Below are 71,479 nucleotides of genomic sequence, written 5' to 3'. Positions count from 1 at the left end.
GATACCACAGTCCACCCTATATAAATAATGAGTTTACTATTTATAATATGTCACGGTTTCTAAGAGTTTTAGTTGTAATTTGATTACGAGACTTATCTCATAGCTTAATATCCCTAATTAAATGGTTGTGAGCTTGTTTATTTCATTCGTTAACCAAATTATGAATTTTATAGAATTTATTTATTTATTTTTACACAAATTTGAGTAGTTTTTGGGAGGAGTCCACGTAAGCTCCATAGATTCGAAGTAGTTACCCTTGATGAAGACGGTGATCGAACTCATCACGTTCATCCTTGCGTCACCGTCAAATTCACTCCGTGCAGCTTTGATTAATAATCAGCAAACATTGGAGGTGGCCCCACCGAGACGTGTGTTTGCCATCAAATCGTTCCGAGGGTCGGCAATGCCCCAAAGTCAAACCATGTAAGCCAGTGCATGAATTTGTACGGGGCCGATTTTTTATTTTTTTATTTGGAAATCCCATGATTACGGTGGGCTTCAGTTGATGTGCAGATTGAAAGCTTGGATAGCATAGAAACAACATGGGCCCACCATAGAAAATAATAGACAACGCGTCTCAAGAACCTCCTGGTGATCCAGTGGCCCATTTGTGGTATCTTTTTAGGTCTACCAATTTCATATTTGGCTTTTTTTTTTTCCCGAATGGCTTGGATGCCATCAAAACGCCACGGTGGATCCCACATGTAAGAGTTGTAGAACGTGAATGCTCTGAAAAGACCACGAGGTCCATCGTACCATAGTTGTAGAATAAGCTTGTTCTACAAACGTCATGGAGGTTTCGCTTCTTTACTGCGTCGTATGTGGCTTGGGGGAGCGGATTGCCTGTGACCCCGGCCACATAGATATATCTGTGCCCGGGGCTGTGTGGGGTCCAGAGAGTGCACGTGGGAAATTCACTCAGCACATCTGTTTTCAAAGACCATGATAGGACAGGATGCTAAAAATCAGTCAGACCCAAAACTCAGGTGGGCCACACCAACAAAACAGTGGGAACAGCAACCCCCACCGTTGAAGCCTTCCTGGAGCTGAAAATGATGTTTATATTCCATCCAAACCGTTCATAGAATTATTACCACTCAGATAAACTGTAGGAACAAATATCATTCACATACAAAACTTCTCTCACCGCCGGGCGTTCAATACCCACCGTTTCTTGTGGTATGGCCCACATGAGTTTTAGATCTGTTTGATTTTCGGATTCATACCCTATTATGGTCTTTAAAAACATATGGACGGTGTGGATTTGTCACACGAAATCCGTTCCCGTGACGTGGATGCTGGCTTGCCTAAATTTAGAACTCGGCCGGCATCGTTCACGGTATACACGAGTTTCCAATTCTGGTATGCTGGGCCATGAATAAGAAATCCAGACCATTGAACTGTTTAGGTCCACTGTGGATGGATAATGACCAAAGAATGTCTTCAATTAAAAGATCTCAGCCACCCTTTTCAGTTTACCCTAGGATTTCTTTACTTAACCGTCTATCTGTATGCTACAAGTTCAAAAGCTTGGATTGTGCTATCAAGGATAGTCTTTTGTGGCGTGGGCCATCAGGCGGTGGTAAGAATAGATCAGTGGTCTTGATTTCATCCTCTCTTGTCAGAATTGAAAACTCGTGTACACAGCAAATACGTGGACCACGTATTACACGATCCATCATTAGGACCATAGGACTGATTTGCAGTCTCGAGACATTATTCCAAGCACGTGTGAAGACATTGGTATTACTATTATTATTTGGCCACAGTCTTTCTGACATGTTGTGTTATTTATACTCTGGATGCCTATGACCTTTGATACGCAGGCACTTACAAATGGCTAACGTGCCAAATTTTAACTCATCTTTCGTTGCAACAGGCTTTCTGGCTTGGGTCTTATTTGATACTCTGTCTGCCTGTTGCTTCTGATACGCAGGCACTTAGAGCCACTGGTTTACACAGTTTAGTAGGTTTAGATGAGTTAACATTTGCCAACTTTATCATTTCTTGAACAATCTTGACCCTTGATTCGTGGACACTTTATTTCTGAAATAAAACGCTTAGATGTTATTTCTGAAATAATATATATGGACGCCCAGATAGGGTACACTGCGAACATGCCATGGACCAAATAACGTTGGGGTGCTGATCAAGCAGGTCAAACTCGCAGGAGAAAATGGTCCATTGGAGGAGAAGAAAAAAGGTGCAACGGTTCAAATTTACACCTTTGGCTCACTTGATGTGCATATATATTACCCTATTTTTGGCAAATGGCATGTTGATGGTGCGCCTTACATGATGAACGGCCCGGATTTCTGACACGTGTGCAATCTGCCTGGATTTCTGACACTTGTTCTGTCTCCTCTTGAACACGTACGAGGAGAGCTCGTTGAAATACGACCAGGGGCGACTTGTGCTAAAATGTGGGTCCAATTTTCTTTGATTGGACGATCCAAACCATCCATAGCTGTAGGGCAATCCAAATCATTCAAATCTGGATAGAGCATAACCCAAAAATTAGAGGGAGAAGATGATGGTAACATTCGATTTTTCCCTTAGAATTTGGATCATTCACTAATTTACTTTCAACGGTCCGTTTGTTAAGCCATCAATCGGATGGACGGTAATGCTTGATCAATATTATTTAAGACATATGCTCCGTCCACAACATGACCTCGATATTCGAACGGCTCAGATAGAGATTGATGAGTGCGCCATGTGTGGACTATCACCGGAGTCTAGCTCCTGATGTATCTCTACAGTAGAAAAGGATTTCCTATTAAGAATAGGAGTCTCAATGGGCCGGGCTCCGGCCTACAAAATCTGAAATTTGAATAGAGCTGGCCCAGCGGCCTGGCCCACCAACCCCAGGCCCGGCCCTTTGACACCATTAATTAAGAAGGACCGCAGTGGGGCACGTAGCCCATCTGGCCCGGATTGGCCCGGGCTTGGATCCACTAAGTTGGCCTGTGGCAGTCCTCGCCTAAAGTGATTTTAGCCCCTGAACTAGTCCAACCCAACCTTAGATGAACACATGTCGTATCCGACAAATATATCATTCTAATGGTGGGTTAGGCAATCCATCCATCTTGAATATAAATCGTTGGTTTCATATCTCTAAAATGTCTATTTCTTATTACATGTGTGGTCCACTTACTAATAGATAGATTAAAAACATTCTAGTGGAAAATAGAGACTTCATCAATTTTTGGGCTGGGCCCATTTGGACTCGGGCCAAACCAATTTTTTGGTCTCATGCATGGATCGATGGGTTGTGGGACAGGCCGGGCCTCAAGTCTACCAATTGCCACTCATATATATTAATCACTTTTGGGTTAGTCTGCAATCTGGATAGTAGCCTTCGTTGAATACAACAATATGGTAACCATCCATTTCAAAACTGGAAAAAATCCCCATGGATCAGACGGTCAGGATCATCCAATCAAAATCATTCACGACCCCTAAGCCAATACAAAGTGAGGCCCACCTATAGAACAGTCAGTACCACAAAAACACGTCACTATTCCTTTTCTTGTAAGATTATTCATTTATATAACCATATTGGTGGACACTTAAAAGAAAATTCCATCCCTCCATGAGTTGGGCCCACTACATGCTCACCTTTCACACCACTCACTAATCTTGAAATATGGCCCACCAGTATACTTCCCGAATTCATCCTGCATCAGCCCATAGTAGATAGCATCATCTCTTATCTGCCATCTGCATCCAAACCCCAAGCAATTCCCAAAGTTTAAGTTACTGTCGTAGACCTTAAACAAGCACCATTTCCTATGCCTCAACGACGCCACAGCACAGTCAATTCGGACAAAGTTCCACATGGAGGAATCATCAGGTGTGAAAACCACCTCCTTCCCCTCGTTCAGCCACAAGGGTTGCCGCCACACACGTTTCTTGTTCAACCAGCACATGATCGCCATCCGCCTACGGTTGCCCAGCCGGTTCTGGACGAACACGTGCCTTGGCTGGTTCCCGATCGCCACACCGGGTACTTGGGCGGCCACGTCAGAGATGGCCAACACCACGACCACTGCTGCCAGAGCTAAGCTGAAGAGCTTCGCCTCTGCCATCTCCTTTCTTTATCCTTATTATACACTACACATGCACAAGGAGGGAGAGTTAGAGAGAGAAAGAGGTATTTATATATAGATACAATGTGGGGAGTTTCTGTTGTAAGTGTACAGGTCGGTTTCTCTACAACTGTTTGTAGGAAACGCTGTTTCTGTAACTCTTGTTCGTGACCTGAATGTAATGGTGATTAACATGGGTGGAAGTTATTCACCTACTTTGTAAATGTTATTCAACTGTCAGTTTGGGGTCTACGGTGTTGTGGGTGTGCCATCCAACTCGAGAATCAATCGAGTTTCATTATGATGATGTGATTACTTAAAATCATGCCTATGTAAACATTAGGTGGGCCACACTAGAGAAAACAATGGACATGATCTACTACTCAAAATTTTCCATATTCATTTGATAGTGATGGTGATGTACATAGCTACATATTTCCGACCCGAGCGTTGGATATATATTTCCTAAAAACGGAAGGTCAGAGAAAATAAATGAAACTGAAATCATGGACTTTAGCCTATGAATCTGATCATCTTCCAATGATCCAAACCGTCCATATGACGAGTGTGGAAAATGAGCAAATAAAAACTCTAATTTATTATGTCCACCCTTTCTTAATTTGGCACTTTTGCTTCCAACACAAAACGGTCTCCATAACCTTTGTATAAAAATCAAATTTTGAAATATTCAATCTGAGAGTTTTCTTTTTTTGAAATTCCCTGTCCAAGTGGAACTCTATCAAACAAACGGTTTGGATCATTAAAGAAAAAACCAAAATCCATTGCTAGGTCAGAAATAGTAGAACAAAAGAAAGGTCCAATTCGTTTTGGATATTTGATGTAGAGCGGGTCGGGGATAGTTTCATGGCCAAGACGGAACGAAAAACGCCCGGTCGACAATAGAAGTGATCCAGACTGTTAGACCTTAAATTGGGCATATTTTGCAATCTGGAATGAGTTATCACACGTCAAATATATGATTTTGGGTTAGAACAAGCTACTTTAGCCACCCAACCCTGCCACATCAGCGCAAGCCATACTTGCAAAATACAATCAGATCAACGGTTATTTTCCTATTTTAATTCTGTTTTTACTATAAATAGTAAGTTTTAGTGTGTGGTAAAGCCAAATAGAATACTTACTATTTTTGGCCAAAAACCTTGCGCACAAGTAGACATCACGACCGTCTATAAATAGTAAGTTGCGAATCATAAGAGTTTTAATTGTAGTATGATTCTTCAATTTCTCTCATTGTTTAGTATTTCTATTTAAAGGGTTGTGAATTCATTCGTTTCATTCATCAATTAAATTACGCATTTATTAGAATTTATTTCTATTTTTCTTACTTTCTTTTCTTATGGATTCGAGAAGTCTCTGTGAGGAGTCCAAAGAAACTCCATGAATTCGGGGTAGTTAAAGGAAGATGACGATTGACATCATCACATTCATCTTGCCTCAATATTGTAATTTTGTATCTCAAAATTGGATAGCATATAAGTCCAGCTGATCGAACCATCATGCGAGCTGCCTTATGGATTTGGAGGTTTTTTGAGTGGTTGTCAGTTGTTTTTTTTATATGGTGTGGCCCACTTACTGATGGAATAATCCTGATTTTTTGTAGCATTCCTATTATCATAGTGGGCTCACCTAATGCACCGGTTCAAAGTTTTTTCTCTCAACTTTAGAGTTGGTCCACGGACCGCATACTAACAAATCTTGTGCCAGCAATTTTTCGACCCGAAGATTTTTCAAGTTTTTAGGGTTCTCTTGTAATATTATTGGGAAATTTTCACATAAAATAAAAAATAATTATTATAAATAATTAAATAAATCAAAAATTACAAATTATTCATATAACACTTGCGTAATATTTTTAACTATTTTCCCTGTTAACATCCTGATAAAAATGTCTTATATATTTTAAATCTGACAAGATTTAGAAAATCTCACAATAATATTATTTTATATATTGTTAAAATCTCAACTATATTTGTCACAACCATCAAAGGAAGGATGCTACATTAATGTTTTTTTCTCCAACTAAATGGCTGTGGTTGGATGTAATTTCACCATTGAGAGCATCAGTCCCATTGCAACTGGTTCAGCTAGAGTCAGGCCGAAGGTTGGTTGTGGCTTAGATTTTGAACTACTTATATGAGAACCTGTCCTTAGGAGGCGAACAACAACTACTGATATGCAGCAGAAACAGAAATCAATGTCCTATGTTAATTAGCTAGTTGTCCAGGCATGCAATATCCTACCAAAGCAATGCTCAATAGTTAGCTTGAGAAGATGATCAGATAATAGTAAGAATTTTTCTGCAATGGGTGAAAACCTGATAGAGCAACACGGGCCTATTTAAAATATTATTTTTGTTTGTCTTAAACCCAGTCCATAAATACAATATCATCTCAATCATAGACTTGTTCCAAGTTATACAAGTAAATGAATTTAAATAATAAAAATGACACATTAATTCCCATTTCATCCCTTTATTTGCTATTTCACGTGTATTTTTATTATGCGTATTTTAACAAATCTACGAAAGTTTTAAAAAAACTAATGTTTTGATTTGGTTTTTGTTCTTTTATACTTTTCTTTAGTCTCATATCAAATAAAATAGGAGAAGAAATTTGGTGTATATATCTTTATCTGGCATAGACTTTTGTCAAGTGTGTTGAATTATACTTTTTATTTTATTTTATTTTATTATTTTATTTATTTTACATACACACACCCTACTATACACTCACGCCATAGTGGAATTTCACCACCTATGGGTACTCAAACCCTCGATCAGGTGTTGAGACTCCTGAGAGTCTACCACCAGAGCAAGAGTAAAGACCCGTACGTGTAGAATTATACCTGAGCCCACATGCACACACAAAAGTGCTGCCGAAATAGTAATAACCTAACTCGCTTCTTCCATATCTTCTTCTCAGCTATATTTAGCCTGTAAGCTGATTGAGCAAGATCACTTTCTCATGCTGAAGAATCTTTGCTTTTTCTCGTTGGATCAAAAGACACGAGTAGGTGGACCATTAGGTAGGCCACATATGGACAAAGACAAATAACGGCCTGAATTTTTCTTTCCCACCAGAGCTGACCTCATTTAATATCGAGTGGTGATTGAGCTATGATATTGCTTTTGTATGATTCTAAGCTGTAGTTGGATGTATGCTACCAGTGGCTAATGTGATCATCGACTTAAGGACAGTATCCACAGATTTTCAGTTGTTCAAGATGGGCCCATGATTCACTGACCCAAACCATCTGTCTGTTGGGTAGCGGTGGTGCCACAGGGATGAACGTGATGAGGTCGATCACCGTCAGCGGTGTTGACGCAGGGATGAACGTGATGAGATCGATCAGCCAGCGGTGGTAACGCAGGGATGAACGTGATGAGGTCGATCACCGTCTTCCTCAAGGATAACTATTCTAGACTTTTTGAATCCATGAGGGAAAAACAAGAAAAATGAAAATAAATTCTATAAAATTCATAATTTGAATGATTGATGATTAAAAACAAATTTATGGCCCTTTAAATCAGATACCAAGCCTTGGAAGAAATTTCATAATTAAGCCACAACTAAAACTCCCTAAAATTAGTAACTTATTAGAAATAGTAAATTTACTATTTAAAGTGTCCTGCTTAACCACGTTATTCTCCTAATTTTTCTAAACATTTTTCATACTATACACAGCTACTAAAGCCCAATGGATGAAGAGTTATAATCAAAGCAAAACTTATTAAAAATATTAAAAATGAAAATAAACATGAAATTCGACCATCGATATAATGGAATCTCGCAAATTTGGCATAGTCGGGTTGGTTAGCTAAAGTAGCCCGTCCTATCCCAAAATCATATATGATATATCCAGTAACTTATTCTGGTTTGCGAGATATGCCATTTTTAAGGTTATGACAGTCTTGATGACCTCTATCTTCTATAGGACCTTCTATGGTCCATCTTGGACATGAAAGTGACCGTGACCTGCTCTGCATCAGGTGGCATTGGGCTGGGCTTGGTTGGGCCAGGCTAGGGCTTGATCTAACCAGAGACTTAAGACCTAAAGTCCGAGCCCAGTGTACACCCATCATGTGCCCTGGCCGAAGCCCGACTCAAAAATTTTGGTTGCGCCGGGCCCAACATGCAAATTGAGAAATTTCTTATTTTCCCTTTGAATTTTCCTGATCTATCAATTTTTAAGTGTATCAGTGGGCCACGAATATTTTATTTTTTTTTAAATACATTTTAAAGGAATGAAATCAATGGTCCAAATTCAAGATAAATGGTTGCCTAGAGATCAAAATGGCAAATTTATATTGGCTAGGTTGGGTCCGTCTAAAATGACTTTAGCACATCAGGCCATGCACGTGAGGCCCAAGCGTGGTCGACAGGCCAAGTTCGTAGTTCCAAGCCCAGTTAAAGCCCGTTGGGCTAATCAGATCGGGCGGGCTACCTAGGCCCGTTGCCACCTTTACTGTTGGGTCCCATGGGGGTTGGACCATACCCTAATAATCTCTTAAATCATAAGATTTTGGCCATACCCCAATAATCTCTCAAATCATAAGATTTTGGCCACCAATCTTAGGCGTGGAAGTTAATGTATTTCTCTTCTTAACCGTCTATTCCTCTCTTCCCATATCACAGATTGAAAGGCTAGGATAGCCCCATGGAAGAGATTTTTGGTTATGGGGCATCTGGCCTGACAGACCAATGGCCTAGATCAATTGGCCCACTTGGACAAATTGAACACCTGAATGTTCTGCACAGATCATAAACTAATTCCTCAGGCTCCAAATCCTCCATATAACTAAAAAAAAAATCCTAGATTTCACAATCAAATGGAGTTTTCTCAGCTGCAATCATATGAAGGCTGAAAATGAGGCTCCTTGTCTCTTTCTGGGTAGCATCCTTCAATCAATCACCACCCAAAAAATAAAAATAAAAATAAAAAAATTTTAAAAACCAAAATCGGATAGTGAGACAACCTCTGCAGAGAAAAACTTTGATGCTCTGGCAGTTTGTAATGGATGATACACAGGTGCTTAGAAATTACTTATAAATTGCATAGGTGGCATACAATTAAATCAAATTATATTGTCCAAATTACATGTCCCCGTTTAGATGTATCATGAACCAAAAGACACGCTTATTTTGATAATATGATTATCTGATTATTGTACATTGATTGGACGGTTAAAAATGAATTAGACAGTCTATTCTCAATAAACAAGTGTCCACTAATAAGTTAGGATAATTCAACCAATCTGATTTTGGGACCCTAACTTAGCAACAGTGAGTTCCACAATTTTAGTGGGTTTATTTGATGCGTAACACATGTAAAATATATGAAGGCCTGCGTATTATGCATGATGCTCTGCCAGAGTATCAACTAACTCCCGGGTATTTTATATTTGGAGTGCTGTTGTGACCATACATTAAATACAGGGTCAGGTTTGAATGGTATCTTAACAAAAGAAGAAAATAAGACCAGAATTAAGGAGAAATTATCCAGTGCTCTCAATGCAATCTGAGTTATGGTGCTCCTAGTTGCATAAGGACAGTTTGACTGTCCAATGATACAATTCAAGGGCTTCAAATCAAAAAAACGCATTTATAAAATGATCTGATCCACCTATACGTTGGCCTTCTTTTCTACGGTCCTTCAATTTCCAACCCATGGGTGGGATGGTTAGGATTGCCTGATGAAAGTGATTCTTTTATAACCATAAGCAATCTAATGATGACTCCTAATATCAATGGCTCCAATTTTTATTCAGCTTGTTTTTACACAAATGATCTCAACCATCCATTCTTGTTGAATGGATGGTTAGAATGGTATGATCAGTGTGATTTTCAATTGTTAGCCCCTCAAATGGGGGATAGGCCTGATGCATCATCATCTAGACCGGTCGATTGGACTGCCCAGATGTCCCTATGGTACTTAGAGCACCATAACGCATAGTACTCCAAGAGCACTGGATCATTTCTCAAAACAAAGTATGTTAGATAGGGGCCTTTTTCTTACATAATTCTTTAATAACGAACAGACCAACGGATTTTCGGGCCAATTGAAAGCGCGGTGTCTTCTTTCACGAGACATGGCCATAGCTGTACACGAACCGAGTTAGCTCGGTTAATTCGCTCGACTCGAATCGAAAAAGCTCGGTTTGACTTGGATTGAAATTGAGTTCAAGTCGAGTTGATTTTTTGAGCTAGAAAAAATTTCAAGCCGAGTTTGAGCTTGTCCGATCTCAAATCGACTTGGATCGAACCTCAACTCGAATCGAACTCGGATCGGTAACTCGATTATTTTGATAATGAAGTTGTTCATCAAGTGTTCGATGAAATCACTCAGCGAAGTATTGTTTCGGGTGCATACATTCTTTGTGGGATTGGTTGGTGGAGAGGAAGATACGGGTACGAAACAAATCACTACGGAAAAAAAAACTTTATATGATAAAACTACTTTCATACCTTGATTTTGATGTTGACTACTGAGTGTTTAATGAAATATATGTAAATTGTTGATGTTGTTTTGCATATGGTAATAAATTGAGAGTGCACTATACATGTGTTTGAGAAAATGTCGCACATGCTTAAACTAGCCTAAGTTATTGATTGAACCGAGCCGAGCTGGCCAGTTAAGCTTGAGGACTGAGTTGAGCCGAGTTCGTGTTAGGGTCAGCTACTGGTTGAGCCGAGCCGGCTCGGTTCGACTTATGTACAACTCTAGCCATGGCCTTCCGGGGGAATTTTTGTGAGTTTAAAAATCACTAACTAGTTCGATTCAATCTCGAATCAAACACACTTACATTGTGTTTTTCTTCACCGAGCTAAGGCAAAAACACCACGAGTTATATGTCAAGTTGAGTTTTTGTCTTTTTAAGTTCTCTTATCTTAAAAATCTAGGATGGGCACTAAATATTATGAAATTTCTTGATTAATTAGTGTTTTAAATAGATAATCCTTTCTTAGAAAGAGTAGGGTGTGGATTGAAGAGCTCTAGTAATCTTCTTTAATAGAAGAATACTAGTATTTTTTATTCCTTACTATATCTAATAATGTATCGTTGTCTTACGATTGAAGATCTCTCTCTAAGAGTAGGGGGTAGATCGAAGAGCTCTACTAATCTTCTTTAATTGAAAATTGCTAGTGTTTTTTGTTCCCTACTATATTTAGTTATGCATCGTTGTCTTGCGATTGAAGATCTCTCCGTAAGAGTTGGGTGCGGATCGAAGATCTCCAATAATCTTCTATAATCAAAGAATGTTAGTGTTTTTCGTTCCCCACGATATCTAAATATGTATCGTTGTCTTGCGGTTGAAGATTTTACAAAGTAGAAATAGAAATTTAAGAGCTTTGATCATCTCCAAAGAGAAGTGTGGAAGTTATTTCCTCTTCACTTTCATCTCTATGCCTTTGGCCAATCTAAGCAGGTTATTTGCATTTTTTAAAATCCATTCGATACTATATTCCCCTTCTCATACACCTCTTATTGTATTTTTGCTTTATTTCTTTCTCCATTCATTTGTGTACTTGCAAGCAATGATCTAAAGCTAAATTTTAAATAATCTCAAATTCTGAAATGCAGAGGGGCTGTTTGAATTGTAAGTTGGCTTATCTTAGTTTCTACTTGTTAAGAATACATACTTTTCAGCTTTTTCTCTCTTTTAACTCTCACATGCCCTCTCTAGCAACTCATGAAAAGTAGAAAAGATATAAAAAAGATTAACTGAAATAATTACGTATTTTTAAGTAAAAAAAGTTACTTATAACTAATCATAAACCAAACTTGTCTAAAATAAGTTATTTATCTACCACTCTAAGTGGAAAAAGTATCTTATTTGGTGGTATCCAAACCAGCATATAGAGACCACATACTTATACGAGCAAGGGAAGGGTGTCTAATACATTCCTTTTCTGTAACTAATACCTTAGAATCTGTGTAGATCACATTGGATTATTTAAATCAAAATTAGACATCTATACACTAAGATCATTGTGTGAAAGTCTCTTACTAGTCCTAGATTATGAGAATTTGACTAATGGCATAAATTATTTTCACCTCATCTGATGCTCTCTCTAATGCACTTCATCAGACTATTCTACAATACTCTAAAATTGTTTTGATGCCTTCTTTTATGCACTTGATCGAGGAGTCAACATGGAAACACTTATAAATGATAAAGATATCCTTTGTAATAAAACCTAAACTTGTTACATTTGAATCTTAGGCATAAAATAAAAGTATTAGTTCTTCCATTGGGCCCACCTTCAACATATCTTGGCTTAAAAAACCAGTCTCGTGAGCTCATTAATTAAGTGGACACATTTATATGACCAAAGAAATTGGTTTAAAAAAAAACAAACAAACCAAGGGCTATATTCAAGATACACATGTGCACACTTGATAAATGGACCATCCTAATTTTAGGCCATGGTGGGTTCACAGCAGGTGGACCCACTTGGCGAATTCTTCATATCTCAAACACGTCTCAGAGAATTCATCCCAAGAGCCGAACCGTAGGGGGGCCATACCAAATAAATAATGATACGCATCTATCAAAGTTTTCTCATTGTGTATACACCAATTGCCGTGTCCTGGGTCTTAAAATGATTACTTTCTATTTGCAGCTATCAATCATACATTATCATCCAATCTATATGATTTTAGTATATAACCAGTACTTTTCAGTTGTCTGTATAGATGTAATGATAGATAGTCACATGTATGGTGAAGATTTGGACAGCTTGTTATCTACTAAAATTCAACGGTAAACGGAAATGTTATTGGATGATGAACCGTATTATTTAAGAGGTTTGGTCTGCACACCTGCCAGCTAGCCCATCTATGTACGTGTGCACCACGTGGCAAGCTGGCATCCGTCTGCAAGATCACATCCATCCATCAGACACAAATCAGGTCCTTGGCCCAAAAGTCAGGCCATTCTTCTAATCGAGTTGGTCACAGTGTCCAAAAACAAATGCAACCAAAACGACATTGTGTAGCCGTCCATTTATTTCGTTTTAGACATCCATTGGTAGCATTAGTTGTTCCGTCCGTTTGTTGGGTACATCGCAGCCGCACGATCAACTAAGGAAACCATGCAAAAATCACACTGATGGGTTCATCTAATCCATCCTTTAATTGTCCTTATTTTCTGTCGCCATCCGTTTTCTATGGCATGGATGAGCTAGTTAATATATCCCAACCAATGTGATTCTTTAGAAACACAAGCAATCCATGATGGACCCTAACAAGTAGATGGATGAGATTGTTGATTAGATTTATTTTTATGTAAGCAATATTGACCGTCCACATTAAAGGCCATGGATCAAATGGCTAGTATTTGTTAAATTGGCATGAAATTTTTATGGTAGTCCATGAAATGTGTGTTGGACGTAATGAACAGTTTGGATCAATGGATCTCATGAAGTCGTTCGCCCCCGCAGAATCAGTAGGCACGCTCACGCTCCTAGGTCAAGGAACGGACGAGGTTCGTTCAAAACGAGGGGCCAGATTTAGGGAATTTCACTACATTTGGGAGTCTGTAGTCCCTAGTTAAAAAATTCACTCCCATTTAATGGAGGATCCTTCTCATGTTCTCCACATAGGAGACATGGTTAGCATATCTTAGCAGTAGAAATTAGTTAAATAACAGGTTGGATGGTTCATTGGAGTGTGGACCGTTGTTCCTTTCGAGGGAGGAATTAGATGATACCTGGCCCTTGTAAGTGGGCCCATGGTCCAGTGATCCAGACCATTCGTCTACTGAGTTCCACAATCGATGTAGAATAACCCTACCACAATGACGAATGGTGTTATCTTTTTCAACAGTCTATTTTTTAGGAATATTATATCCACCATTGGAGAAAACAGACCAATGGTCTAGATTAAAGAAGTGTGTGTCCCAGTTTTCAGAAATAGAAACCGATGTACTGTATAAAGATGCGGCGCAATGTGTCATATATTTCCTCCATGCATGCACCTACTCCACACATCCTTACACGAAACACACGTGCCAACCTGGAAGGTATAAGGGACATCTGATCAGTGTATAACGTGGCCCCCACCGTGATGACCATCAGCAAAGATCGAGCTATTCAACCTATCAGATGACCAAAAGAAGGGACGGTTCAAAAAAAAAAAAAAAATCATGCCAACGGTCCACACTCAACATACACGTGTGACCAAAAGATGTCGCATACAATTGCTGGTTGGCACGTTTGCTGTGTTAAAGGTGTGTGGGAAGAGACCATAGACCACAATTTGGACAGTTCAATTTCAATTACTTTTATGTCACGTGTGCAAATTCTAAGTGCCTGCGTATCACCCATCACACTGCCAGAGCAACAAAGTTTCTCTTAATAAATTTTTTTATTTTTATTTTAAAGGAAGAGCTTAGGGGTAAATAAGTCATTCTCATGCTGCTCAAAGTTCACTTCTACCTCGCCATGTGATGATCCACACCGTTCTTCTAACAGGCTCCAGCATAGATGGGCCACATGAAAGAGATCTCATTAAAAGGGAACCCTTGCTGTCAACCGAGGTGAGTTAAGCAGTTTCTAACTTAACCTTCGGATTGATTGATGGTGAAAATATACGGTCAGTGAGATTTTTTTTTTTTTTTTCCACATCTCATCTATAATAGGACACTCTAAATGAACGGTCTAAAAATCAATTGAGTGGAGCAGAGATATCATCTCTAAGACTTGTTATTAGGAACGGCTTCACGAATGCCCCTGGGGGAACCCTAAGGGCAAAATGGTCACTCTAATTAGGTGGACGTTAGCTTCCGGTCACTTCATATGAGTGGAGGATGCAAGGACTTCTCAAGTCCAACCGTTTGCTGATAACTTCCTACCGATTAAGTGTATAAGAAATCCAACCCTTCGAATAGGTTGGCCCCACCGTGAGAATCGTATAATGCAAAAATCAGCCATATATATTCATCAGGTGGACCACGCCATAGAAAAAAAATCCAAGCCTTGATAAATAGAAAAATACAATTTTGATAATTCAGTGAGTGGATGTGGCTGATTTTTGCCTAAGGTGATCCTCATCATGAGTCTAACCTATTGGACGGGTTGGATTTTGCATGCACATTAAATATTGGAATTTATCTGCTGGGTGGACCGTAACTCAGAGTCCAAATGGTTGGACTCGAGACCTCGGTTAGAAAAAAACACCCAGAAGGCCATATTTTATTTAGGGGTGGGGTTTAACATTCGGAAGTGATTTGCTTGCCCAAGACATGAAGTAGGTCCCACTACAGGTTGTATTATGTGGTTGTTAAACACCTGGCACTGTTTAAGTGGGCCCTAACTTTTTGTATTTTGTGATGGATCTCCATGAAATCCCAAACAGCCCATGACAGGTGATGATCCATGTCTGATAGAGAACTGGGCATTTGAAGGGCCGACCAGAATGAATATGAAATGTTATTTTTGGATCATGAGAGACTGGGAATTTATCAAAAAACAAGATATATGGAATTAAAAGGAATTTGCTGATAGAATCCATGAATTGAATATACATTTGAATATTGAGGAATGGTATGTCCTCTGCATCAGAATGTGAATACTAAACCCATGCATCTATTTTGTACAAGTGGGGTGCACTTTATGATGATCCAGACCATTGATATTGTGGGTCTTTCCTATAGATCAACAATACCCCAATATTTTTTCCAGATTGGATGCTTCTGATCCATGCCATCTATGGCTGCTATTTAGGACCATTGTTGTGTTTTCTCCGGAACTGTTGATGCTTAGGCTACTGATCCAAGAGCTAGAATTGTCTGATCTTGGATTTTTTAAGGAGTTACCCATCGGTTGCGGGTTCCTTTGGATCAACTGTCTAGATCTTCTGTCCATGGGCCATACATGTATAAATTGGCCTATCAGGATTCTATCACATTGGATGCATCAGGACCATATAATTCCTCTTGAATTTTTGTGTTGGAAGTGGGTTTTTTTCTTTCTAAGAAAATCCCAATGGACAAAACCAATAGAATATTGGATTGAAGGTTGGTTTGTCTTGATTTGTTAAGGATATAGATAAACAAGCTCTCATGGGATGAATATCAGAAGTTTGAAGTGATGATAGTTTTGAAAATCCCCAAAAACTGCTGATTTTGGAGTCTCTTGAGATCCTCCTCCTTGGATTTAAGCAACCCAACTGGTCTCAAGAGGAGAAAAGAACTAAAGAGTCTTCACTGAAATTCACCGACTTTGGTTGCTTGCCAGTACTTAAAAGCTTTTCTTAAGCTTCTATCTCCATGACCTGATATGGCTCGCCTTAAGATCTGCAGAAGCTTCCCATCTAAGAAAGCTTATAATGGCATTGAACAAAGCAAACTGAGCCCATTTTCTAGTTTTTCCTTCACTGTTAGGGAGTTTTTGTGATTTCCACTGACAGGTCTTGCTTGAATTTGTCGAAACTAATAGCAATATGTATATAGATATCTTCTAGTTAAAGGAAGCTGTGTTTATATAGGTGCTGTAGAGCAGTAGATTTGCTACGTGGGTTTGTTTTGGATTTGTAGAAAAGTATAGATGGAGTCTGTTTAGAAGTGTGAAGAGTTTAGGATCGAATACTCAAGAACAGAAGTTGGGTTTTTCTTTCTTTTTTCTCTTAGAAAGGGGGAGTTATGGATGAAAAGAATGATGTGGACAAGGGAGGTGAAGTGATGCTGCCTGGGTTCCGATTCCATCCGACAGATGAGGAGCTTGTTGGTTTCTATCTGATAAGAAAGATTCAGCAGAAGCCTCTGTCTATTGAAATTATCAAACAGCTTGACATCTACAAGTACCACCCGTGGGATCTTCCAAGTAAGCTGATCTCAAACTCACCGCATCACCTTGGAGTGGCTGACCTTGATTTTTATTTCATTTCTTTGATGCTCGACATAGATTGTTTGGTTATTTTGAGTGTGTAGAAAATAGTTACCTTCTGTTTAAGCTGCCGGGCAGCGCAAATTGCTTTTCACATCATCCTGTCTTAAACACGGTTTTTTCAAAGTTGTTTCAGAGAAGATTCTAATTTAGCTGAACTGGGGTGTTTTACGTGTTTCACCATATACAGCAGCTTTACCCTATCAAGTCAATCTCTTCACCCAAAAAAAAAGAAAAAAAGAAGAAGAGGTCAATCTCTTCTTTCTTTCATGCTCTTCCATACGTCTTTCTCCAAGTTCCTCTGTTCCACTACAAAAGAGAAGCTCTGAGAACTTCTTTCAAAAAAGATTGTCATCTGTTGTTTGTTCTGGTGATATTTTCACAAGCACAAGCTATGGATTCTTTGATACTTTCAAATGAAGATTTCAGATCTTTGTACTGCTTTTTTAAACCCCTTTTTCTTCTTCCATTCTTTAGTATTGAACATGGTGATGTATTTTTGCATCTCTTTTGCAAGAAGAGCTAGCGACTACTGGGGAGAAGGAATGGTATTTCTACTGTCCTAGGGAACGGAAATATAGGAACAGCACGAGGCCAAACAGAGTGACCGGGGGTGGATTTTGGAAAGCTACTGGAACAGACAGACCCATCTATTCCTCAGAAGGAACCAAGTGCATAGGCCTGAAGAAATCCCTGGTCTTCTACAAAGGAAGAGCTGCCAAAGGGATCAAAACCGACTGGATGATGCATGAATTTAGGCTGCCTTCTATCACTGATTCAACTCCAACTAAAAGGCCCATCGATAAGAACCTTCCCGCCAATGTAAGTCACTCAGTTCCTGTTTTCTTATTGCTCAGTCACTTGAATGTGGATCAAGAATCATGACTAACCGAAACCAAGTTGGCCTGGCTGAGTTGACTCTGTTTCGCTGGATGAATAATCAAGTCAAACTGCCCGAAAAATGAATTTTTTGGGATGAGAGGCTGTTGATTAGTTGGTCTCAGCCAAAACCAGACAATTCATGACGATTTTGGTCCCTCAAGTGAGTCGCAATTCAGAGCTGACTTTTAAAACTTTGATATGGATTGGACCCTAATCTTCTCAGTGTATGTGTGTGTGTGTGTGTTTGTGTGTGTTTTCATGGTTTGCAGGATTCATGGGCAATTTGTAGGATTTTCAAGAAAACCAGCTCCATGGCCCAAAGAGCTCTCTCCAATACATGGGTATCTCCGTTGTCAGAAAACACCAGTTTCGACCCATATGCTCACGCAGTACACGGGACCCAATTCACTTCAAAGAACAGCATATCTAGCACCAGCCAAGCCGGATCAGCATTGCAGTTCAGTTGTAAAAGCGAATTGCAGCAGACCTTGACTACCGCTTTCTCTCCCCTAGATGTTCTCTCCTACAAACACATCAATCCTACAGTCTGCAAGCCACCTCTACTTCCCATTTCAAACATGGAGTTCCCCACCAGCCTTTTGTTCCCCCCACCTGAAATGCTAGGACCAACAAAGTGTACCGTCGAAATTGCTTCCATGCTTCAAAACATGTCCCCTGCAATATTTGGGGATGTCAACAGGGCCTCTACGAATATAGACTTTGGGACACAGCAGTTTAACAGCTACAATGCCAATCTACAGCAGGACACAAAAACGAACATAGATAATGCAGACTATCATGAAAATAAGGAGTGGGAAACCACAAGAACAGTTGGTTTTCCCTTCAATGTTCCTCCAAATCCATCAGATGAATGGAAATCCAATCTGTCATGGGATTCTCCCCTTTGTCCGAGTGAGATGTCCACAAGTTATTCGATAACCAAATGCCACACTTGATGAACTCAAACATACTGGAAGTACTTCTCTTTGCCTAGTATCGAGTAAGTCAGAGTTCATTGGGATTCTTCTCCATGTATAGTGGTACATCATTTCCATATTGCAACGTTTGTGAGAAGAATTGCGAACAGAAAAATGAGCTTTCAGTTAGGTTATATCTTTTGCCTTTTATCCTCCTTTTTTTTGGTTCTTTTCTTAGTCTAATAAGCAAGGATTGCTGACCTGCCACTGAGTAAATCATAATTTATTAGTTTGATAAACAACAGTATTGCAACCATCAGATATATGCTACCTGAACCTAAAGGCGATCCAGACTTCTGGAGTCTAAATTGTGTCCTTTATTGTTGGCTCATCATGTGCCATATGTGCAGCACGAGAAATTCTAGGAAGATTCATGTGAAGAGGATTGAGGGTTTTTCTTCATTGAATGCAGCCCATGCATGCGATTTCTAGATGTTCATCAGATGAGGATCACTGTCGACATGCCCTGATGCAACAATCATGCTGGTCCACTGATCAAATGGGTAAAACCTGTATGAGAAAATGGACGATTGGGAAGAAAGAAGGCCATTTCCATATGCGACATAAATGGGTTGCCTACATTATGCATGGACTAGCCTGAGCCTTGGCCTAGGGTATGTCCATGATGGGCCCCACAAGATGAATTACCCTGGTCTTGCACCTGTGTGCCATATTAGCATGTCCACTAAAATGAAAAGCTGCGATCCTCTTAATGTGACTTGGCATTTTTCATACATTTCAACCAAAGTGCAATTTTTTTTTAAAAAAAAGGAAGCATAAGGATGCATGTGATCTCTCTTCTGTATGCCTTCTTATTCTGTTGTTAGTGAAAAGCAAGGTTTTTGGAAGAAACCCCAAAACTTTTACAGTTGAGATTAATGGATTGAAACAACTGAAACAAGAAAAATTAAATAAAAAATAAAGGCTAATTTACAGTTTACCAACAAGATGGTACCTGTACCAGAAGCAAGGGAACAAGAAATGGTAGCATCAAAATAGGTCTCCTGCCATTTTCTTCTCTTTTACCATGTGATTCTTGATCTTGAAGTACCATGGCAACATGATCAGAGACATCTTGCCTAAAATTCCTCCATCAGAAGCATGTTTTCAGATCCTTAGTGCATGTGGTTCTTTCCCTCCTTGTGGCAGTTAAACTGCTTGATGATCTTCGCCATGAGATTATGGAACATAACTGCTACTTTTCTGATTCTTAACCTTCCTTTGCCCCAATTCAATCTCTCGTGATATTTTTCCTCAGACAATATCTGATATATCATTTGTAATAACATAATGACAATGGTAATTGACAAGAGGAATTTTCATGCCTAAATCCTGACCTTCCGGAATTTTTCTTTGGAGCTTACGCAAGAATCTTTCGTCAGACAGAATAGCAGATCAGGTAGGGAAAATATACATATTTTTATAAGATGTTGGAACCATATAGCTAGTGATTCAGTGTATCACCGGACTGTGGTTGGTTGGACTTCCCAAACATGCTTAATACTCGGGTGTTTGGGGCAGCACTGAATATGAAATTCGGTCTTTGCAGGTTAGCATTTTCCGCACTTTTTTTCTCCATACCAAATTACCATTGAGATAGGAAAATGAAATTCATGTTCCTACCTCAAACACGATTAGGAAGAAGAGCTTCCTATTGGCCTTCGGAACCATGAATGCCCAAATATACCCTTATGTTTTCATACAAAACTCCACCCCGGTTCCTTTTACACCAACACCCTTCATCAAGTTTCTGATCTTCGAAACCTCTTCCCAGTCTCCTGCATCTGCACAGATGTTGGACAGTAAGACATAAGCTCCAGAGTCGCAAGGCTCCATCTCAAGAACCTTTTTGGTTGCTGACCTTCTAAGCTCAACATCACCATATATTCTACATGCACCAAGCAGGGTCCCCCACATCAGAGCATCAGGTTTTATGGGCATTGTCTCAATGAACCTTTCAGCCTCTCTTAGTCTCCCGGCTCGGCTAAGTAGATCCACCATACATGCATAATGACGTTCTTCTGGTTTGATCCCATAATCTGTTGCCATAGAATTAAGATGGAAATATCCTTCTTCTACCAAACCATTATGGCTACAAGCTGATAAAACACCAACAAAACTCACTGAATCAGGTTCCATGCCTTCTTCTCTCATCATCTCATATATTTTTAAAGCCTCTACGCCTTGACCATGTTGAGCGTAGCCGTCGATCATTGCTGTCCATGCGACCAGGTCTGGGTTATCTATCTGATCAAATACTTTAAGAGAATCATCAATGCTCCCACATTTTGAGTACAATGTGATTAACGAACTGCTCACTGAAAGGTCCAAATCTAAGCCTGTTTTCACAGTATGAGCATGTAACTGCTTGCCCAAGCCTGGTTTTGTTAAAGTTGCAGACACACCAAGAATAGATGAAATTGTGAAGCAGTCGATTTTCATACCAGCAATCAGCATCTGATGGAACTGCAAGAGTGCCTCTTCACTATGCCTGTTTTGGGCATAGCCAGAAACCAAGGAAGACCATGAGATCTGATCCTTTTGAGGCATTGCATCAAAGATTCTTCTTGCGGAGACTAGAACTTTGCATTTTGAATACATATTTACCAGAGCACCGCCAACAAGAGTCTCTGTTCCAAAACCAACACAAAGAGTATAACCATGAATCTCCTTCCCTTTCCGTAAGGATTGACAAACCGAACATGCTGTGAGAACGGCGGGTAAAGTCATCTGATCAGGTCTTACTTCCTCGAGTAACATTTCTCTGAATAAGTAAAATGCCTGGTCGACAAGGCCATGTTCAGCAAAACCGGCTATCATCGATGTCCATGAAACTCCATCCTTTTTAGGCATCTGTTTAAACACATCATAACCATCTTCTAAACTACCACATTTAGAGTACATGGTGAAAAGAGCACTGCCCACAGAAACATCAAGATCCAAACCAGCTTTAACAACATATGAGTGGATCTGCTTCCCCAAATTTACACAGCTTACAATACTCAAAACGCTAGAACTGCAAAACCTATTGGGTCTCAGGCCCTCACGAAACATCCTCCGGAACAATTCAACTGACCTTCTCGAACTTACATTCTTTGCAAAAGCAGATATCATAGCTGCCCAAGTACCCACATTCTCCATAGAGCCCATTTCTTCAAACACCTTCTTGGACATGCCAATATCCCCAATGTTAGCATACATAATTATTAAAGCATCTTTCACTGAGGAATCCATAGAAAACCCAGATTTTAAAATCAAGCCATGGATTTGCATGGCCTCCTTTGCCAACTCTGGTTTAGTACAAGCAGTGAGTACACTTGTAATAGTGTAATTGTTGATCTCTACCCCAGTTGCTTTCATTTCTTTGAAAAAATTTAGGGCGCTAAAAGTATTCGCAACTTGTACAAAACCAGAAATGATGGCAGTCCAAGAAACATGATTGCGACTTGGCATCCATGAAAACTCCTTCACTGCTTCATTGACATCACCACATTTCACATACCTATCAATGATAGTAGTTCCTACAAATATGTCGTCTTCTGCGCCACATTTAATCACCCACCCATGTATCCCTCTACCCATATCTAATTCTCCAACTGATGCACAAGTTGTTAAAATGCTTGAAAAGGTAAAACCATTCCGAGTCAAAGACCCACATACCATCCTATGGAAAAGATCTAGAGAAATCCAGTTCTCCTTATTTCTAACACCCCCAGCAATGATGGCATTCCAACAGACCACATTTTCAGAAGAAACCTCTGAAAATACCTTCAGAGCATCTTCAAAACAGCAAGTCTTTGCAAATAAATCAATCATCCTGGTAAACCTGCTCCCCGAATCGCAGAGCTTGAGAGGCAGCACAAGCTGAAAGAATGCTCCCGTATGTGATCTGGTTGGGCTCAAAACCAGAAGAATACATTCTACAGAACATCCTCATCGACTCATCAAATTGCATTCTCTAATTATAGCCAAATATCATAAGATTCCAGGAGACAAGATTTGGTTCAGGAATTTCGTCGAACACATTGAGAGCATCAACCATCGCAACAAATTTACAGTAGCAATCAGCGAGCGAGTTGGCGACGAAGAGATCAGATTGAAGGGGGGGTGTTTTGATTAATTGGGCATGGATTATTTTAGTTCCGGTGATTGTGGGCTTCTTCATTTGATTGAAGATATGAAAAGGGTTGTAAGGGAGCGATATTCTCTTCATATCGCGTGTGAAATTGAAGGGTTTCCGAATGCAAACAAGGTTTGAGATGGAAATGAGAAAGGAAATTGAGATGGATTATTCGAACGTTTGACGGGGAGAGAGAATGCATTGGACTTGTTGGCGGGAGGAGGTTTAAATAAGTTTGCCGTTGGTTTTTATGTTTTGAAAGGTGGCAGCAGGGGTATCAGCGGGTCGGGTCCCGTAGTAACCTTGCCCGCACTAACCGGATTCGGTCCTTTCCGGGTCCGGCTCTTTTGAGCTCGGATCTAAGACTTTCCTGTTACCGTTGGGTACCCACCAGGTCTTTGAACCCAAGTTTTGAATTGAGTTTGGTACAAATAAGAGCATTTACATGGTTGGGCCCACCTGCCTACCCGATGGATGAATTATATTGTATACACATGTGCCACGTTGTTTCTTTTGCTAGAATGGCTAAAATATATTAAATATATATAATTTTATTATTAAAACTAGAATATGGATCCTCTGCTTGTCACAGGTAGTAAAATCAGGCTTGTTGCAATCTAGCCGGAGACATTATTACACACTGCATTTAATGCAGCAATGTTGACGATGTTATTGATGATGTGGAACAATCACAATGTTAGGAAAGTATAATTTTTTTAACTTGCGGCAAGCAGAGGATCTGTATTCTTAAAACTAACCCGACACATGTGAATTTGACTCCAACCCGACTTTAATTGGTCCATCACATGTACCCAACCGGATTGAGTAGACCCAATTTTTAACTGGGTCCAAAATGTGAGACCCCAACTTGTCCTGCTTTGTTAATGGGTCCAAACAATAGAGCCCGGACCATTAAAACCAGCTGGGTCCAACAGGTACCCATGGGTCCGGATGCTCATTAATAGTCCAAGGCGACAATGGAATTTAGGTATTATCAATGGGCTGGCTACATCTAACCCAATCCCCTAATGGACCTATGGGGACAGGGTGGCAATGATCCAGGCTGTCGTGTGGTCCGATCGTTTTAAGCTGAGGTTGGACCCAAGCCAATGATAAATGGCTTGAGCTGGTCCGTTGGCCTGGTCACATCATCAAGTGGGCCAGCATTATTCAAAAGAATGGAAGGGTTAAATGAACAAATTTACAGTAGTGAAAAGAATTAACTGAGTTTTATAACCTATCATTTTATTTTTAATATCATGTCCCAGCTTCTGAATGGACCGCCTTGACTTGGATATTTCACCTGTCTGCCAAGCTGGTTCATGTTGTAGGGTGTGCATGACCTAACCTAGGTACACGTGGGAATAATAAAGTTTAAATTTATCATTATTTCAATTAATTGGTTGACTCCGTTTGTCTTATTTCACCATTCCAATCTATCAAGGACCATGAAAGCTCAAATTCTTCATATTGAACTATGTCAAGGCTTTTATCATTGAAGTCTTTTATACTACTCAATCGGTCCTTTCACGACCAGGGTTCACGGAGTAAGTCCACGGCACGGCACTAACCCACACGCATTGCCACCTCTAAGACTGGCCTAGCCCATTCAACCACTTACCTTTTATGAATCAAATGATGATGAGATCCTGCAAGTGAAAAGGGACTGGGACTAGGACCAAGCATGTCTATATCTGGCCCATGTTCTGAGTCTAGGCCCAGATAAACGTAGTCTATGACTCAAAAATATTCTCAACTTGACATTCTAACCTTTTTATCCGTGTCCTATATACAACCATTTAAATAGAAATGCTATAACCATTAACATTTAAATGAAAATATATCCTAATATTTGTAACTTTGATCTTCTAATGTCATTGCTGGAGAAACTAAAATATGAATAAATAATAAATAATGAAAAATATACCATTTAAATGAAAATGCTATAACCATTAACATTTAAATGAAAATATATCCTAATATTTGTAACTTTGATTTTCTAATGCCAGTGCTGGAGAAACTAAAATATGAATAAATAATAAATAATGAAAAGTTCACCACCCACGTCAAGATGGCCGAGTTGGTCTAAGGCGCCAGTTTCAGGTACTGGTCCGAAAGGGCATGGGTTCGAATCCCATTCTTGACAAATTATTTTTATTTTGTCACGGACGGGTCGGATCATCGGTTCTTTTTATGTCAGCCCCATATTTTGTCATGGACGGCTCGGATCATTGGGCCTTTAAAAAAAAAAAAAAAAAATCTTAGTCCCATATTTCGTATGGTTGGGACCAATTTCTTTTGTAGGTAGCACCGGAAAAATGGACGGCTCGGATCATTGGGCCTGATGGAGGGGACATGCCCAAGAACCTGGGTTGGCCACGTAGGCAAAAGGAACTTGTTGTGTGTACCCTTTTCAGCCGTTTAGCCAACATTTTATTTTGTCATGTACGGCTAGGATAATTGGGCCTTTTTTTTTATTATTATTATTTAAAATCTCAGTCCCATATTTTGTCATGGACGGTCGGATCATTGGGCCTTTTTTAAATCTCAGTCCCATAATTTGTTTGGATGGTATTCTTTGGTAGGGTAGCACCAGAAACATGGACGGCTCGGATCTCTGGTCCCGATGGGTCTCAGCACGTAGGCAAAAGGAACTTACTGTGTTTACCCTTTTCAGCCGTTTAGCCAACAATTCGAAGTATGGACCAGAATATTTAGTAAAGCGGGCCCAAACAGACCGATGGTCCGGATTACTTAACCGCTACGCCACTTGTACGAACTGACCTGTGCACATCGTGGGGTCGAGGATCTTATACACAGGATACTGTTGCTTTCATTTTTAACAAGTGGGGCCCATGGTTCGGTAATCCAAATCATTGGTATGTCATGTATACAGTAACAGCTTACATCGCACGGGGATGGAGCATGATGCGAATCAACCACCGTATTTTCGTGACCGTGTATCTCGAACATAGTCTACCTTCCATGCAAATATCAAAAGGCTAGGATGTCCTGCCAAGAATATCGTCAGGACATGGTACATCGTACATCAACTGCTGCAAGAAATAGATCAACAGTCTAGAATCATGCACTTTTCATAAATAAAAACCTGAGATTACCCAACAAAACTCACATGATCCAAAGCTTATTTTTATAAGATGAGTAGACTCTATTTTTTAATGGGCTTTGACCATCTACCTATTTGAAACCCTTTCTTGCATCCCAATAAACCTAAACTATATTAGTTAGTCGGAGAGCCGCTCATGTGAATGGATGGAACACGTGTTATAATCTGATAGATGAGGTAGTTGGTGCAGGGTAAACAAGGAGATAATCTTAGATAATCTCTGAATTCAGCAGCAGTTTTGAATATGAAAATTAGCAAAGGTTTTAAAATAATATTGTTATTGGGAATGACGAATGAATTGTATTTACTACCGAGTTGATAGAAGCCTATTTCTATTTTATACTTTATGGATTTTTTTTAATTATATATAAGGGGACTTGACTCACGCCTTAATGGCAAGCTTGTAAGAATTTCAACACAAAGTTACAGGTTCGACTACCCATTATGGTGAGTGCATCAGTAGAGTTGTACACGGGCAGAGTTAGCTTGGTAACTTGCTCAACTCGACTCGGCTCGAAATTAGTTCGAGCCGAGCACGAGCTGATTTTTTGTGCTCGAATTGAGTTCAAGCCGAGCATGAGCTCGACTCGAATAGTACTCGAAATCGACTCGACTCGGTACTCGACCAGGGGTATATATATCCCAAAACAAAAAACCCTAAGCTACAGGTGAATTCGCCATGATGAGATTCCGCAACTGTATCAAACGACGAACAGAACTTAGCTGCAATAGTGCCATTGAATCCATTTGAGCTAAGATCAAGCACTTCCAATTGCGAGCAGTTCCTCAGCGACAGAGGCACCAAGCCTGTGAGATTGTTAAAAGAGATAGAGAGGCATTTCAAAGATGAAAGAGTGTTGATCACGCTGTCGATGAAATCACCTGACAGCTAATTGTGGCTGAGATTGAAGATTTCCAAAGATGAACATGAAGCAAATGACGATAGGATCCCACTGGAGATGCTATTCTCAGAAAGGTCGAGCTCCCGGATAGTGCCACACAACCGCCCCAATTCTAATGGTATCTCCCGTGAAAATTGGTTCTTCGCCAAGAATAGCTTCTGTAGACTTTGGAAATCCCCCAATAATGACGAAATCTTATCTTCGAGCACGTTATGGGAGACATCGAGTATCTCAAGCTGCTGGCAATTTGAAATGCTTGCAAGGAACCCAACACCGGAAAGTCCATTGTAGGAGAGATTGAGCACTATAAGATTAGTACAATTGCTTAAAGGTCGAACTCGTAATTCAATACTCGGCTCGAAAACTCATACTCAAAACAGGCTCGAAGACTCGAACTTGAACTCGGCTGGAAAACTCTGCTTGAACTCGGCTCGATATCTGCTCGAACTCGGCTCAAACTCGGATGAGCCGAGCACAAGCTGGGCATCTGAGCTCGAAGGCCGAGCCGAACGAAATACGAGCTGGGACTCGGGCAGTGCGAGCCGAGCACAAGCTGGGCAATACTCAACTCGGCTCGACTCGTGTACAGCTTTATGCATCAGTGTATAGGCTGCGAGTAGATTTAAATTGCTTTTATCACTTGTTTTATCACATATGGTATGTAACAGAGTTGTTTCTATTTTAGTTCACAAGAAGAGTATACTCTTGTATATGTAAAATCAATTCCATTTGGGTAAGAATGATTAGACTCACGAAAGCATATAAAGAAAAATCAAACAAAATAATCACAATCATACGAGAAAATCTAACAAAAAAACACTCTAAATTTATGTGAAATAACTCTTATTGGAAAAATCAATGCACAAAGTGATAATAAACCATGAACAACAAAGTTATAACAAATGAAATCTTATCAATTCAAAGCGTTAATAGAAGAATTCTAATCTTTTCATTTCTAAAATAATTTTAAATCCTTAAGCACGTCTAGCCCATGTCCTAATTTCATTACACCCATAAATATATGAAAAATAAAAAATAGAAACAGATCGTGCAAACTATGTAATCCATCGACCTGTCAATTCGACTGGTCAAGATATGTTAATCAGTCAGGTCGACTTGTCAGGCCGAGTTTTCGACCTGTCAAAAATTCTAAAATCTGTTCAAAGAGTTTTGCAAAAAGAAAGAAAAAAAAAGAAGAATATTTTCAACATCTTTCAACCTGTCGATCAGACTATCAATCAATCGATAGCTCCTGTTTCATCATAGATTTGAAGCATTCAATATTCAACAAAAACTATCATTTAGGTAGTACAAAAGATGAAGTAGATTCATCGCTCAAATGGGCCATGCCAATACAAGCAATAAAATTACTCTTCACAAACAATATGTTCACATAGTGTGGCCCACTAAAGTTTTTTTTTTTTTTTTTGTAGACTGATTTTTATATCTTCTTTTAATCCTAGTGACTTATACATGGCTAAGAAGTTTGATAGAAAATACACCATATGGCAGCCCACACACTAACCTACGGTTGGCATGCCATTATGTGCTACGTGTTGTGGGATATTTGAGTTGTGAATCAAGTTGATTTTTTACCTCAGTATCCAACATCAAGGTGTTTTTGGTGTTGCATGAAACAAGTGTTGCAGGAGATTGTAGTTCTTCACCTTTTTTATCTTTTTCTCCCATCTAAGGTTCTCATATCAGGGTTAGAAGATTTTTTAAGGAATTCTGTTTTCTTGCATCTTGATTGGTCTCGGTCATCACTGGCATTCTCAGCACTACTACATTAAATGCAGTGTCTAGGCATATTGCAACAAGCAGGGTTTTCTTGTGTGTGGCAAGCAAAGGATTTGAATTCTTTTCTAAGATCATTACAACATTTCAGTCTTTTTGCGAAAAGCTAACTCGTTGCTAAAAAAAATTTGTGACGACTTTTGCTCGTCGCCAATTTTGTTGCAAATATGGTGTTACAAATTCTATTTAGCGAAGAAAATGACAACTCGTCACCAATGACTCAATTATTTGTAACGACCTAATAACTTATCGCAAAATATAGCTAATTAGCGATGCATTGATACGTCACCATGGCGTATCATAAAACATCACTAAATTGAAACTTATTGCGAATAAAGACGTTTTGTGACAAGTCCTCATCGTCACTAATAACCCCAAACTTGTCAAGCCCATAATTCATTACCACTTTTTGGATTGAACTCTCATGCTAGCTGAGCACCGTTTTGAAATTGATGGTGAATCGACATATTTATATGTGACACTGATAGAAAATCACCAAGATCATCCACATTGTAGCTCTCATTGTGGATGTGACACGTCTCTATTATAACACTGAACAACAATCCTAACCATCCAATCAATCCCTATAGTTATTGATTACATGGCTCATTTAGTCAAATAAGCATCCGTGTGGACAGAGGTAATTATTGGTTTTGTCTTGTTATTTTAATTTTGGTCATGCTCCATTTACGGTGGAGTCAGTGATTTGGACGGTGTCTACACATTCTGTACTGCTCGGGTAAATATAGGGCATGGTTATTGTTATAAGGAAAATCGAACTGACCTAATGTATGCAACACATGGCAGAGAACCATCATAACAGACTCCCCAAATCACGAAAGTACTTACTATTAGGGAAGATGAGCTGAGCAAAGAAACCCAATGACTGAGCTAAATCAGTTAACCTGGTTGGGATATAAGATTCATCGACATACTTCAACCATGTATGCCAATCTCAATCACCTCGATCATGGACGCCGAGTATTCTGACCTTGAGCTTTGGATGTAAATATCTGAAGAGAATCTCATGCGGTATACGAGCAGGACTACCAAACGAGGTACTAGCCAAAGATCACACCAATCGAAGCATAATCGAGACGTACTCGAAAGTAGATTCCAACTTCAATATGAGCCCTTCCAACATATCTCTTGGATCTACTCGGATACACAAATTGCCTAGCAAATGTATAAATACATCACATCATCTAAGAATAAACGTACGCACAAAGATTCCAACTCTAATCATACATAGTTTGAGTTCATCTACTTGATTTAGGCCTCGGAGGATCTCCGATTACAACCAGCGCCTTAGTGTTATCCCTTTCAGAGGGTTAACCACATTTGAGCCATGATAGCCACCGGCATTTTTTAAATGGTATAAAACTAACATTAGGGTCTAAATGCTTTTCCTTCCCAATTAAGACAAGATTTTTAAGCTTTGCTATTTTATTGTCCCGATCGCTATTGTTACCTGCCAAAGTCATGTTTGACTCACCTAATATCAAATATTCGAGCTCGAAACAAGAAAAAGAGGTGTGATCCAATGGTACTGGTTAGTGGGGTCCACGTAGTCTATGTATCACATCCAACCCGTCCCTCAGATGAGTTTCCTCAGGTTACTCATAAATCTGAAAATCACCTCGATCCAAAACTCTGGGGGACCACGGAACAGGTAACAAGATAGGAAAGGATGCCTGCCCTTGATTTAAACCGGTACCCACCTGAGTCTAAGAACAGGCTGATTTATGTTCTGACTCTTCACAGTAACAGATGAAAGATCTGGACGGCCTGGATTCAGTAAAGACAACATGGTGATCACACCATGCAAATCAACGGTGGGCATCCCTTCTCTCAAATTGTCCCATTGTTATATGGCCCACCTGAGTTTCCGTTTCGATTAATTGTTGGGACGTAGAAGCATTGTTATTTGACGCACCTGATTGACGGGTCAGATGTCGTGAATGGATCGCGTGGGTCCCACTTCTCCCCGTAACACCGTAGCTTAAAGTGGTACCGGTACCACACCCAGATCCATAGCTCAAGTGGTAGACTGGTTTCAACACTGAGGTCTTGGCATCGATTCCTTAGTGGGGGTGGCTAACAGTGAAGTGTGATCTGACAGTGGGTGTACTAACACGCTAACAAAAAAAAAAGTAGTACCTGTACCACTTGAGCGTGTCCCCAAGAGAAATCCAAAGAAATCTCTATATAAAACACCCATTTACATGCACTTAGAGAGAGGAGAAAGAGAGAGAAGTATGGAAGAGGTGAAGGGGGTGAAGGTGCATGGGACGTTTGGTAGTCCTTTCTGCATGAGGGTAGAAATGGCCCTAAAGCTGAAGGGCATACCATACGAATACGTGGAAGAAGACGTTATTGGAAACAAAAGCGAGTCACTGCTACACTACAATCCTGTGTATAAGAAGGTCCCTGTCCTACTTCATGATGGACGGCCCATCTCAGAGTCACTCATCATCCTTGAATACATTGAGGACAGCTGGAAGGATACTACCCTTCTCCCACTGGATCCTTACACGAGGGCCAAGGTCCGCTTTTGGGCCCACTTCTATGACCACAAGGTTCGTTCTTACTCCCTTTAAACTAGGTCTGTCCAAACCCATAAATTTATAATTTTAAGTCAGTATTTTACATTGTTCTTTATGGTGTGGTCCACCTGAAATTTGGATGAGCCTGTCCCAACGGGCCGGGCTAAGCTGTCAACACACTCATTTTAAAGGGTGGTGACTGATGCCAGTTTATTCATTGATACAGTTGATACTAGTCAGTGCAATCATCATGAAGTGTGAGGGTGAAGAACAAGAGAAAGCCATGAAGGAGTTGGTTGAGAACCTGAAGATTCTAGAAGAGGGAGTTGAGAAGGATTTCTCAGGTGGGACACCTTACTTGAACGGTGATAGGCCTGGGCTTCTCGACATCATCTTGGGGTCGAGCCTATGCTTACACCGTGCCATAGAAGAAGCCGTTGGGGTCCACCTGATTGACCCACAAAGGTATCCATTGTTATGGTCGCGGATGGATGCACTCAAAGACCTTCCCGTGCTGAAGGAAATAACCCCACCTCATCACAAGATGGTTGCACGCGTGCGGCACGTGCGAGAGATGGCCCTGAAAGGCTGAAACCCACAAACTGACTGGTGCGTCTTAGGGAGCACGTGTACTGTATAAGGGTGTTTTGGTCATTGTATGATGAAGGGTACTTTGGGTCATTCAATAAAAAGGATTCCGGTCCCAGCTGGAACATGTGTGAGCTATGGGAATATATATATATATATATATATATATATATATATATATATATATATATATATATATGTTTTAACGGTGTCTTCACATGATTTTAGATGGTATGGCCCACCTGAGTTCCATATACGGCTGATTTTTTGGATATCCCATAATTTAGAGGGGACCCATCAAATGAACGGTGTTGATGGTCGACACACATCACGGTGGGGCCCACACAACTCGACCTCACGGGAGCTTATAGTGAGGTCGAGCGCACAGTACGCTCGACCTCACGAGTCCGTCCCATGAGGTTGAGCTGTGTGGACCCCACCGTGATGTTTTTCAAAAATCTACCCCATCAGTCAAATGCACCATTCCATGGTGGACCTAGATCTCAAAAATCAAGTCAATCCGTGACTTGGCCACAATACATACAGAAGTAGGGAGGGGCCGTGCACCATTAAAACATTAGTAATCATTTTTTGGGCCCGCCGAGATGTGCTTTGAAAATCCAGCCCATCCATTATGTGTGTCCCACTTGAATGAGGGTTCAGACCAAGTTTCAAAAGCATTAAAATTTTAGGTGGGCCCCACCAAGTGCTTTTATATGTTTTAACGGTGTCTTCACATGATTTTAGATGGTATGGCCCACCTGAGTTCCATATACGGCTGATTTTTTTGGCTATCCCATAATTTAGAGGGGACCTATCAAATGAACGGTGTTGATGGTCGACATGCATCACAGTGGGGCCCACACAGCTCGACCTCACGGGAGCTTATCATGAGGTCGAGCGCATGGTACCTTTTCCCTATATATATATATATATATATATATATATGGTCTAAAAAGAGCTCCGATTGGGTACAACGTTTGTAGGGCTTGTGGGGCCGACCGTTGTTTGTGGAGGCAATCCAAACCGTAGTGTAGCATTGCCCCACCAATAAAGTGGTTTGAAAGGCAACCAATCTCCAGTAGAAGCGTAGAGAAGACAACCGAGGGTTTTGAAAGGCAAAAGGCAAGTCTGACACACAGCACACGTGCAAAGCGTGAGCAGATCTACACCAATCGTAAATTCAGCTTGGCAAATGAAAAGGGTTTGAGTTGTCCACTTATCCGGTGGACCACACATGTATATTGAATGACCAGCTGCAAGTGTTAATTAACGCAGCACACGGTGGCATGATAAAATGTAGCATATGCGGTATATGGATAGTTGACAATACTTGCAATTGCCCATCCTTATCATACTAGGATGGTCCACCTGCTCTCATCATGTTGGGCCCGTTGTGGATGGCCTATATTACACAAAATCACACTCAACAGACAATCATAGCGCCATCACTTAGCTAGCTGTCACTTGATGTTGAACATGTGCCTCACATTGAAGGCCCAGTTCAGATGGCCAGGATCATATGATCTGTTTATCTTGAAGCAACTCTACCACAATAGTTGTGCCCACTGAAACATGGACCATCGATTAGTTGATAGTTTGGTTAATAGGTAAAAGGATATCGAAAATTATCAGTTTTTTGGCAAAATTCTTAGTACTGTTTTTAGATCAGTTTTCCACGTGTCGAAAACTTTAGTCGACTTGTCGATTCAACTGGTCTCTTTGGACTTTTTTTTAGAGTTTTTAATAGGTCGAAGACTTTAATCGATAGGTCAACGTATTGCGTAATTAATTCAGTTTTGCACGATTTGTTTCTATATCCATTTTACCTTAAATATGTACGTGTAAATACATACTTAAGGCGTTTATAGGATTTTGGAGAAAGAAAAGACTAGGATATTTCTCTCGGTGCTTTGAATCTGCCAGTAAAGTTTCATCTCTTGTGACTTTGTTATTTATAGTACATGAGCACAAAATCAAGACAAATCCAAATCTCAAGTAGACCGGACCATAAGAAAATAGTGGTGATTGAACACCCACCGTTAAAAACTTCCTATGTCTCACTTTTTGGTTTACTGCCATCCCACCTATTGAATCGGCTTCACATATCTTGATAAAGGGAAAACACAACTATCAGCTTCAGCCAAAACTTTCGTGGTCTCTGTAACTTTTTTAACGGTGGGCATTCAATCAATATTGTTTTCTGAAACATTTTTGGACCCATGGCTTAAAATGATCTGAAAAACCAAATGGAGTGGATAAAACATATATGCGGTTCACATAGCACCGTCCAATTGGTACTGGCTATGACAGCATCAGTAGGCAATCTGCGTCCCTTCCATACTATGTGTGGGGCCAATGTGTTTTGTATACGCCATCCAATCATTTTTAATCGTTGGAAGATACCCATCATCCAAAGGATAAAGTCCTTAAAGTATACTAAAACAATAGGTTAGTTTGTATTGTAAGAATCTTCATTTTTGGTGTGGGTGCAGGCTACTCAATTCAACACTTTAAAATGACAAGATGCTCTTATAAACTGAGTAAAATCTCATTAATAGATGGAACAGGGCAAAGCAAGTAAAATCTCAACCATTTGTTGCCTAGTAGACATACACTTTCAAATTACTTAAATGCCTTTATCATTGGTTCAAATTGCTTCTCATGTCCTCAAGTTTTCTTGTCTGTGATCTATTAAAGTGGCAACATGCAAAATGGACGGTTAGGACTAGGGGCCAGAAAACTTTTAATTGGTTGATGTGTCTATGTATTGTCGCATGATATGTTTGGACTACAACTCTAGATCTAGTGTAATATTGGGTGATCCAAATCATTAATATGAGAAAATACACAACTGATGGTGGCTGCCCCAAAGATCTCCAAGATAGAGAGATTCTATGCTTTTTTATCAAAGGCCCACAAAGCAAGGGTTAAGGATATGGTCAATGTTCAAAGGAAAAGAGTTAAATAAAGGGTTTAAATGGTTCCATGTATGAAAATCAATGTAATTAACTTATGAAGAGACACGAAGGAGCAAGACATGTATGATCAATTGATACTTCACCACCATTAAAAAAATGGCACTGACTCTTGAATCGCACCCATGGCATAGCATCAAGGCAATCTAGACTATCCAAATTCATGATCCATTTGTTGTTGGAGTATGGTCCAAATTTTAGTTTAGACAATACAGTAAACATCTTATTGTTTCCTTAGAAATTGGGACCGCAAAATGTTTCACTCTTAACCATTCATCTGTTACCCATCAATTGGATGGTTAGGATCGCTTGATGAATGTGATTCTAGACATGCAATATCCACAATGCTACCTACACTTAGCATGGTGGTGAATGGACAAGTCACCACCATTTACAAAATGGTGGTGAACTAGCACATGACACCATATCCACTTTGCGTGTCAGCCAAGACAAAACTCTTACATTTACCTTATTTTGTTACTTTCATTCCTATTTTAATCCCATAATCACCATTGACTAATAAAATGTACGGCCCACCTAATATCAAATTCAAATCAAGGAAAATGCATAGAAAACTCTATATAAACCACCCATTTGCATGCACTTAAAGGGAGTGAAGGTGCATGGGATGTTTGGTAGTCCTTTCTGCATGAGGGTGGAAATGGCCCTAGGGCTGAAGGGCATACCATACGAATACGTGGAAGAAGATCTTGGAAACAAAAGTGAGTCACTGCTACACTACAATCCTCTGTATAAGAAGGTTCCTATCCTACTTCATGATGGACGGCCCATCTCAGAGTCACTCATCATCCTTGAATACATCGAGGAGACGTGGAAGGATCCTCCCCTTCTACCATTGGATCCTTACATGAAAGCCAAAGCCCGGTTTTGGCCCACTTCTATGAGCACAAGGTTCGTTCATACTCCCTTACAACATAGACCCATATGTGAAAATTCCACTGCACTGTTAGTTATGGTGCACCAAGTTGCACCAGGAGATGTGGCTGTTCATAGATGGATTTGGACCGTCCATATGGTACAGCCCAAGGAATGGTTCGATACATCCTGATGTAACTCGTCTGAGTCAACTCGGATCGGTCTTACCCAGTTCGACGCCACAAGTCACCATCGACTCGACTCGACTCAGGACCAAAGGAGTTGAGTCAACTCACGAAGATGGACCAAGTAGACTCGACCCAAGTAACTGCATACGACCAAACATGAAATTGGGTTGAAAGGTTGATTCTAAGCCCAACCCATCAACCTCGGGCTGGGCCAACTTGCTGGGGACTTGCCCAGTTTTGAGTCGAGCTGCAATGAGTCAGGGGTTAGCCATGAAGGTGACTGGTGGGGCACGTTCGAGGCTTAAAACCATCTTATTGCTAGTCCAGATTATGGTTCGTTGACTAATGTTGGTAAATTCATCAATACAGTTTCTACCTAGCAGTGGAATAGTCATCAAACGTGAGGGGAAAGAACAAGAGGCAGCTATTGAAGAGTTGTTTAAGAACCTCTCAAGGTGTTAGAAGAGGGAGTTGAGAAGGATTTCTCAGGTGGGTCTCCTTTCTTTAGCGGGAATAGTCCCGGGATTGTCGATATCATTGTGGGCTCAAATTTCTGCTTCCTGGGGGCTGTAGAGGAAGTAATCGGGGTTCAGTTGTGTGGACCACAAAGGAATCCAATGCTTTTCTCATGGTTTGGTGCATTCAAAGAGCTTTCCATGGTGAAGGAAATGATACCACCTCATGACATGTTGGTTGCATGTGTGCGACACGTCCGAGATCAAATGGCCCTGAAATTCCCCCAAGTTACTGGTAAAACATAAACGTTGCATACCCTTGCCATTGTTTTAAAATAAATTTTACGCAAATATATATATATATAAAATATTGCAGTACCTTCTTAAAAAAGGATTTTAAAAAGCTACCTTGATTGCATTTCTTTAATGGCCGGTAGGGTAGTTGGGTAGGCTAAACTGTGATATTTATATAAAATCCATTCAACCACATATGTGTCACCTCGTGCTAGGCCAAGGGCCTAAAAATTACCCCATTCAGGATTTAAGTAGACCACATGATTGCTAAAAGTATAGAGTGCAATGATGGCCCTCCTGTTTAACTTGGTATGGCCCACCTAAATCACGAATGGGCTTGATTTTTAGCCCCAGACCTAAATTTTGAAATGGCATCTAATAGTCAAAGTGGATATTATATAATCATCATGGTGGACCTATCTCTCCAAACTACTTTCGTTGGCGTGGCCTACTTAAATAATTCGTAAGCTTGATTCTTTGGCTCTGGCCTGAATTGGAATTAGGTATCTAATGGTCGGAGTGGAGTTCACACACATCATGTGGGTGCCACAAAAATTCAGAGAGATTATTAATGAAAATGGCCCCACCAAACCGAACAGTCGGGAGAAAAAACGGGCGAACAGTGCCCTGTATATTGTTTCTAATCTTGTGGTGAATTATAGATGGAGCTGATTTCTGGCCCCTCAGCAGCTTAACATAGGGCGCCCCACCTGATGTTGGTGGCGGATTTTACATAAACATCACAGTAGAGCCCACCAAGACACCGACCCCTACCCTATGCTGGCACATCTGCCCCGACAGATTCGTAGTGGAATAATAATGATATCTATTAATGAGATGGCCTTTCGCAAAACAGGAACGGATGTAAATTCAGTATTAATTAGATGGTTTTTGTAAAATAACCTTTCCTTATCAACCAATGAAAAAGCCCTAAAATTACAATTCCAACCGAATCCCATGTTTGACTATGCCTTATTCTCATTGTTGGCGCATGGAATCTTACCCAACCCGATCCAGTGACGTCATTCCATCACATCAATAATCTCTCAAAATCCTGAAAACGCATACAAACCCCATGCGTGATTATAGGAAACTATGGCCCCCAACTGAAAAAGAAATCTGCTAGTTAGATATTCAAGTGCATTGCACCTACTTCCCCTGCAGAGGGGGTACAGTATCCTTGGAACTCTCTGATGGGCAAACAACTCAACCAATGAGGATATAATACCGAAAAAGGCCCCGGATGTGCGCTGATTCACAACAAATTCAATCTCTTGAAATATTGTTTTAAGATCCCCGGCTCGTACCATGCATTGAACCAAAAATAAAGCAAAACTGGATCTCATAATTTTATCTAGTGCTTCTGCCTACACATAGTAGAAAATAAGTGAGAATTGAGTAGACGTCTTTTTATTTGGATGCCTGTGACATGGCAGACAAGATTGACCGTTGGCAATATTTTCAATTGCACATTCTCATCATGTTGGATGGCACACCTGCTTCAACCGATTACCTTTCTTTTGCATACAATAACTTTTTCCTGATGATCATGATGAAAGTTACGGCAAAAGTGCGACGCCGCCCACCAACCTGATGCAATCCTCGATCCAGGTTGGGATCATGCTTTATGGGACAACATTGGCGGTTAAGGAGGATGTTGAGGAGGATGAGTAGCAAGCCGAGAACGATAGAATTAGATATAAATGCATTGATGGGAACTTAGGAGTAGCACCATAGCTAATAAGATGATCAGTACACTTAAATGGTTCGGTCATGTGCAACCAAGACCCAGGATTGCACCAGTTTAAAGTGGGTCGGTGAGGATCTGTAGGGGCTAGGAGTATACCCAAAAGGAAGTGGGCGAAGGTAGATGACCATCAGCCTACCACAAGCTTGTCCTTGATAGAGTGTAATGGCTGGTGCAGCATTAATGTAGCCAACCCCAATTGATTGGCACAACACTTAGAAGATGATCACACTTATCAGATGATTACAGCCCATTACTTTCTTCAGACTACTTGATGTAGAACACTTGCTGTTTTTCATCACCATCACTTGAGATCATTCAGATGACTAGGATCATCCCAACTGTGGCGGGCAGCCCCTAGGCCATAGGGGGCATAAACCTTTTAACCCAAACACTCTTTTTTCTGCTGGCATACGGAAAGAATCCTCAGAAGGATTTTTAAGCTAAAGCAGTAGCATATCCCATCCACCCCAAAAAGCAAAAACCCAAGCACTGAGCAAACATTCTTAAAAGAAGAAACAATCTGAAAACAAAAGGCTTTGCGTCATGGAATGTAGTACTAAAACAGAGGTCCAAAACCAAATATGCAGGAAGATATCAATACCCTTTAAAGAAGGCACTCAAACATCTCACCATTTCATCATCATCAAGTCAAAATTTCTTTCGAGCTCACAAAAACCCAAAAGCTTTTTGCTTATTTCATCTATCCTCTTCAGCTCTTGGTGGACAGCTTTTCCTTGGCCTTTTGGATCTTTAACACCTTCTTCACAATCTTTTGCTCCTCCACTAGGAAGGCTCGAATGATCCTATAAAATAACACATGAAGAAAACCAGACAACAATTAAATTTCTTCCCTTTTCACACAACAACTAAATAATTTATAGGCAATAGCTATTTTGTGATTGGAATAATAGTGGCCCACCTCTCTCTAACAGCTCCTCCAGAAAGAACCCCACCATAAGCACGGTTGACTGTCCTCCTGTTTCTTGACAATCTCGACCTCTTATATTCTGCAGGTCTCAGGTGTGGAATCTGAGACAAGACCAATAATATCAGCATATACATGGGAGGCTTCCACAACTACCAAGTGAAGATGGTATTCTTTACATTTTCATTATATCCAGAGAGAGATGCTCAAGTGCTCCTAGTGCACTATAAGTTGCAGTGCTACTAGTTGCATTTGCACAAAAAACATTTCAAATGATTGGGACCTAGATGGAACATTAGATCCATATATTCCCTGGGGATGCAAATATCACACCAATCTGACAATCTCAAAAATAATAATAATAATAATAATAATAATAATAATAATCATGTATTGCTTAGGATTCTAAAGAATCACTTCTGTTAGGCAATACCAAGTTACTCAAAACAGATAGAGCACTATAACTTATAGAGCTCTGAGAGCATTGGAGAATTTCTCACATGTGTATACAATGCCGCATGCGTGTAAATATACAACGAGAAAGCCTTCACTCATCACAAAAGCCAGGCTCATCACGATGAGTTACAGATCTTTAAATTAGTAAATATGGTGTTTGGTTGACAGAAATATTAGAAAGGGAAATGTTGGACAGCTATCATAGAAACAGACATAGGCCAGGGTAAGAGAAGGATGTAGGGAGAGGGTATTGGACAATCATGGTTGCACAGGGACCTAATGTTGGAGATTGGAGGTGGTAGGTGGACACATCAATCCTAAAACCATGAAGGCACCAAACAATTGGTTAGAAGAGAATGGACCATCAAGTGCAAGGATCCAAATTCCAAACAGCTCATTGAGAAATAAGTGGATATGAAGGCATTTGAGAACTAAAATGCTGCATCAAAACATAGACAGCTTGGCAAGTCGCAATGCTCCCAAGTCTTGACACAATAAGTATTTTTTTATAGAAGGATTGGCATGATCAGTCTTGTTCGTACATAACCATTATTATTATTATTATTATTATTATTATTATTTAAAAAAAAAAAAAACGTTCTTAGGACCTTTCAGCAATGAAGAGCACACTGGATGATGTGCCAAGTAACAAGTTCCACTTTTGTCAGTGAAGGGGATACACAACAACAAAATATCAACTGAGAATGAGATATAAACTGGACACAGAACTCCAAAAATGAGATCTGGAAGAAAAAAAATGAGAAAATAGAATCCTTTATAAGGTAGGTTCCATTTCCAAAATGTCTAAATGCAAACATATGCTCTGCTCAAGTCACTAATCAATCAGAATCAATAGAACCTCCTTATTGCTCTTGATTAGAATAGCAATATAATTTAAACAAGCTCCAGTAATGGCAAACTATAAGTGTATTGTATGGTAAGTTACTATTAAAACACCTTCCAAAAAACAAAAAGGTGCTATCAGCGAAGCTTCCATCTTTAATGTTGGCCTCCTATGAATCAGATAAACACCAAAAAGAAGTTCTATCTGGGATTATGAAGGCACGATAAAAGTTGCTGAACTAACCAAATCAAACAAGGTTTGTAAAAGGGGCTAACAAAATGAAGAAACAAAAGAGATCCTTAATCTCTTCAATCAAATTCATCAAGAAACTAGGAGTCTAGGATAGGGGAATCAAGAAGACGTCCATCACATTGCATTTGCAATAACTCTTTAAGCATAAGACCTGTGTTAAAGAAAAACATGCTTCTACAAAATTCCATGGGCAACTGAAATATAGTGTATGGCAAGTTACTATTAAAACACCTTCCAGAAAACAAAAAGGCGATATCAGCGAAGCTTCCATCTTTAATTTTGGCCTCCCATGAATCAGATAAACATTGGAATGAAGTTGTATCTGGGATTATGAAGGCACAATAACATGATCAAGTTGCTGGACTCAATCATAGGTTGCTGCAAATTTATCAATTCAACATTATATTACCAAATCGATCAAATCTTGCTACATTCTAACATGTTTAAATAATTTTCAATTTTTGTAGGTTTTTATATAATTTTAAGCAATTTTCAAAAAACATTTCTTTTAAAATGTTTGGAATGTAGATTGTTCAAATAAATGTATGGAGTTTAGATCTGCACATGGATGCACTATATCAGTATTTTTCAACTTTTTCTTTTGTTTTCTTATAAACACACGCACTCACACTCCACACACCCACGCACTCACCACAGTGGGTTTTCGCCACAATGGGTACTCAAACTCATGCCCTCGTGTTGAAACTCTTGTGAGTCTACCACTGAGGCATGAGTAAGGACCCACCTTTTTTCTTTTGTATTTTTTGTAATTTCAGGTCATTTTAAAGATGAATAGTGACAGATTAAAAAAAAAAAATCCTCAAATTTCTAGAGGGGAATGGTGTTAAATGCTTAGGATATACACTAGTGATGCGGGCTGAACCATGTCAACTGGGCCCAAGACCCATTGGTCATGCCAAGAACGCACACTTGGCCCATCAGCAAGTAGACTCAAGCCTCCTAATTAGGAGGGATAATCCAATCAGCCAGCTCGGCAACAAAATCTCATTAGGTATTTTTATCTATTTAGCATCTTTCTTTTATTAGCCTTCTATTTTTGTAATAAATACTCAGTTGTCAATGACACTAAGAAAGAAATAAAATCTAATGCCAAAAAACAAAGGAAACTCATCCACGCTATTGAAAGAGCAACGCACAAAAAACAAAGGAAACTCATCCACACTATAGAAAGAGCAATGCACAAAGAAATGGTCAACCAATTCCACAAAAAACAAAGGAAACTCATCCACACTATTGAAAGAGCAACGCACAAAAAACAAAGGAAACTCATCCACGCTATTGAAAGAGCAACGCACAAAAAACAAAGGAAACTCATCCACGCTATTGAAAGAGCAACACACAAAAAACAAAGGAAACTCATCCACACTATTGAAAGAGCAACGCACAAAAAACAAAGGAAACTCATCCAGACTATTGAAAGAGCAACACACATACAAATGGTCAACCAATTCCTTGTCCCACCCAACACAATAATTCATTGTCATTTTGTGCTTACTTTGAAGATGACAATCCTTAACACTATTGAAAGAGCAATAGCACAAAGAATGGTCAACCAAGTCCTTGTCCCACCCAACACAATAATTCATTGTCATTTTGTGCTTACTTTGAAGATGACAATCCTTAACACTAGGTGGCAAATTACTAGGCTGGGCAAAGCACAAGTCCAACCTGCTTTGGGCCGCATTTGGGATGAGCATCGAGGTCCATGGGTTGCATTTGGACCTGAGGTTTAGACCTAATAATGAATTGGTCTGGTCATGTCGCCATGGACTTGTATCTACATCAAGCCCAGGTTGACTGATTTAACAATGGTGAGCTGAGTATCTGGATGGTAGACCTAGTCAAGCTAGCCCCTAGCCAATTCCCCGTGTTGTGCCTGGACACAAACCCGATGGGTTGGACACGGATTACCAAATCCTAGCGGTTGGAGCATCCTTCCCACCATCAACCCTAATGCAATTATAAGAGAATTAAATGGAAAATACAACCAGCGGTCCCTAATTCATTCTCCTATCATTTCCCTCCATAGGGATACATACCTCTATATCCCTTCTTAATCGTATAAAACACCAAGGGGTCATTTGGATGCATGAGATAGAGAGGGTCTAGAGAGACGTCCATGTCCATGGATCTTCAGCAAATCCCGACTAATATGTTCAAAGATATCTAGTTATGTTGCTTAGATGCATGGAACAAGGATTATATTACATAGATGTTGAGATTTTTGTGTTTGGATGACACCCCAAGGTAAGTCCTTTCCTAAAGAGGGTACGATATACAATGAAGAGGTGCACTAAGGTACATGAGATTCGGGCTACATACTAAGTGAGCTCTAAATGTCAACATACTCTATACTGAAAAATGAGCAATGTATTGTTAGGTTGCATCTGTTAGAGTACAACTGCAATGAAAATTTGGAATGGGAACATTTGACCATGGAAATCAACATTCCAACCTACCCCATTGACACCAGAATACTCAATTCATGGAAGCCAATTTCCAATGGAAACATATATTTATTATGTTTGGATGCATGGAAACTTCACTTATGCCCAGGGTGCTCATGAATATTGAAGGTTCAGACACTCTAAATACACTTGTCACTTAAGGTATCTATTGGGGAAGAATTTTCACAAAAATCGATTATTAAGGTGTCCATGTGGTAGGCTGGAATGCAGCTATCCATTGACAAAACGTTTCCAAAAAAAAAAATGCTCCTCACTCCACATCCCTTGTGCAACCGCACTCAGCAAATGCAACCCAACGATACACGACCCAGATGTGGGAAAAGAGCATGTTCACAATTCAGGACTTAGTACATGGCCCAAATCTCCCGAATGAGACATGGCACCACGCACCATAGCTCACCTCTTCAACATATGCTATCACACAAGATATAGAGATCAATGGACATGGACTTCCCCTTGCAGACCCCTATCCATGCATCTGGCTGACACCCCAAGTGACAATGGCATCCAAAACACAAGAAGCTCCAATGGCCATGGAAACCTTTTGTCTTAACTAAAGTTATCCAAGCATCCAAACAAACCCTGAAAGACAATTTTGTATGGAAAGCAAAACCCTAAGCATTTAGGCGCTTTTTTATCGCCACTTAAAAATGAGTTCATATCATTTTAGTTAACAGTAATTATGTATTAGGGATCATAGCCTATATAAACGTGTTTATCAATATTATTTTCAATACTAATCAAAATCCCTAATAGATAATGAATTATAACTAAAATGAGATGTGACAACCAAGGAAGCCTTACATTTATTTTTCTCTAATTGGAAACTGAAACAACAGCAGCTTGTTACGTGTTATGCTGCTCTATGGGTTTCTAAAACCCTTTTTCATTTCTCTCACCACCAGAAACAATTTCGATTGCAAAAACCAATCCGATCCGCTCTGATCCACCGCCCACTCAAACAGGCCTTAAAACACCCACCTTGATCATAAATAAGTAAACGAAAGAAACGAGAAAGCAAGACAACTCGCTGTCAAGAACCCCATGCTACCACTGGACTCCGAACATCCATTATCAGAATCATATCAATGATATGAAGAGAAATTCAGCTTGATTGAATATGATTCCAAAAGAGTCATAAAATCATTTCTTCTTTTTTATCTTTGAAAGATAAAACGATCCTAAAATCTTAAACAAAACCCCCCAAAAAAAATCCCCACAAACGCACCAAACCGAGCAGTGGGGTTAGAAAACAAGATTTTTAGATCAAGCACGGGAACATAGAACAAGCGATGGAGAGAGGGGGAAATAAGAAATGACATAAATACCCCTTGGATTCTCTTGCCAGTGACGGGGCATTTCGGCCCACTCGCTCTCTTCTTAGTTGTCTGATAGACGAGCTTCCCGCCTATATGCATTACATTCCAACAGAAATCAAAATCGAGAGATCATGAAAAAAGGACAAAATAGAAGGAAAATGCATGATACTGAACCGAAATACGTCGATCGGCGGACGAACAGTAACAGATCGAATCTGTGAGAGAGAGCTAGTGTTTTTCATACCTGGGGTTTTGACGACTCTCGTCTGATTAGATTTGGTGGCGTAGCTATGCCGCTTCCGATACGTTAACCTCTGCACCATTTTTCAGATATCTCTGATGATCTAAATAGGGTTTTAGATGGAGAAGATGGGTTATGAGATCTCTGTAAGAAGAATTAGGGTTTGGAAAGGGAGAGGAAGGTTTTCAGATCTCTCTCCCGAAGAATAAGTAGAGGGAGTTTTAGCTACGGGGAGAATGGGTAGATAAAGGACTCTCTTATTGCCAGTATCTCGATGCCCTAGATCGGATGGTTATTAGCGCTTTAATCGGACGGACGGATTTGTTTTGTACTTTAAACGGCTGGGATCAAACTCGACTCATATTATTAGAGGTGTGATGCGCGTGGTAAATGCCCAGGCTAATTCCAGACACGGTCCATCGCTTCAAGCGCCGAAAACAAGTGCACTAGAATTGCCGTCTTCGCACGTGTGTGCAGTATCGAGACGTCCATGGGGCGGTGGGAGCTGTAAATATTGCACCGTTCAAAAACAAGCCCGGTCCATCGATAAGATGGGCCGCACATGTGCGAAGAAATGGGTGGTTCAAAAATATAGCCGGTAGTCTTCATTCAAGAAGTTTCCAATGTGGGCCACCTGATGAGTGAGCGAGTTTAGATATAGATTGGGTACAATCGCTGAGGTGACCGCATGATGAACGGTCCAGATCATGTACATGTAAGTGAAGTTGGGACAAAGGGTGCGTTTATATTTGGCGCTTGAATATCGAACATCGGGAATAGTGGTAATGGATTATATCATCGTCCATACAGCGTGGGATACAGGATGGGATTACAGGCCCCCACCGTGATGTAAAACTTAGATCCACACCGTTAGTACGTAAGGTCCATTCAGTATAGAGAATTTGACTAAAACAAAGGTAGATCCAAAGCTGTCGTGAACCACGCCGTAAGAAGTAAAGATGCTAAGGGCACGTTTGGCCACGTGGATTGGAAGGGATTGAATAGTATCTGGGTCGATGGCATGGATTTCAAGGTAATGATGGTGTTATCAGTGGATTGTCTTAAGATCCATGGGATTGCTATATGGAGTCTACTTGGCATGCCCGGCCAATCTCAGATTAAACCTTCCTATCCCTTCCATTCCCTCAAACCAAACACGTCTCAGGCAAATTTTAACGGATTAGGGTGGATTGGATGGGATTTAAGGGCCCGATTGGTCACCTGCATTAAGTGGAAGTATTTTGTAAATTCGGCTTGCGCAACCTAACATAGCAGGGTTGGTTGGCTAAAGTAGCTCATTCTACCCCAAAATCATATATTTTACGCCCAATTACTCATTTTGGATTGTGAGATACGCCCGATCTAAGGTACGACGGTCCAGATCATTTTTATTGTTGACCGAGCCTTTTCTGATCCATCTTAGCCATGAAACTGTCCGCAACCCGCCCTACACCACCAAACAAAAGCGAAAATAATTTGTTAAAATCAAGCTCAATTCTACATAAATAATTAGTTCCCATATGTGTTCAAATTGAATAGATTCATTGCAAATACTTGAAAAATTGTCATTTGAAATGTTGATTGTAAAACAGCCACAACTTTTGATCCGAACATCGTTACAAAACACAACTTATTAATACTTATTAATATTTATGTAACAGTTGGTCTAAGTCAATTGACTTGCATAAAAGATCACATACATCTATTTTGTGAAAAAAAAAACAAAAAAACATTTGTCGTGAGGTTTAAAGGTGTAATTTAAAGAAAAATTTAGTTTTTTTTTTTCATTATATTTCCTTAATTTTGCAATTCTAAGATCTTCGTCTTTATTAAAAGTTGTTTCTAATAATGTCAAAATTGCTTCAGTGAATTTTATTTGACATTTTATTTTTGATAAATATAATATTTCAAATTATTTTTTTTATATATTAGATAATTTCAAATCAGTGTTTAAGTTTTCTTTATTAGTAAGGATAATTGAGAAATTATACGTATATTATGCGATAAAAATATTCGAGTTTTCTCTTTTCTTATTTGTTCTATGTTCAATAACTATCTTTGTGGATTAAAAGTTTTGACCACTTAAGAAACACAATTTTCTTTCTCATTATTATTTCACATTCTCCTTTGCATAAACCAATATTAGCAAATGTGGGTTACTTAAAGATAGATGGTAGCACAAATAATCACTTGAACATACATATCTATACGCATGGGTAAGAGCACATTTGAGGCTTTTAAAGGTTAAATGTCATATATATATATATATATATATATAAGGTGCTTGAATATGAGTGATCACACTTAGGTCCCATTGACACATATAGCTCACATATGCCATGCATGTGTGCAAAATGTAACCCTTTTTAAAATAGGCTAAAATCAATTCTATATCTGAATTGCCTTCTATACATCAAAAGCTACTTCTTCTTCTTTTTTTTTTTTTTTTTTTTTGGTTTCTTTTGATAGCCTTGTCATTGATTTCAGTAGAATAGGTGTCATTGGTGGAATTAAGGCTATTGACAAACCATGGAGGTGCGGTTTTTCAAAGAGGTCGTTTGAATGGAATTTCTTCAATTACTGAACTGCACCTCGAGCACCTCATGTGGCGTTTGTCATCTCCACAAACGCCACATGAGTAGCCCAAGCAAGCCTGACTTCTTTACATTGATAGATGTTGTATTGGCCTTGAGCCCGTGGGCCCCATTTGTTGGCAACAACCAGTAAGTAGGCCCACACAATTTCCCCTCTCTCAACGTGTTCATATTACTTTTCTCTTTATCTCCCACTTGAATTCAAACCAAGAAAGAGGGTTTATAGGAAATGAGAATATGAACTTGTCTTGATCCCTTTGTCATCTTTCCTAAATTTCTATGATTCCTATTTACAGAGAGAAGAATTCCCTCCAAAGATACATACAACAAAAATAAATTGTATTTAGCAGAGGGAGGAAGGAAAAGGTGGGCCATACTTTTCTATTGGATTTTAACATATCATTAGAATCATCGATTATATCCAGCCGGCCATCTAAACCATGGATCAAAAGGGTGGAATAGTTCCATCTCACTCATGTAGTGTTTCGGCAGGTCGCTAAGAGTTTATTTATCTTCAACTTTCCAGAGGTCCACATGAAAATCAAATCTCATAGATTTATTGGATCCCATACCTTTGTTAATTGAACCTGCTGCAAAACTTTACAATGAGCCCCATTTAAAGCGAAGCCTCTAATACCACAGCCCATAGTTCCAGGACTTAGGTCCCAATTTCAGGGGCTGGACTTGGGCATACTTCACCATCCTAACCTACCTGAACCCATTTGCTTCACTACCTGCAGCTCACCTGGCTCTAGACTGGTAGAATCATTATCCATTGAAGAGTATTTTTATAATGTTCTAATGGTTTAGCTTTTATTTCAATAAGTGATTATGTATATTTTGCCTCCTCTCGATTCTTCTTGAATATGGTGATTAGCTAGATGAATAATTTCAACATTCATATCCTCTCTCGCCACCTAAATCGGGTGTTTTTATTTTGGGTCACATTCGCATCTTCTTTTCATGTCCTAATCAATCTCTCATCATCATCAGAGTCATCTCTAGCCTCTGTTGCTTGCACATAACTAAATCATCTCAACCTAATATCCATCATTTTATCTCTTATCAGATAATATTCTCTAAACATATTCCACTAATAAAATAATTTTAGTTTTTTTTTTTTTTACAAGTTAGGTGTTTAAGATAATAGTCTATTCTTTATGCTTGGATGGTGAGCTGAATGAAGACAACTGATCAGCCACACATAAGTTGAGCCCCACAATGCAGATGACCCACTAATCAGGTGGGCTGCTAGTGCACGGTCTACATTGAACGTGAACGATTGGCAGGTATTTTTCAAAGTGTTGATTCTTCAAATACAAGCGCATCCCACCTGTAAATCAATCAGCCCAAGCTTCCAACCATTCCAATGGCTTAGATGTCACATACACTTGTCAAGTTGGCACATGTGCTGCATGTGGGGAGGCTGGCTGTAGAAAATATAAAACTCAGGATGTCTGATGACTGGATTGGTTGTAACCTACATATCATATTAGGCCCCACCCACAATAATACAATTCTCAATAGGGGCTGTTCCCCTCCCTATTGTGTCTTGTTGTTTCCTGTGGCGTGGCCCACCTGAGTTTTGTATTAGTCTGATTTTAGTACTAGGGCCTACCATGAGGAAGTGGGCCATCTGATGAACGGTTTGGATGTCACATCATGATGAGCACCAGATGGCTTGACCATATGGGAATTCACACAAGTTCGAACCCCATATTGCCCATACACATGAGTAAACCTCTAATGGAATGGAGAAATTAAAGAAATGGAAGCAACATAAATAACCATATTTCCATGCAATTATTTTCTTTCCTAAGGTAATAATGGACATACATGTGAAGAACATATGGCAAAATTGTAAAAATCTCAATATGGGAAGGGCAAAAATGAGGTCTCTCTGAGAAGTTTCCTGTCATGGAATGTGATTTTGTTCAATTTATTGTGACACCATACTAATTGATCAGTCGTTAATCGCGACATTTTCAGTACCCTCGACACCAATTTCAAGTCGACTTGTGAGAAGAAAACCGCTAGATCCGATCCGTCTGCCTCTCGATGCTTCTGGAACATCTTCACAAGGCAATTGCCTGTTCTAATAATGTCTTTCAACTTCTTATCCCTCTGCATTTTGATACAAATAAAAGAAGATGATTATCATTTGATTATTTATAATAAATGGTGTTTAAAAATGATTTTTTCTTTCTTCATGAAAACCCATGGCTTATATTCACCCAATGAGAAAATAGTAAGGTTTGTGATTTCATATAAAGAGATTGAGAATTTTAGTCAGTTTTCCCATTGCATTTTTAATATTGTATTTGCAAAACTCTTAGAATCCCGTAATCCTACTTGCCATGGCAGTATCTCATATCCCACTTTGCCACACATGCCAATGTATCACATGTGCATGAGATGTGGGTTGTTCCACTTGTGGAGTATAGACATTGTGGCCCACTTAATTAATAGCATGGGATTAGCACATATGCATGTGATGTGTTTCACCTTGAATGGGTTATATCCAAAAGTAAAATACATTTAGATTGGACTATTTTTGATAGTTTGATCCTTCAATTCTTTAGTTCAAATCTTTTCCTTTGAATATTAATGGTCTTTTAACCTTTGATTGATCCAAAGGTCTGAAATATTTCAATATGAAAGCTTTCTTAAGCAATCCCTTGCCCAAGGTCACTCCCCCATATAAGCAGGTTGGGTCCTATAAGAAGACTCCTTTCCAACCCATCTTATTTCAATACCTTAGGATTTATTTTAGCATACCTCTTAAGGACCTGGACTATGAATTATATCAATAATGTACTTTAAAATGTCATTAGTACGATTTTATCACAATTGTTTATGCATGTGATAGAGTGATCATATGCAAATGTATTAGGCGTTAGGGAATTGTAATTCATTTCACAGGAGCTACTTCTAGGTAGACAGACAAACTGCCCCCTAAAATCCAACTTAAAAGTAAGGTTATTGTTTTGGGTGCAGTCCTCTGATATGATTGCTAGAGAAAAATATATCAATTTGGTTATGTCAGCTTTACCAGATTAATAATTACAATTTAGTTGGATTTCATTTTTAGAGCTTTACCTTTTGGAGGTCCGTTTGGATTTCCGCCAAGAGCTGTGAATCAGTAGGGTCTTGGAGCTCTGTCTGAGTGCTTGAAAATCCCTTCAAGATCACATTAGCTTCGTCCTTGTCTGCCTTTATGAATTCCCAGAAAATCCTCATCGATTCTTCCATCATAATCGTCAGCATTTCGCTCGTAATCACTCCGTTGCCTCTTCTCCTCTCTTCTTTCTTTAGCTTCGAGCAATCCTCTGCATTTGTTATTGGTTAGGCTTCAAATCGGTTTCCAGCCATTAATTTTATCAAACAGGCCATATGCTAACTACACTGTGGTGATTGGGTACACGTATGGAAGATCAGAGCCGCTCATCGAGTGATTCACTAAGTGGATATCTTGTTTTCAAAACCAATCTGATTGTCAGATGAGCCACTTCTGCACAAAAGGACTGACTCGTTTTTACATGAGGCATGTAGATAGCGGGAATTGCACGATGAGGATCTCACACACGTGCCTCATAGCAACATGCGGCCAACTCACCCCTGAGATTGGCCCACATAAGCTACACGGGTGACTATAGGTGGACGTGACTGCATAAAAATAAAAAGGCTGATTAACAATCGAATTTGAGTACTAAGCATGGGCTCATGGTCGAACATGTTTTAACCGTCCATCTTTTCTTTCCAATCTAACAATTAAGATTATTCAATCACCCTCATTTCTTTAATACGGAAGCATATTGCATCCGACCATGATGCACAGCGGGTTGCGGAATGTTTCATGGCCAAGATAAATCAGAAAAGGCCTGGTCGATGACAGAAGTAATTCGGCCAGTCGGATTTTAGATTGGGCGTATTTCATAATCCAGAATGAGTTATCAAGCATAAAATATATGATTTTGGGGTAGACCAAGCTACTTTAGCTCTCGCAAGCCAGATTTGCCAAATACCTCTGGATGGACAGTCACTTCCTTTAATTCCGTTTTTACTTAGTTTGATTATAACTCTTTCATCCTTGGGCTTTAGGAGTTTCGCCCAATGCCAAAAGAGCTAGAAAAATTACCAAAACAGCTTTGTGAAGCCAAACAGGATACTTACTATTTTTGGCCAATCCAAAACTCAAGTGGGCCACACGATGGGAAAAAGTGAGCATAGAGATGCCTACCGTTGAAATGTGCTAGGTCGACCATGATGTTTATATGCCATTCATACAGTTCATAAGGTCATTCATACTAGTATGAACTGAGAATACAAAAATATTAGCTTGATCCAAAACTTAGGTTGCCCCACAAATGTTTCAACGATGAGATGAACGTGAAATCCTCACTTTTTCCTGTCATGTAGCCCACTTAAGCTTTGGATCTGCCTCATTTTGGGCCCAAACCTTAATATTACTTAGTTTTCTGGGAAAATTCTATTGTTTCAATGGTGGTATTCGAACAAAAATTTCCCCGGGAAGACTCTCATCTAATAATTAGAGATTTCCATATAAGAAACAGTCTCCTTTTTGGTATAGCTTGCAGAAGCCATTTGATAGCTGATGTCCCCCCATTTCTTTGCACCCTTTGCCTCCTATCCCAGCGTAGATACACATGCTTTGTCTCTTTCTCATTTCCGTTTCAATCCCGCCTCCGGTATAGCTGATTTTACCATACCGGACCTAAAGTACGATTTCCCACCCGTGCACAATTCAAAAAATGGATGGACGGTTTGGATTTCTCACAAACATAACTGTAGACCCCACCTAGCTTCTTGTTACAGCATTCCTAGGCAATCTGCGTCCGCGCAGGACGACGTGTTACCCTGTCGCAATATAAAATGACAGGACAACTTCGCCCACGCATGTGTGAGACAAGCTGCTTTCATCCCTGGTGACTCTACTGCTCTAGTTCTACTCTCAGGGGGCAAATTGGTCTTTCGCAGTAAAACTCCCGGCAAGGAAATCGAAGGTTTGAAATTAGAGAGATGTTCGTGTACAGCGCGCTGTGTATTGACTTTCACATACAGAGTTTTAATTTTGCAATGATGTGTTCCTTCAACGGAACATCCAAGCCGTTAATATCATCTGGACCGTAAACAGGAACAACCTAATCATCAGGTGGGCCACGTGCATACACTAAGTAAAACGATCATCCTTCCATTGAGCCGATTGTGAGACCAGGCTAATAAATGGGCCATCCTGATTTTCGCCCCAGATGATCATCAAGATGCAGCTCACCTTTTTCATGGCTTGGATGTTATTCAGGAGAGACACGTGGAAGGAAAAAAAAAAACCGTTGAATTTGAATGTTTTGTGTTTTAAATTTCTCACCTTTGATTGCTGGGACCTGAAGAAGGTTGCGGAGCACGCAGCGATTTTTAACGTAGTTTTGGACCCTGGGACCTTGAAAAGGCTCGTTCTCCAGGAACCTTTGGAGCAGCACCTGGAACTGCTGGAATTCTCCGGCGACCTGGTTGTACTGACGGCAGCCATATGGGTCAGATTCTGGCAAGTCACGTGACTTTTCATACTGCCAGTTGAGGAACTCCCATGAGAGGCAGGCTTGGCCCACGTAGACTGTCTCCAAGTCGCTCTGGAGTTCTTTGATGAACTTGGCCGTGGGATCGGTGTCAGATTTCCGGTGGCGGCGTCGCCGGAGATTTTGCGAGAGGAGGGAGGCAAGCGTCGGAGTGGAGCTTTTCCGGCTAGCGATCGATTGAAGGGGGTCTTTGAGTTGGAGAAAGCCTGCCAAATAAGGGGAAAATGGGGTCAGGAAGTTGGCGTGTGGGCCGGTTTACACGTGGCATGCAATACCAATCTAAATCGTCCAGTTGGTAGGCCCACATGACAGGAAACATTGGGAATGGGGGCCACCGCTTTTGGAACTTTCTTGGGTCGGGCTGATGTTTGATTTTATTTATTTATTATTATTTTTTTTTCATTTACGTTGATGCATTCACCTTCCCTGTCGGAGTTCCATCCCCGTTGTTTCCTGCAGTAGGGCTCGCTTGAGTTTTGGATTTGGGATCACGTCCTAACATGAGCTGGCCTGGGTGATGGACGGCATGGATTGCATACAGACAAAGAGCTTCCTTGTCGAACGCTTGTTTGCGGAAATTAGCGTCCTCAACAAACGTTGGTTGGACAATAATCACCATCTTCACCAAATGATCAGCAGCCAGAATATTCATCATTGCTAAAGCCTGTCCGCCTCTTTTCCTACGTTGTACGCACGAAGGAAAGCAGATTAGGTGTCGACCCAACACCACCTCCATGTGGCCCACCGTTTATGTATATATCATTTTAGGGCGCAAGCCTAGAAATGAAGCAGATCCTTAGCTCAAGTGGACCGCACAACAGGAGACAGTAGGGATAATGACACCCACAATTGAAACCTTCTTAGGGTCCAACGTAATGCTTATTTGCCATCCATGAGGTCACATTGACCTAGATGAAGAGAAAATACAAGCTAAATCCAAAAAAAAAAAAAAAAAAAAACAACCGGTGAAGTATTATTTGGTGAGTATATTGTCGTTGTTTCCCGTAGTGTAGTTTAATTGAACTTTTAATCTACTTCAATTTAGGCTAATGCATTTAAATGAGCTAGCAAAATTGGTGGACAGCATAGATAAAATCAGATACATCATGGTAGACCCCACAACACCTAGCACCATCCAATCCGATTCGTATCCAAGGGGGTACGGATGCGCTAAATTGAGGTGGGTGAGACCAACCATGTCTGGTCCCAAATCAGGGTGACGCATTTACAGACAGAAAAATAAATAGCTAGCGTTGATCGTTTTCCTCCTAAATGTCCATGTTCCTGGTACCTGGACGGTACACGAGGGGACCAGCCTGATTATTAGGTGAGGACGTGTTGACTATGGCCCCTACAGGATAAATGGTCCAATGATACGGAATCTCTGTAATCCAAAGCTTTTTGGGGGGCCCGATGTTTCAGGAATACACAAAATACATTTACATTCAAAACTCAAGTCGGACCTCAGCTTAAAACAATGAAAATTAAGTGCCTACCATCAAACCTCGTAGGGTTGGTGGTGACCTGGTGGGAGTCACCTTAGGAAGGGTTAGCATATAACTCTAGTGTGGCCCGAAGGTTTCAATGGAGGGATTTTCCATTGCCACTCAATCGTGTGGTGAGACTAAAAGCTTTAATTAACGATTATTATCTTTATTTTTATTTTTATTTTTATTTTTTTTTGGGTCGGCATGGTATTTGCCGACTTGTGACCGTTGACTCTAAGTCGGTCTTCCCTTGTACCATCAATAACAAAAAGAGATTATAAGGTACTTTCCCTTGTAGCATAAGCCCATCTTATCAAAGATTTTTCCCGGCAATTTGTCATATTTGTAGAACATCCGAACCATACAAAAGCTTTGTATCATTGTGAATATCAGACCCGCACAAAGATAAGGTGGGCCGCCCATTAAAATCAGTAACGTACATGCATGACCTACATCATGAATGGATCAGCCTGATTTTACCCTTATATGTTATTTTCAGCCTGATTTTACCCAATTGTACGTCTGCTGTGTATGGGACGCTGACTGCGTCCTGCCCACTGAGAGGACAGGCTAGGTTCAGGCAAGGGCTCCGTGGGACCCACTGTGTTATATATGTTTTATCCATGCCGTCCCTCAATTTTCCCAGATCATTCTAAGGCATTAGCCCAAAAAGGAGATTGATCTAAGGCTCCAGTGGACCACACATTGGGGATTGAACGACCACTATTAAAAACTTCTTTGAAGCCCTAAAATTTTTTATGAAGATGATATTTGTGGTTTCCTGACCTTATGAACAAGTTGGATGGCAAATAAACATCACGGTGGGCCTTGGGAAGGTTTCAATGTTGTTGTCATTATCACCTCTACTTCCTCAGGCGTGGTCGAGTTGAACCTTGGATCCACCTCCTTTTTGGGGTCATGCCTCAAAGCGATCTGGAAAAATGGATGGACGGTGTGGATAAAACACATATATCACGGCGGGCCCCACATAGCCCCACTTAGGCCGTGTCCCTCCTCCAAGGGGCAGTACCCAATCATTTCTCCCCGTCCATCAGGTGTGCCCCACATATTCACTGCGGACCCTATAAATCAGTCCAATCCAAGAGGGAGGTGAGTCACACCATAGGGACGCGAATTGCCTGTCCCCCCTGCCCACGTATTCCTGTGGAGAAAAAAGCCATGTGGGGTCCACGAAGATACCCATAAGGAATCCATTCCGTCCATTGGTTTCTCACGTTCCCAATAGAAATGGAGTAAAAAAATCAGGTAGATATAAAATTCATGTGAATCACACCACAAAATATGTGGGGGGGATTGAACACACACCATTGGAAACCTTGTGGGGTCACAAAAGTGTTAGATCATGATGATATTTGTGCCTCTAGTTTATTCCAGTGGTAATAATCTTATCAAAGGTTTGGATGATATATAAACATCATGGTCCGTTCCAGGAAGGTTTCAACGGTCTCACTGTTTCCTGTCGTGTGGCCCACCTGAGTTTTGAATCTGTCTGATTATTAGAATCATGTCCTATTGTTTGTTCTAGAAACTGATGGACGGAGTGGATTTCTCACTGGCATCTCTTTAGGCCCCACATAACTTCCGAACACAACAGGGAAACTGTAAAATCACGCCAAAACCCCTCAATTCATGTGGTGTGTGTGCACACGCGTGTATTATAAGGTAACCCACTACATGCCCCTATGTGTCAACGTGGAAGTCAGATGAGAGATCCAAGCCATCCATCAGGTGGGGCCCGTCCAATTAGAGCGCCGTATTAAAAGTCAGCACTATCAGATAATCAGATGGCCCACTTCTTCTGTAAATAGCGGCCGACATGATAAGTAGACCAGCCTGATTTTTGAAAAAGGGAACCCGAAGCTACGTGATGGTCCTTTTTCTCACACAGGTGTGGCCCACCTGATGAATGAACCACCCTCATTCTTAGGTCAGGGAATGTCCAGTGGTCCCCACCTAACCTTGCACACGTGAGCGACCTGTCAGATGTAAATCCGAGTCTCCCTTTAATATCATCTCACCTGTTGGAGGTTCTATGACGAAATTACTCTTTTGTGGGTGGAAATAACAAACAGAGGGGCTGGAAATTTCAAAAGAAGAGAATAGAAAACTCAAAACAGAGGGAATGGGCTTTGAAACTCACCTATTGCATACATCTTCTGAAAATTCAAAATGTCGAACTTTCTCATCCTCTCTCTGTAGCTCTTGTAGAATTTCTGCAGCTCGTCCATCGGATCTTCCTGCAAGAACTTCTCATCCATCTTCCATGGCTTCAGATCATCTGTCACCCTGGGGCTCTCCAATTCCTCCATGATCGTCGGGAGCCCGGTCGCCCGCACATTTTTCAGTTCCATCTTCAGCTGCTCCATCAGATCCTGATGTTCCCATAGATATTCCAATCCGTCTGAGTCGTCGTAGTCTGAATTCGACAGATTCTCCGATTGGGTCCCGCCCAATTGATCTGCATCATTGGTGAGCTCTGCCTTGTTTCCATCTGAGTCTTCCAATTCATGTTTAGGCTCGCCAAAATCCTTCTCTGATTGAAAACCGTCAGATTGATTTGCATCACTGGTTTGATTCTTGCTAGAGGTTCCTGCTTCAGGAATCTGAGAATTCGCTAAATGGTTTCGTTCAGATTCCTGTAATTCATCCATGGATTCTGTTTCTCCTCCGTTGAAGTCATCTGAGCCACGTTCTGATTCTGGGAAATCTCTTTCGGACAGAAGTTCGCTGGATAGAACTGAATCATCTATTCGAGATACATCACTGAAGTCCAATGATTCTGTATCCGAAAGATACAGCTTATAAACATCGATTGGGCTATTGATGGGAGAAAACACGTCGCTAAAATCATCAGAATCCATATCCAAAGCAAACGAATTCCGCAAACAGGTTGCTGCTGAAATTTGCATGAATTCCAGTAAGTCCGTTTCGTGCGTGAACCCCTCGACATCCATCTCAGATAGAAATTCGTTTCTATCCGAATCTGTTATTGGATTCATAACAGAAAGACCATCGCTGAGACTCATGGATTCTGGGTCTGAATCACAACCAGACAACCCTTTCTCTGATACTAAACTAACTTCATCAATCATGTCTCTTCCACCTGAAGTATGAATTTCTGAATAGAGAGTTGGATGCAGGGCTTTTGAATTTTCAGGTTCCTCTTCTCTTTTGAAGACATCAGCCGCACAGGAATTTGTGAGTAGTTCTTCAGTAAGAGCTTCTGCTTCTGAATTCATATGCTTGAAGTCTTTATCCAACGAAAACCCGTCTTCGAATTCGATATCAGGTGCCTCTTTAGTGCTGGAAGAATAATCGCCTTCGGAATCAATATATGATTCCTTGACACTGAAACTCATGATCTCCGGTTCTTCGGTGAAACCGGCAAAATCTTTACTACCTAGGAAACGATATTGATGCATTTCTGTCGTTTGGGTCGATATCTTTTCTTCCCAACCATGAACATCTGATTCTTCGATGCTTCTTCGGATGTCTTCTGGACTCTGCAGCTGAAACTTAAAACTGAAACTCAAAGAACTCTTCTTCTCGCCAAACCCATCATCCTCCGATTCCGCTGAATCGATTACTTCAGCTGCACCATCAGAACATCTGGAATCCTTCTCCGCTCCAATTTCATCTTCTTTTAGGTTAAGAACATCACAATTCGAATCATCCATCTTAGAACTACTTTCAATCCGAAACCTGCAAAAGAAAAACCAACACAATTACAATCCATTCAAATATCAATTAAAAAACCAACAAAATTACAATTCATTCAAATGTCAATGGAAAAACCAACACAATTACAATCCATTCAAATATCAATTGATCAATAGCCAATTTCGAATTCTCATTACCTGAAAGAATATCTGTTTAAGAATCCGAAAACCCAGAACAGACAAGTCCTGATGAAAATCCAACAAGAACCAACGAACAGCACCATCTTCCTGTAAATCACCTGATTAACAGACCCTTCATCCATCAAATTCAAATGGGTATCCAACGGAAAAACCTTTCGGGTACCCATTGATTCGATCCAACGAATTTGTTCTATACTTCGCTTCTTGTTTCTTTGGGTTTGAAGCAAAGATGGAAAAACGGTCAATGAACTTACTTATTTCCACATGGAATTTTCATGGAAGAAACAGACTCCTTACCTATGGAGAGAGAATATGAGGATTTGGGAAGAGACCTAGTTCAAGGAGGTTGAGATCTGACCTAATTAGGGTGATAAAAGAGGAGACTGAGTTGTGAATAAGGAGAGAAAAGAACAGGTTAGCGACCTGGCTATTGTTGAAGTTAACTTGCTTAGATTTCTGAGGGCTGTTGTTATCAGCGGATTTTTCTGTTGGGGCGTCTTCGTTTTCCGCTTTCTCTCTGCTTCTGTTTAGGAGGTATTCAGGGGTGGGTAAAATTGGAAATTTAAGCAAGGTTTTACATTTCTTTGATTTTCTAGATTTTTGACTCGCGGTGCAGACCGTGGTTGTTCCAGAGTGGGACCACAAATATCTATCTCCGTTTTGGATCGTTGATCTAGTGGCCCACAGGGTCAATTTGCAGAGCTTGTATGTTAGAACGGCTAGGATTGCCTATTTGTTTGGGTTTTTGGGACACGGTCCATCCACTTGGTAGCCCACCAGATGGACGGGCAGATAAGCTTGATTTTTTTTTTTTTTGGGATATATTTTCTTGGCCCCTTCTGACAGACCATGAGATGATCCCGACCGATCGTCTAGTGGGTCCTGCCATTTCCATTCGGCAAAATCTCAACGGTAAGAGATGATGCAGTCCATATGAAGGCGGACTCGGTTTGGCTAGTGACGCTGCCACCAGCATGGTGGCTAGTGGTCGGTGCTATGTGGACCCCACCATGATGTATGCATTTTATCCACTCCGTCCATACCTTTTTAAAGATAATTTTACAGCTTTATACCAAAAATTAGTTATATTTAAATATCATGTGGACCACACCATGAGAAAACAGTAGTGATTGAATGTCCACCATTAAAAACCTCCTAGAGCCCATTGTAATGATTATTTGACATCTAACCTGTTTATTAGGTCACACAGACTTAGATGAAGAGAAAAAAATATATATATCAGCTTGATCCAAAACTTTTGTGGCCCCTAAGAAGTTTTTATCCGTGAGCGTTCAATCTACACTGTGCGGTCCACTTGAGATTTGTATCAACCTAATTTTTGGGATCATACCATAAAATGATTTGGAAGAATGGGTGGACGGCATGGATGAAACAAATACATCATGGTGGGCCCACAGAGCACCGACCGTAGCCATTGGCTAGTGGCAGGGTGAGTAGCCAATCCGTTTCCTATGAAGGCCAGTGTTTTATTATTATTTGCTAGCGATTTTTTCGGACCGTTGTTTCTAATTCATCTTTGCACGCAATTGAAGGATGGGCCTTGGGCCAGCCCATAATTGGAAGGCCATTGTTGCTCCTGTTTGGGCCTGAGATTAGCTTGATCAATATCTCCATTATGGACCGTTGATCTAGTGAACCACCGCATGAATTTGTCCATAGCCGAAGATTGCGAGGTCGGATTATCTTAGTCATCCGATCAGTGCTTTGGCTTGCAGATGGATGGTTAGAAACATCCGGGTCATAGTCATCGTTCCAGCTCCGTAATTTGCAGAAATTACATTTTGAACGGTTGAGATCACACAATTACCTCGATTTTTTGGGCCATGGTCCATCCACTCGGTATCCCAACTGGCAGATAAGCTTCACTCGACCCTTCTGCCCCACCATGAGGGAGCGGATTAGGTACGAGGCCTCACCTTACAGTGAGGCCCACATTGACGGATGTATTCTATATCCACGCTTTCCATCTGTTTTTCCCGATCATTTTAGAGTATGAGACAAAATACGAAACAGATCCAAATTTCAGGTGGACCATACCACAGTAAACGGTGATGATTGACTATTAAAAACTTATTGTGGGCCATAAAAGTTTTGGATCAAGCTGATATGTGTTTTTGACCTTCATCTAGGTTTTTGATAGCATATCAACATGATGGATGGCAGATAAACATAAGGGGCGAGTAGGGGTGTACACGAACCGAGCTAGCTCATCTCGACTCGGCTCAAAAAAGCTCAATTCAACTTGGTTCGAATCTGAGTTTGAGCCGAGTTGAGCTGATTTTTTGAGCTCAAAAATGAGTTTAAGCTGAGTTCGAGTTAACCCCCTGCTCAACTTGACTTAGATCGAACCCAGCTCAAGCCGAACTCGAATCAAACTAGTTTAGTGAATCCATTACTTTGATATTGATGTTGCCCGCAAGTGTTTGATGAAATGACTCAAAAAAGTGTGACGGGTGACAAGGAAGGTAGGTATATGAAACCAGCACTTTTTTTTTTCTTCTTCTATATTGCTTAGAAGGTGTTTGATAAAATACTTGTTAAAACTCTTGCTGCTATCTCAAATACAATGAGATTTTGAAGGTATAGTCTAGGTGTCCGTGAAAATGCCCATAGAGTGAACTTGGCTTGAGCTGGACCAAGCTACTGACTGAATCGAGCCGAGCTAGCCAATTAGGCTCAAGGACCGAGCCGAGCCGAGTTCGGGCTGAGGTCAACTACTAACCGGCCGAGCTAGGTTGAGGTCAGCTTGATTCGGTTCAACTTGATGTACACCCCTAGGGGTGAGCCTTAAGATGTTTTCATCGGTGGGGCGTTCAAATTGAGCGCTGGTTTCTATAGTATGGTCCACCTGAGATTTGGTTTTGCTTGACTTTTGAGCTCAGCTCTCTAATAATCTGGAAAATGAACGGACATCATCGATATATGATAAACACGTCACGTTGAGCCATGTGGTAAGGGCCGCATCTAATCCGCTCACCACCATGGGATGATCTAGATCGATCGTCAAGATGGTCCTGCCATAACCACATGGCAAAATGTCAGTGGTTTGAGATGGTGTGGCCCATCTGTGCATGCATGGTCAGGATTTTATTTCTTTATTTAACGCACACACCCTCACACCCACCCACCCACACACCACAATGGGCACTCGAACCTTTTGTCCGGGCCACACCAAGATAGCAAAAGGCCATCCTAGCCGTTTACTTGTGGCCCACAATTTTAAAGGTCAGGATTGCCCTTTCTACGAAGTTTTTTTAGGCATCGCGCTCATTAATGGTTTTTGTTTTTGTTTTTTTTTTTTTTCCACACACGCATCTCACCACCAATGGGTTTCGAACCCAAGACCCCGTGTTGAAACGTCTCCGTGTTTGGAGCGTAGTCTTGGGATGGATTAGGTGGGATGGGATTGAAAAAACATAATCATTACGTATGTTTGTAATGTGGTGGTACATTGAATGAATATGCTCACTATTATTTGAAACTATTGAGAATAACAAATATGTGTTATATCCAAACCGTTTATCTATTTTTTAACCTTATTTTATTGCATGGGGCTAAAAATGAGGCAGATCCAAAACTCATGTGGCCCCACAGAAGTTTTCAACGATAAGTATTCAATCCCCACTGCCTTCTATAGTGGGGTCCACTTGAGCTTTAGGTATATCTGATTTTTTGGCCCATGCTCTAAAATGATCTCGAAAAATGAGTGAACATTATGATGGGACCTACACAACTTGCTAACATGGAGTGGAAATGTCACGGACCAAATGCGATTCCATCCCACCTAATCTCGTCTAATACCACGCCCAAGTCTACCACTCGGCAAGGACTGGAACCCGCCCATTAATGGTTGTGTACAAGTCAATGGTTTGGATTGCCAGACCATTGGCCCCACCTGTTAGAATTCAAGACGCTTTTATACGGACTGATTGCGTAGTGTAAACACCCACCAGGCCACCACCGCCGCTGGACTGCATGCTAGAGAAAAGCTGCTCTGTTGCCCCACCATGAGGTATGTGTTTTATCCGGTCCATTTATGTTTTGGGATCATTTTAAGGCATGAGCCAAAAAAAAAATAAGACATCCAGATCTCCTATCGACCACACCATGATAAGCACTGTTGAATGAATGTGTTACCTTACCAATACGTTGATGGCAAATAAAAATTACCGTGGGTCCTAGTAATTTTTAATAGTGGGCATTCAGTGATCACTATTTCCTGCAATGTGGTCCACTTTAGATTTGAATTGCTTAATCTCTTGGACCATGTCTCAAAATGAGCTGAAAAATTATAAAACGAGTGGATGTACAACACATATATCAATGTGGGCCCCACGGTCAGGGGCTCACCCACTAAGCTGTTACCCGACTGAACCCGGATTGCGTCCTACCCCCGCCCGTCTCTAGATGGGAACGGGCAGGAGCTTTGATTGCCCATATTGATGTATCGGTTTTATCCATACCGTCTATCCATTTTTCCGTGGCATTTCAAGATAGAATACCAAAAACGAGAAAGATAAAATAGACAGGTGGACCACACGACCGAGATTAAGCTTTTATCATTGAAAACTTCTTGGAGGCTACAGAAGTTTTGGATCGAGCTAATATCTGTATTTTCTCTTCATCTAGGTCCATGTAACCTTACGAATAGGTTGCATGGAAAATAAACATCACGGTGGGCATTAAGAAAGTTTCAACGGTGAAAATCACTAGCAACACTTCTTCTAGTGTGGTCTCTTTTAGCCTTGGATCTACCTAACCTTTGGTCTGCTACTATAAAATTCCACGAAATAATGTATGAACGGTTTGGATAAAACATACGGTGGCCACTCAAAGCTTCTGCCCGTTCCCAGCTGGAGACGTGCAGGGCAGGACGCAATCCGCGTTCACCCTTACTCGGCCAATCCGCGCCGCTTGTATACTGGGCAAAGCTGCTGGCCACGTATATCATATAATTCAGCCTTTACGTGCAGCAACGTGTCTGAACGGTGCAAAGGATGGGCCCACCATGAAGGCTTAAGTATATGATATAAGGTCGATCCAATCACATCATTGGGTGGGCCAGACCTACACTTTGAGTCAAACCATCATCTGTCAATTGAATTGATTTTAATTGTGGTCCACTCACGAACGAAGGAACCTCATTTACTACCCCTGGTATCTTCCAGGGGGTCCTTTTTTTTTTTTTTTGCATAGATCAGATGTTCTACAAAAATGACACGTCAGCGAGGAAGGGGTCGTATGGTGGGTGCGGATTAGGTACTACCCCCGCCTGTTCCGAGCTGGGGACAGGCCAAGGCTGCGAGGGCAACTGAGGGGCCATTGTGATGTATGAGCTTTATCTACACCGTTAATCCGTTTTTAAATATCATTTTAGATCATGAAACCAAAAATAGAAATTTTCTAATACCTAAATGGACTACACAGTGGGAATTAAATTCCTACCGTTGAGAATTTCTTAAGGCAGAAGTTTTGGATCAAGCCGATATTTGTTTTTTCGCTTCATCCAACTGTATATGACCATATCAACAGGTTGGATGGAAAATAATCGACATGGTGGACCCTAAGAAGGTGTCAATGGTGGGCGTCCTTTGTACCGCTGCTTCCTGTGGTGTGGTCCACTTGAGCCTTAGATCTACCTTATTTTTGGTTCATAAATCTAAATTGATATGGAAATATGGATGGACGGTGTGGATAAAACTCATAAATCACGGTGACCCCTCAGTGGTCCTCGGACCCTCCGCCTGTCCCGAGCTCCGAACAGGCGAGGGTAGTACTTAATCCTAAAAAGCATTAATTAACAAGCACGCACGGTAAGAGAGGCTGGTTAGTGTAAGAAAATGACATCAATGACGTTTTAACTCTTAAGAGTTCGTTTCGCCATTGCGCAACTCACACGTCGAGTGGGGCCCACACTCTGAGTGGTCGGATGGATAATCTGAGCCGTCAATGATCTGAAAGCCATGACGTATGGTCCACTGTGAGGAACGTACGCGGAATGGATGATGGAAACTGTCAATATCAGTATATGAATTTTCCAATGGCTCGCAGTCAACTCTATAAATCCAAGGTTAGGATAATCAATGAATGCTGATCATGGGACCACATCTTATCCATGGTAGTAACAAGAATATGGACGGTTCAAAGCATCTGATCATCTCAGCATGTGGGAACTAGTGAGCTGGGCCTTGAAAGCCCACTGACCATTGAGAACCACTCCGTCCAGAGGAAGCATTCATGTACTGATGTACGTGAACAGGTTAAGGCCCCTTGCTTTGAAATCAATCCAACCGTTGGTGTTGGTGACAACATCAATACCATCCATACTTGTCCATGGCCTACTCTCAAACTACATTTAGTAATTTTAAGGCCCACACTTTCCTCGAATACGATGATCGAGACCCTTCTTACTATTTTTTATATTGATGGGGCTATTGGACCATATTAGCATATTCTATGCAGGCATATTTCGGCAAAATAATAATAATTTGGACGGTTGAAAGGGTCGGTATCAGACTATCAGGTGGTCCACCACAAAAACGACAAATACATAACATTTAAATAATAATAAATAAAAAAGAATACGAGTATTGTACAGAATAACGAGGGCGGAACCACCGCAAAGCTTTGTAGGTCAACCTTCACCTACAAATAGATGTGTGGGTCCCACCATGATGCAGCGTGACATTGAATCCGTCCATCACGTGCACCCACTTTTTTTCTCCTTGGATCCCTAAATACAAGCTGATCTAAAAATTTCGTGGGCCACACCAATTGGAACAAATGGGACGGGGACACCCACCGTTGAAAACCTTTCATATTGTGTGTAGAGCCCATCGTGTTTCTTATATTCAATCCAATCCATTCAGAAGATGTTATCAATCAGGATCGATGAAAGATCAAAATTTCATCCCGTTACAAATCTCTGGTGGACCGCATCACGTGATTTTAGAGGTTCAAGGCATGATTTTACACGTTGTGGCCTACCTGTGATTTTTTTTAATATCTTATTTCGGTCTGGGAGCCAAGGAGAACATGAGGGGGCTACATGATGGAAGGATGGGATGTCATGAATCCATCATGGTGGGCCCCATACATTGGATTATAGGTTAAGCTTAACCTGTGAAGTTTGCAGTGTATCCAACCTCAAAATAAATTAGAATTCCAGCTTACAAGGGCTTTCTCAGGACATTTTATACGGCAGTTTTAGCACGACCCGAATTCTCCAAAACTCCTGTTTTCCAAAGCGAGTAAAACGCCCAAGCATTTTACAGTATACCATTTGTATATGTGGCATCCAGTCCGTGCATCAGGTGATAACCCTTATTTTAACCGTGAAAACGAAATATAACATTGAAATAAAGTTTAACGGGCCATATCAATGGGAATAATGTAAATTTGCTACTAAAACCTCTAAGTTCAGGCTGTGTGATCCGCTTGAGCTTTGGATTCATCTGATTTTTGTATATGCAATTTATCCTGGTGATTTACATCTTATTAACGAATTTGATGAAAGATAAACGTCATGTTGATCCCGCTCACAATCCTATGGTTGACATCCCATATCCCATTTTTCCCTGTAGTGTGGTCCACCTGAGTACTGGACTTCCTGGTATTGTTCCTCATGGACTATAATACAAGTATAGAACCTGATGGACGGAGTGGATGTTACATATACAACATGATGGTCCCACAGAGATTGGGTGTTTTGCGTTGCTGTGGAAAATAGGCGTTGCATAGGATTCTGGTTGGTTTCCGTACGGGAGCAGGCAGAGATCATGCGTTCTTTGGCTTATCCGTGGAGAGTCTACATGTATCATTTAAAAGCTTACTAAATTTATCAAGAGAAGATGTGGCCTTTCCACCTACCTATTCTTCAGGTACTCAATTTGTGCAAGTGAGGCCCATTGCGTGGTGATCCTGACCGTTGATCTGATGGGTTTCAAAGTGGATGGAACAAATCCCTAAAAGATCCTTTATAGGACAAAATTACGCCTTGATCCATGGTATGCAAATAGACGGGTTAGAAGAGAAATACTGCGGCATTGCACATTCAACAGAAAACAAGCCAAAGATTGGATGGTGGAGATCTTCCAATCAAGATGCTTTGGGGGGTTTGGTCATTTCATGGTGGGGCGAATCAGATAAGGACCTGTTTGGATTTGTGTATAGTATTGTATTGTATTTGGGTACTGTTCATGTATACATTAGACGGTTTTCAAAATACATCCAAATCAAGCAAATACTAATTAATGTTTGGATTGGAGGTATTGGTTGGCATAGTATACAATACCTTATACATATCAATGTTTGGATAGGAGGTATTAAAACTGGGTACTGTACAATCATATAAATTTTAACTCTACCGGTACGGATGGTCAACCCACGTTTGGGTAGCAACCCACCTGTGATATGTGGACCCCTAAACCCTAAACCCTAATCTACCCATCTTCGGTGCAAAATCTTAAGGACGATCGATGACGAATCCGATGATGGATGAATTTGCTGGAAACCGTGGGTCCGTCGGCGCACATCTTGGTTCACTTCCAAATTTGACTACCTCAGATGCAATGCCATTAAGAGGCAGCAATTCTCCAAGTTGGGGCGATGGAATTGGATTGAATGATGGTGATCAAGGTCATTTGAAGATTGTCAATGGGAATTATGGGAATCCACATCAGGTTAGTAGCTGCAAGATGAACTTCACGACATCATCGTCTGATTTCCATATAGAAAAAGGGATAGAGAATGCATCTTCAAGAGGTGAAGGTACGGTGGATTCATGGATCTGTTCTTCTGATGAGAACAAGATAGAGCAAGCAATGGAGCATAGGAAAAAGAAAAAGAAAAGAAAAAAGAAAAAAGAAAAAGAAGAAAAAGAGGAGATGTTGGTCCACTTCGTTTTGCACCATCATGACCATAAAAATGCAATACTCTTTATTATTCTTCTATAGTAGGTTAGTAGCTACAAGATAAACTTCATGGCATCGTCGTCTGATTTCCATAAAGAGAAAGGGGCAAAGAATGCATCTTCAAGAGGTGAAAGTATGGTGGATTCATGGATCTGTTCTTATGATTAGAACAAGATAGAGCAAGCAATGGAGCATAAGAAAAAAAAGAAAGAGGAGATGTTGGTCCACTTTGTTTTGCACCATCATGACCATAAAAATGCAATATTCTTTGAAAAACTCGTCGCTGTCGAATACAACGCAGTGAAGAGTGTATTACTGATGGACTGTGACCATCCTGACAATACTCTACCGTCTTTTGGAAAATTTGACTCGCGGCTGTATTCGCGTGCATGGGATTCAACGCCTATTCACTCTAATCCAAACATGGTAAACGTCACATCATACCATCTAATACTATACAATACAACCGAAAACACGTATCCAAACAGGCCCTAAATGTTCTGGACAAAGTGAAACGTGGTCCACATACGATTGCATACGTTTAAGAATTAATACGCGCAACCTGCGTATATGCGGAGCATATGAGTAGCTTTCAACACTCACAAGTGGAAATTAGGACCATTGATCTGTTACATTGACTGGGATAGACCATGATATTGTTGTACGTTATTTCTAGTCATTCTGAAAAATGTTAATAATATAACGACACATAACATTGCACGAGAAGTAACAAATTAATGAAAAGTTCTTGGAGATACTTGGAGTGTGTTTTCGCATAATCATAATGGGTGTAAATTTAAATTTACATGTATTAATTAAATGGTTAACAGTAAAGTTTAATAATGGAAGAGAGAAACGCAGTCAAGCAATTCAAAATAGAAGTGGAATAGAGAGACAAAACTAAACCAACAAAAAAGAGACAATTACAAAAGAAAAATATAACAAAAATAAATAAATTTAGAGAAAGACTTTTCAACTATGGTATCCATTGTAGTAATAGAAGAAGTATTTGAAAGAATAAGCTACATTGCACAAATCTATAAATAGTATAGAAAATTTACAAAATAATTATCAACCATTTACAAATTCAATCAGGCCAAACAAATTTATCGATTTACTTCAACTGAACTTATTTTAAGAACAACGATAATTAAGCAACATAGTTCTTGACTATAATTTTAGTTGTAATTTAAATATACTCCGTCGCTGAACTTTTATCCAATATCACATCTTTAAAGTGGTGCATCTTTATAGTCGCTCCTAATAACTAATAGTGAGTTTTTATTTTTGTTTAGTTGCACTTTCACTTTGAATAATCCTTTCTTGCTAAAGGCACAAATCTATCCATTTTTGGAGGAAAGAACTCCACCAATATATTATAACCTAATAATTATAAAATTTTATAAGTGGCTAAATAAGTAATTATTTTTCTCATAATTTGGTTATATATTGATATGGGGCGTATCCACTTATTTCAACACATGGGTTTAAGTTGGTCAATTTGGATCGAGCCGTTTTATCAATTCCGGCACGCCTGCACACACTTACATCTGACGTGAATAAATTGTGAGCCCACATATATCACTTATCCTCGGGACACTTTTCAGTTTCTTTCCAACCATCCACTTGCAGGCTACAAATAGATAGTTTAAGATTTTTCTACAGAAGAGGTACAATCGATCGATGGTTTGAGAAAAATGACCAATGGTCTGGATTAAAGAACATGGCCGCCAACTGTCAGAAATGAAACACGCGTGCACTGTTGAATGACGCGGATGGCGTGCCATTTATGATTCTTCTGTTGATTCTGATTCATGCCGCGTTTCTTCCACGCCTTCCAGCCGCTTCTGGAAGGCGGAATGTCGACGAGAACATTTTTCTGTTCCTCGGCTCAGGACCTGTACACTATCCTTCGGATTCTTTTATATGCAGGTGGGGCCCACGGTCCAGAGATCCAAGCCATTCGTCTGATGTGACTCATTGTGGATGGACTATAGCTCAAGTATCTACTAGATCGAAAGATCCAATCTACTAATCCTGGGCCCCTTTTCAGCTGAATGTGGACCGTTGATATACTTCTCTCCTCATCCCTCACTTGTCAGGCAGCAAATTGAGGGTTAGAAATTGTCCCATCGAGGAAATTCCATGGTGGGTCCCCTCGTATCAACGGTCTGGACACGGAAACGTGGGCCCACTGGTACATAGTGTAATCCGGGTAGACACGGCTAGAAAACGACTTTGCAGCTTCGTTGTCGGCTGTCTTAGTTTTGGAATTAATCGATCTGTTTTTTTTTTTTTTTTTCCTTTTTACACACGCACACACCAACCAGGTGTTGAAACTCCTGAGAGTCTACACTGGAACAAGAGTAAGGACCCCTCGAATTAATCGATCCTGAATACGACATGCTTCGTACCTTTTAAAAAGGAATCTGATTGTGTACTGGCTAAACTCTGCGAAGCCTACCCTGATTTTTGTATTTGATCGAAACTGTCCTTCCATTTTGTTAAATAATTCTAGGGCTTAGTCCAAAAATAAAGCATATTCAAACCTTACGTGGACTATATCACATAAAAGAATGCAAATTAAATGTCTATCATTAAAATTTTCTCGGGTGCTAAAAAAGTTTTGAATCAAGCCAGTATTTATGTTCTTCTCTCGTCCATGTCTGTGTGATCTTATGAATAAGTTTGATAGAGCTGGAAAAATGAACAGATGATATCAAAAACCACATGTACACTTACAATTGTCCCAGTATAGTTTACTCATTGCATCGCAACCACACACACCACATAAGTACTTGAATCTATGACCTCAGTGTTTATGAATACATTTTCCCCACCTTGTGAATGGATTAGATGGCATGTAAAATTAACGGTTGGCCCACGAAAGATTCAATGGTGGGTGCTCTCAAACTCGTTGTTCCTTTTAAAGATTCAACGGTGGGTGCTCTCAAACTCGTTGTTCCTTTTAAACTTCACATTTACTTGACATTTGTAACAACCGGGGGGGCTGTTTTCCTCAGATATTTGCATTTTACAAAGAATGCGTCAACGAGACGAAATCCGGAGGAGAAGCTTTTTCAACGGATGAAAGTATCGAAATGCCGTCGTTTGTTTGTCTTCAAAAGGCTGTCAAGCCCGTAAGGCATGTGCAGAACATCCAATCTATCTAAACACGTAAAACAAACCATGATTTAACACCATCCAAATTTTAGCCGATTGAATCACCATATGGACTGTAATATTGTTTTGGTCCATTTTATTATTTGATTTGTCATAGTTTCGGTCCTTTTATTAATCATGGTATGGTGCATTTACTGGACGGGTTGGATATCATGACATATATCTCCTAGGCCTTATAATTCTTAATTCATCATTTTTTACAAAGATAAATAAATAAATGAAGGTGTTTACGCAATTTCTATCTTTAATGAGCATTTTTAAGTAAATAAATAAATGATGGTGTTTAAGCAATTTCTTTCCTTAATAAGATTTTTTAAGTAAATAAATAAATGAGGGTGTTTAGGTTATTTCTCTCTTTAATAAGTATTTTTTTTATAAAAAGTTTTAATTTGGTGAACGATTCATTTGACAAAATCTAACTTGTTGAGATATTTCGCCATAAAATTCCCAATAAATGCTGACAATGTGGATGTAACATCAGGATCACAATGACGTGGGGGTGGTAGGCCATTCAATTCAGTTAGGTGGCTTTTTTTTTTTTTTTCAATATAAATGAATTTTGCCATTACATTGGTGCATAAAACACCTAAGCTTTGTGGGTCCACCATATCATGCACGTAAATTCATTTCCTCCATCAAGTAAAAATCCTTATCTGAAATGTACGTACATAGTATCAGTTTGATAAAAACTGTTATGAGCCATACCAAAAGAAACAATGTAAAATTTCTCTTAAAACCTGTAAATTCATGTGGTGTAGCTGGCTTGAGTTTGGATCAATCTTATTTTTTAGTATCTACACTT

General features: G+C 40.2%; 6 protein-coding genes and 3 non-coding genes across 11 annotated transcripts; 4 read left to right on the top strand and 5 right to left on the bottom strand.

The window, feature by feature from the left end:
• The first annotated feature begins 16,727 nt into the window (after positions 1-16,727).
• On the top strand, positions 16,728-18,992 carry LOC131231502 (protein FEZ-like). 2 transcript variants are annotated; one of them, XM_058227733.1, is made up of 3 exons: positions 16,728-16,936; positions 17,520-17,821; positions 18,151-18,992. In XM_058227733.1, the coding sequence occupies exons 1-3, from the start codon at positions 16,756-16,758 to the stop codon at positions 18,835-18,837; spliced, it is 1,170 nt and encodes a 389-aa protein (XP_058083716.1). In that variant the 5' UTR covers positions 16,728-16,755; the 3' UTR covers positions 18,838-18,992. The 2 variants fall into 2 exon arrangements, with proteins under 2 accessions (XP_058083716.1, XP_058083710.1); XM_058227727.1 differs by having other exon boundaries at positions 17,517-17,821.
• A 1,500-nt stretch (positions 18,993-20,492) lies between these two features.
• On the bottom strand, positions 20,493-23,433 carry LOC131231496 (pentatricopeptide repeat-containing protein At1g74600, chloroplastic). Its single transcript, XM_058227718.1, is given in 3 exon segments — positions 20,493-20,583; positions 20,585-22,675; positions 22,677-23,433. Coding segments are annotated over 3 exon segments (2,514 nt in total). The 5' UTR covers positions 23,072-23,433; the 3' UTR covers positions 20,493-20,555.
• A 1,610-nt stretch (positions 23,434-25,043) lies between these two features.
• TRNAL-CAG (transfer RNA leucine (anticodon CAG)) lies at positions 25,044-25,124 on the top strand. Its single transcript has one exon. It is a non-coding gene; the product is annotated as a tRNA-Leu (tRNA).
• A 5,938-nt stretch (positions 25,125-31,062) lies between these two features.
• On the top strand, positions 31,063-32,092 carry LOC131237991 (glutathione S-transferase U9-like). The gene is made up of 2 exons (XM_058236122.1): positions 31,063-31,383; positions 31,577-32,092. Exons 1-2 carry the CDS (start codon positions 31,063-31,065, stop codon positions 31,940-31,942), a joined length of 687 nt encoding a protein of 228 aa, XP_058092105.1. The 3' UTR covers positions 31,943-32,092.
• Positions 32,093-35,577: 3,485 nt separating this feature from the next.
• Positions 35,578-38,403, top strand: LOC131237990 (glutathione S-transferase U9-like). Its single transcript, XM_058236121.1, has 3 exons — positions 35,578-35,828; positions 36,364-36,435; positions 38,289-38,403. Exons 1-3 carry the CDS (start codon positions 35,578-35,580, stop codon positions 38,401-38,403), a joined length of 438 nt encoding a protein of 145 aa, XP_058092104.1.
• Positions 38,404-38,969: 566 nt separating this feature from the next.
• On the bottom strand, positions 38,970-45,225 carry LOC131231489 (large ribosomal subunit protein eL34). Its single transcript, XM_058227706.1, has 4 exons — positions 45,009-45,225; positions 44,774-44,853; positions 39,399-39,508; positions 38,970-39,282 (listed from the first exon to the last, which is right to left on the bottom strand). Exons 1-4 carry the CDS (start codon positions 45,085-45,087, stop codon positions 39,189-39,191), a joined length of 363 nt encoding a protein of 120 aa, XP_058083689.1. The 5' UTR covers positions 45,088-45,225; the 3' UTR covers positions 38,970-39,188.
• Positions 40,789-40,915, bottom strand: LOC131238447 (small nucleolar RNA snoR83). Its single transcript, XR_009167855.1, has one exon. It is a non-coding gene; the product is annotated as a small nucleolar RNA snoR83 (small nucleolar RNA).
• On the bottom strand, positions 41,159-41,285 carry LOC131238448 (small nucleolar RNA snoR83). Its single transcript, XR_009167856.1, has one exon. It is a non-coding gene; the product is annotated as a small nucleolar RNA snoR83 (small nucleolar RNA).
• Positions 45,226-49,359: 4,134 nt separating the features above from the next.
• LOC131231479 (uncharacterized) lies at positions 49,360-59,250 on the bottom strand. 2 transcript variants are annotated; one of them, XM_058227689.1, is made up of 5 exons: positions 58,559-59,233; positions 56,842-58,403; positions 52,986-53,399; positions 50,699-50,928; positions 49,360-49,723 (listed from the first exon to the last, which is right to left on the bottom strand). In XM_058227689.1, the coding sequence occupies exons 1-5, from the start codon at positions 58,726-58,728 to the stop codon at positions 49,469-49,471; spliced, it is 2,631 nt and encodes an 876-aa protein (XP_058083672.1). In that variant the 5' UTR covers positions 58,729-59,233; the 3' UTR covers positions 49,360-49,468. The 2 variants fall into 2 exon arrangements, with proteins under 2 accessions (XP_058083672.1, XP_058083679.1); XM_058227696.1 differs by lacking the exons at positions 49,360-49,723; positions 50,699-50,928 and adding an exon at positions 50,942-51,265 and having other exon boundaries at positions 58,559-59,250.
• Between the last annotated feature and the right edge of the window lie 12,229 nt (positions 59,251-71,479).

The sequence above is a fragment of the Magnolia sinica genome, chromosome 2 (genome assembly GCF_029962835.1).
Source record: "Magnolia sinica isolate HGM2019 chromosome 2, MsV1, whole genome shotgun sequence".
Taxonomy (NCBI): domain Eukaryota; kingdom Viridiplantae; phylum Streptophyta; class Magnoliopsida; order Magnoliales; family Magnoliaceae; genus Magnolia; species Magnolia sinica.
This window is presented reverse-complemented; position numbering and strand designations above follow the sequence as displayed.

Excerpts from the sequence above, each read along its gene's own strand:
- LOC131237991 (XM_058236122.1), top strand. The coding sequence starts at position 31,063 with ATGGAAGAGGTGAAGGGGGTGAAGGTGCATGGGACGTTTGGTAGTCCT. Across the intron at positions 31,384-31,576 it reads CCCACTTCTATGACCACAAG|TTGATACTAGTCAGTGCAAT; the intron begins GTTCGTTCTTAC and ends TCATTGATACAG.
- LOC131231479 (XM_058227689.1), bottom strand. The coding sequence starts at position 58,728 with ATGGGTACCCGAAAGGTTTTTCCGTTGGATACCCATTTGAATTTGATG. Across the intron at positions 58,404-58,558 it reads TTAAACAGATATTCTTTCAG|GTTTCGGATTGAAAGTAGTT; the intron begins GTAATGAGAATT and ends TTTCTTTTGCAG. Across the intron at positions 50,929-52,985 it reads TCAGGTCCCAGCAATCAAAG|AGGATTGCTCGAAGCTAAAG; the intron begins GTGAGAAATTTA and ends TAACAAATGCAG.
- LOC131231502 (XM_058227727.1), top strand. The coding sequence starts at position 16,756 with ATGGATGAAAAGAATGATGTGGACAAGGGAGGTGAAGTGATGCTGCCT. Across the intron at positions 16,937-17,516 it reads CCACCCGTGGGATCTTCCAA|AAGAGCTAGCGACTACTGGG; the intron begins GTAAGCTGATCT and ends CTCTTTTGCAAG. Across the intron at positions 17,822-18,150 it reads ATAAGAACCTTCCCGCCAAT|GATTCATGGGCAATTTGTAG; the intron begins GTAAGTCACTCA and ends CATGGTTTGCAG.
- LOC131231489 (XM_058227706.1), bottom strand. The coding sequence starts at position 45,087 with ATGGTGCAGAGGTTAACGTATCGGAAGCGGCATAGCTACGCCACCAAA. Across the intron at positions 44,854-45,008 it reads GAGAGTCGTCAAAACCCCAG|GCGGGAAGCTCGTCTATCAG; the intron begins GTATGAAAAACA and ends TAATGCATATAG. Across the intron at positions 39,283-39,398 it reads GGAGGAGCTGTTAGAGAGAG|GATCATTCGAGCCTTCCTAG; the intron begins GTGGGCCACTAT and ends GTTATTTTATAG.
- LOC131237990 (XM_058236121.1), top strand. The coding sequence starts at position 35,578 with ATGGCCCTAGGGCTGAAGGGCATACCATACGAATACGTGGAAGAAGAT. Across the intron at positions 35,829-36,363 it reads CCCACTTCTATGAGCACAAG|TGGAATAGTCATCAAACGTG; the intron begins GTTCGTTCATAC and ends TCTACCTAGCAG. Across the intron at positions 36,436-38,288 it reads TTGTTTAAGAACCTCTCAAG|TTACGGCAAAAGTGCGACGC; the intron begins GTGTTAGAAGAG and ends TCATGATGAAAG.